Source organism: Podarcis erhardii (genome assembly GCF_964252035.2).
Source record: "Podarcis erhardii genome assembly, chromosome: 14".
NCBI classification, from domain to species: Eukaryota; Metazoa; Chordata; class Lepidosauria; order Squamata; family Lacertidae; genus Podarcis; species Podarcis erhardii.
In genome coordinates, this window is record NC_138503.1 from 35,270,388 (window position 1) to 35,331,335 (window position 60,948).

The 60,948-nt window shown below is 44.2% G+C and overlaps 6 protein-coding genes and 1 long non-coding RNA gene across 9 annotated transcripts in view; 4 read left to right on the forward strand and 3 right to left on the reverse strand.

Moving 5' to 3' along the window:
• The window catches only part of EEF2KMT (eukaryotic elongation factor 2 lysine methyltransferase), an 11,322-nt gene extending 6,029 nt beyond the window's left edge, over positions 1-5,293 (forward strand). For both annotated transcript variants that reach the window (XM_081840315.1, XM_081840316.1), the window contains 5 exons: positions 478-579; positions 1,102-1,235; positions 2,354-2,664; positions 4,251-4,400; positions 4,627-5,293. In XM_081840315.1, the coding sequence (XP_081696441.1) occupies positions 478-579; positions 1,102-1,235; positions 2,354-2,664; positions 4,251-4,400; positions 4,627-4,727 (798 nt within the window). In that variant the 3' untranslated portion in view covers positions 4,728-5,293. The remainder of the gene's footprint in view (positions 1-477; positions 580-1,101; positions 1,236-2,353; positions 2,665-4,250; positions 4,401-4,626) is intronic.
• Positions 5,294-5,644: 351 nt separating this feature from the next.
• LOC309328556 (olfactory receptor 13C2-like) lies at positions 5,645-7,322 on the reverse strand. The gene has a single exon (XM_081838549.1). It carries the CDS (start codon positions 7,248-7,250, stop codon positions 6,315-6,317), a length of 936 nt encoding a protein of 311 aa, XP_081694675.1. The 5' UTR covers positions 7,251-7,322; the 3' UTR covers positions 5,645-6,314.
• Positions 7,323-20,125: 12,803 nt separating this feature from the next.
• LOC309329490 (olfactory receptor 10A7-like) lies at positions 20,126-24,568 on the forward strand. The gene is made up of 2 exons (XM_081840335.1): positions 20,126-22,395; positions 24,396-24,568. The coding sequence occupies exon 1, from the start codon at positions 20,914-20,916 to the stop codon at positions 21,844-21,846; it is 933 nt and encodes a 310-aa protein (XP_081696461.1). The 5' UTR covers positions 20,126-20,913; the 3' UTR covers positions 21,847-22,395; positions 24,396-24,568.
• Positions 22,693-35,898, reverse strand: ALG1 (ALG1 chitobiosyldiphosphodolichol beta-mannosyltransferase). Its single transcript, XM_081840318.1, has 13 exons — positions 35,513-35,898; positions 34,744-34,821; positions 34,401-34,504; positions 33,479-33,627; positions 31,851-31,940; positions 30,898-31,014; positions 29,792-29,916; positions 27,970-28,008; positions 26,892-26,951; positions 26,040-26,150; positions 24,792-24,906; positions 23,747-23,822; positions 22,693-22,961 (listed from the first exon to the last, which is right to left on the reverse strand). The coding sequence occupies exons 1-13, from the start codon at positions 35,724-35,726 to the stop codon at positions 22,830-22,832; spliced, it is 1,410 nt and encodes a 469-aa protein (XP_081696444.1). The 5' UTR covers positions 35,727-35,898; the 3' UTR covers positions 22,693-22,829.
• A 2,143-nt stretch (positions 35,899-38,041) lies between these two features.
• Positions 38,042-50,905, forward strand: LOC309329488 (UPF0764 protein C16orf89 homolog). Of its 2 annotated transcripts, none has more exons than XM_081840329.1 (8): positions 38,042-40,721; positions 41,673-41,822; positions 44,364-44,511; positions 45,095-45,209; positions 46,456-46,591; positions 48,022-48,126; positions 48,856-48,930; positions 49,509-50,905. In XM_081840329.1, the coding sequence occupies exons 1-8, from the start codon at positions 40,550-40,552 to the stop codon at positions 49,577-49,579; spliced, it is 972 nt and encodes a 323-aa protein (XP_081696455.1). In that variant the 5' UTR covers positions 38,042-40,549; the 3' UTR covers positions 49,580-50,905. The 2 variants fall into 2 exon arrangements, with proteins under 2 accessions (XP_081696455.1, XP_081696456.1); XM_081840330.1 differs by lacking the exon at positions 38,042-40,721 and adding an exon at positions 41,326-41,388.
• LOC309329507 lies at positions 40,559-41,695 on the reverse strand. The gene is made up of 3 exons (XR_014151188.1): positions 41,610-41,695; positions 41,195-41,368; positions 40,559-40,660 (listed from the first exon to the last, which is right to left on the reverse strand). It is a non-coding gene; the product is annotated as an uncharacterized lncRNA (long non-coding RNA).
• Positions 50,906-52,432: 1,527 nt separating the features above from the next.
• On the forward strand, positions 52,433-59,248 carry LOC309329693 (olfactory receptor 5V1-like; the record flags this gene model as incomplete). The annotated part of the gene is made up of 4 exons (XM_081840708.1): positions 52,433-52,574; positions 54,190-54,314; positions 54,592-54,676; positions 58,311-59,248. Exons 2-4 carry the CDS (start codon positions 54,267-54,269, stop codon positions 59,246-59,248), a joined length of 1,071 nt encoding a protein of 356 aa, XP_081696834.1. The 5' UTR covers positions 52,433-52,574; positions 54,190-54,266.
• Between the last annotated feature and the right edge of the window lie 1,700 nt (positions 59,249-60,948).

Consider the following 60,948-nt stretch of genomic DNA (forward strand, 5'->3'; position numbering starts at 1 on the left):
GCCTGCAAGACAGAGCTGTTCCACCAGGCCTTTGGCCAGGGCACAGCCTGACTCCCTCCTTTGGCAATCTCCACAGAACTCTAGCCCAATGGTTGCCATCAATTTGATTTGAATTAATTTTATAATGAAATTATTTTGGAATGTTGTATTATTTTATTGTTGTTAGCCACCCTGAGCCCGGCTTTGGCTGGGGAGGGTGGGATATAAATAAAATGTATTATTATTATTATTATAGGAAAGAACCCTCACTCTGGGGGTGGGAGGCTTGGAACCTCCGCAGAACAGCTCAATGAGGACTGAGCATGCTCAGTATGCATGGAATGCTGGTGCCCAGATGTGGGAGGGAGGATGGAATGGAACAGCTGGAAACCAGAACGGCTGCACTCTGCAATTGCAACATGAACCCACGACTGTGTTTGCTGCCTGTGTGATATTCAAAGATCACTGGACTTCTGGTTCTTTCTTTTTTCCATGCAGCATGAGTCTATGGGTGCTGAACCTCTGGAACAGCTGTACGAAGCGATTGGGGATGTCTTAAACACTGAAGAAACCACACAGTGTTATAAAAGCTATTTACTGGTAAATAAGAATGTCTTTATTCTGTGTGTACTGTGGGTGACCTTTCTTTATGGATTTGCATTGATATCCCTCTTTTCCTCCAAAGTGCTCTGGGTGAAATATGTGGTTCCTCCCCCATTTTGTGCTCACAACAACCCTGCGAGGTTGGTTAGGGTGAGAGACAGCAATTGGCCCAAGATCAACCAGTGAGCTGCATGACTGAGTGGGGATTTGAAACCAGGACTGCCAGATCTTAGCCGGTGGAGTAGTGGCAAAGTCAGAGGTGCGGGGTTCCTTCATGATAGTAACAGTCAACCCCCCCTTCTAAGATTATGCAACCTTTATAAGACTATTGCATAGTTATACAATAAGAATAATTGGGGATGAATTGCAACCATCAGGGCAGAACTCTGTATGTGTTACCTTTCTGTTAGATCTACTGTTTTCTGTGCATTTTACATGGGGAAATGATTTGGAGTGCTCAGGTATTTAAGTGTTTTCTTAAAATATTATGGTGTCTTGCTGTCTTTTCTTTTTTGGTAGCCCTCTGGAGATGCCATTACACTTTGTGAGAGCGTAGCAATTATTTCACGGGGAACCACAGGCCTTGTCACATGGGATGCTGGTCTTTTCCTGGCTGAATGGGCGCTGGAGAATTCTGCAGTTTTTTGCAACAGGTAGCTATTTCTTGTTGTGCTCGGTCATAGGCAGACCCCAGGGCTGGTCAGGGCTTAGCCTTGGGATCCATGCAGAGGTTTGTGAGGAGCTGTTGGAATGCAAACCAGACGGCAGTTTAGTTTTGCCGTCGGTGGTATTGACATTTTTTCCCCCCCACGGTGGTATTGACATTCTGAGTCATGGTTGTTTCTAATGCTGTTTTACTATATCTTGTCAACCACCTTGGAACTGATAAGGAAAGGTGGTGTGTGCATGTCTAGATAGATTGATATATTAATAAATTTATGATTAGACTTAAATAAATAGTATTTGGCGGTATATTTATTTACTTTTATTTAACAGGATTTATATACCAATTAAAATGTCAAAGCCTTTAAGGAGTTTTCTTAGGCCTGTCAGTTTCTCAGCCTAGCCTACCTCACAGGGTCGCTGTGAGGATAAAATGGGGAAAAAGAGAACCACCTTGAGCTTCTTAGAGGAAAGGTGGGATATAAATGTAATAAATACCTAAAATATAAAATATCCATTAAAATGGCTGAGGAAATTGGACTTCAAAAACAAGCTTGCCTAACTTTTTTTTTTCAAAATCAAAGCATTTTTTAAAATGTATGTTATTAGATAAAATTACATTTTAAATCCACGTAAAAATGTGCATGTCTGGATAGGCGTGGTCAACCCAAAAAAGTGTAATATTCAATGCAGTTGTTCTTTCAGTGCAAGGACTTTCGGCTGTGCAACAGGGCTTTCTCTCCCTCCCTCATCACCCGCTTCTCAAGTCCCCTAACCCCCCCCCCCAAAAGCAAATTCGGGGAGGGTGAAGGGGAAAACAGGGAGAGAAAAAGAGTGGAGTTCTGCTGTGCACACAAAAGTCCTTGCATAAGGTCATTGGATACATCCCAAGGTTTATATATAAAAGAAAATTGTATATGTATGTGCATATGTTGTATATTTTGATCCAAACATGCTTGAAACCCAAAAATGATTTGAAAATGTGGGATCTGAATATATGAAAAACCTGCTTTCAGCTTAGCTACCTCCCTGAAACCTTTAGCTTCCTACATTTATTGCTCATATCCTCGTCTTCTTTAACATGATTTACTCCTGTTCTCTTTCTTAGGAGTGTTTTGGAACTAGGAAGTGGGACCGGACTGACAGGCATTGCAATTTCCAAAGCTTGCCGTCCCAGGACGTACACGTTCAGCGATCACCACGAGTGTGTTCTTCAACAGCTGTCGGAGAATATCCGCTTGAACGGCCTGTTTCTGCCGCCTAAAAGTCACGGTCATGGCGTGGCAAAAGAAGAGATCTTTGAGGCTGAGCTTCCTGGATTCCAGGGCCCTGAAATAACCATAGCAGAACTTGACTGGAACCTAGTTACAAAAGAACGGCTGGCAGAACTTCAGGGCCCTGACGTCGTCATTGCTGCAGGTACAGTACGCTGAATGCAAATGTTATGTTTAGACCAGGCATAGGCAAACTCAGCCCTCCAGATGTTTTGGGACTACAACTCCCATCATCCCTGACCACCGATCCTGTTAGCTAGGGATGATGGGAGTTGTAGTCCCAAAACATCTGGAGGGCCGAGTTTGCCTGTGCCTGGTTTAGACTACTGTAATGTGCTGTGGGTGGGGCTTCCCTTATGACTAGTCTGGGGGCTGTAGCTGGTGCAAAATGCCACTGCCCAGTGGTGACTGGTTCTCCTTATCGGGCGCAAATCTTGCCAGTCCTCAGGGATCTGCACTGGCTGCCCATTAACCCCTGAATCCTGTTTTTCACATTGAGAGTCCTGAAGATCTCTGGAGCATATTACCTGAACTACAACTCCCATCACCCTTAGCTAGGAAGTCCAGAGCTCAGGGATGATGGGAGTTGTAATCCAACAACATCTGGGGACCCACAGGTTGAGAACCACTGCATTAAGGGCATTATATGTGGAACTCTGCTGTTTTTGCCACAGCTTAATGGTTATCACCTTGCAGTAAAGCAGAGGTGGGCTTTTTTATGAGCGGCTCCAGTATGGTGCCTCCAGCAAGACCAGGCAGTTCATTTTTTTATCCCCATACTATTTATATAATCAACAACATTCCACTCCAGATCAGCCTTTTCCAACTTTGGGTCTCCTGTCTTCTAATTTAAATATGTTCAGGTCCTACCCTCTGGAGCAACAGAAAATAAGCTTGCTCCATCATTCATGCAGCAAGCCTTTAGATATTTGAAGATGGCTATCATATTCCTTCTCAGTGTTCTCTTCTCCAGGCTAAACAACCTCATCTGTTCCTCATAGGGCTTAGTTTCCAAACACTTAAAGTAAAGGTAAAGGTACCCCTGCCCATACGGGCCAGTCTTGACAGACTCTGGGGTTGGTGCGCCCATCTCACTCAAGAGGCCGGGGGCCAGCGCTGTCTGGAGACACTTCCGGGTCACGTGGCCAGCGTGACAAAGCTGCATCTGGCGAGCCAGCGCAGCACACAGAAACGCCGTTTACCTTCCCGCCAGTAAGCGGTCCCTATTTATCTACTTGCACCCGGGGGTGCTTTCGAACTGCTAGGTTGGCAGGCACTGGGACCGAGCAGCGGGAGCGCACCCCGCCGCGGGGATTCAAACCGCCGACCTTTCGATCGGCAAGCCCTAGGCGCTGAGGCTTTTAGCCACAGCGCCACCTGCGTCCCTTCCAAACACTTAGATCATCTCAATTGCCCTCCTCCACACACATTGTCAATATCTTTCTTAAAAACGGTGGTGCCCAGAACTGGACTCCAGGGTGGAGGTCTGACTATTTGGGGCCTCAGACAGCAGCAACCTCTGATGTCACTATGACACCAGGAGACTGACAGGTGGATGACCCTGCCCACCTCTCAAAGTTGGGGGGCCCAGGGGTGGAGGAGATATAAATTTAGCCTGCCAGCCAGTAAAAACCCTATCCAATAGCTTTCTCCCAGATTTTCCCCCATGTACTTCCTGCTTTCTTCATTTTCTTTGTGTGTCTGTTTTTTGAATGCACCTTTTCCAAGCAGATGTGGTATATGATCCGGAGCTGACACAGTCCCTTATTGGCATTCTGCAAAAGCTTTCCAGCTGCAAAGGTGATGGGGAGGCCCCAGAAGTCTACATCGCCTGCACAATTCGAAACCCAGATACTTACTGCCGGTTTCAAACAGAACTTGGTAGGTGTCCTTACTCTCAGAATCTTGAACCAGCTATAGATCCCAGAATATATGGGGGGGGGGCAGGAGCCGTGACTGTTTAAGTTGGCATTGTAGTACTTTAAATGTATGGAGTGCATGTGGTCCAGGTAATCTGAATCTCTAGGTTTTGCAGATAAATTGGGATGAGGAAGATTTTGGCAGCCTTGCTGAGTGTAACCCCTTTTCTTCCTGTCTCTCATTCCAGGTAAAGTTGGGATCAGATGGCAAGTTGTCCCCAGCCCTCAGAAGAATCTTTTCTCTTATGACCAACATGCTAATATAACAATTCTAAGATTGCATGTTTAAATTTCTGTTTTCTCTAAAACACTCATTTTATCATTAATCCATCAAATTTTATTATGCCATCACAGACCTGTTAAATATCTGCATACAGTTTCTACTAAAACTATTTGATATCTCATACTAACTTTTGAATTTTCTTTCAAACTTTAATAAAATCTGTTGGGGAAGGAAAAAGCAAATTCTACCAGAATATGAGTTAAAACAATATGTACATTTTATAAAAGATGAAGAAGAGGAGAAGAACTCAAACAACACTTTTGAACTCACAAAAGTGGTTTACTAAACTTTGCAACAGAGCGAAAAATCCAGCAACTGTGACTGTACATAACCGAGGTGCTGTTTGTAAGGTGAAAAAGCAGCCTGCTGGAATAATTGTTTAAGGGCAAGTGAAGGATGTCAACTGGACTCTAAATAAGAAATGTTGCAGCAATGGAAGGAAATGATGAAGATTGTCATATGCTTGAAACAAGAGCGGGAAACCTGATTTTAAGAAATTGTATTAAATTAAATTAATTTGGTTTGATTTGTAATAATTTGGGAAATTAATAAAAATGATTTTTTAAAAAAAATCCAACTGTTTCCAAGCAAAGGTCAAAGTTAAATTTATTGCTCTGCCCACCACCAACGTGCGCCCCCAGAAGGTTCCCCAGAAGGCGATGTGGCCCTCACCTGAATAAAGGTTCCTTTTGCCATATTTAGGCCTTCTCCCCAGTTGCTACCACCTTACCCTCAGCATCCGGATCACCCAGAGGAGTTACTCCCAGCAGGTGAGTGTCTGATATTATTGCAGCCTTTGCGTCCTGTCACATTGACCACCACGGAGGTTCCTCAATGAGAAAAGAAAGCCAAGTAGAAGTTGTAAAAGTGCCAGGAAAGAAGGAAGGAAGGAAGGAAGGAAGGAAGGAAGGAAGGAAGGAAGGAAGGAAGGCCAAAATCATGCTACCAGTTACTGTAGCTACTTATTAAAGTTATGTTTCAGGGATGCTAGCTAATTAGTAAAATAATTAAGACAGTAAAACAGCATGACAAAATAGGCTTCACACAAGAGTTCCATATCCTCCAAAGGCACACAGGAAGCTGTGTTGCACCGCTTCATAGAATCATAGAATTGGAAGGGATCCTGAGGGTCATCTAGTCCAACCCCCTGCAATGCAGGAATCTCAACTAAGGCATCCTAGACAGATGGCCATCCAAGCTCTGCTTAAAAACCTCCAAGGAAGGAGAGTCCACCACCTCTTGAGGGAGTCCACTCCACTGTTGAACAGCTCTTACTGTCAGAAAGTTCTTCCTGATGTTTAGTCGGATTCTCCTTTCTTGTAGCTTGAAGCCATTGGTTCGAATCCTAGCCTCTGGAGCAGGCTAGTTTCTACACACGTCTCTCTCTATCCTCCATCCAGGCATGCAAGAGGCACCATCAGAATTCAAGGATGCGTTCCAGCCAGGCTAAAATACTCAAGGAGGGTGTGAAGTAGGAGTATGATCTGGGGACAGGGAGAGGGCATGGCTTGGGGAGAGTCCGAAGGGCCAGATAGAGCTGGAGGGCCACATTTGGCCCCTGGATTCTGAGATGCTCCACCCCTGTCTTCTTGCTCAAGGTGCTTTGGTTCTCCTCAGCAGTTTCAGGAGGGCCTCCTTGACATCGTTGTTCCTCAGACTGTAGATGATGGGATTCAGCATGGGGTTGATGACCGAGTAGAAGAGAGAGATCAGCTTGTCCTTCTCAGCTGAGTAGCTGGCCTTGGGCCTCATGTACATGAACATCCCACTCCCGTAGTAGATGGTCACCACAGTGATGTGAGCCGAGCATGTGGAGAAGGCCTTCCGCTTCCCATCTGTGGAGGAGATTTGGAGGATGGCGAAGATGATGCGGACATAGGACAGCAGGATTAAGACAAGCGGCATGAGCAAGGTGAACGTGCTCCCTGCCACCATCATGGTCTCATTGAGGGATGTGTCGTCGCTGGGACAAGCCAGCTGGAGGAGGACAGGAACTTCACAGAACAGGTGGTCAATGACGGAATTGCACAGAGATTGCTTCATGGTCAAGGAAGGGACCACGGACATGAGGAAGCTGCCAAGCCAGGCCCCGATGGCCAGAGCGAGGCAGGTGCCTTTATTCATTGCCATTGTGTAATGCAGAGGGTTGCAGATGGCAACGTACCGGTCGAATGCCATGACCAGGAGGAGGAGGCACTCGGCCGCCCCCAGGAAGAGTGTGATGTACACTTGCGCAGCACACAGCTGGTACGAGATGGTCTTGCTGGCCACTAAGAAGTTGGCCAGCATCTTGGGGACCACTGCAGATGTGTAGCAGATGTTCAAGAAGGCCAGGTTGCTGAGGAAGAAGTACATTGGGGTGTGGAGGTGAGAATCCAAACAAGTCAGAGTCAATATGGAGATATTTCCAAAGAGGGTCACCGTGTACATCACAGACACAAGCACAAAAAGGAAGATCTCCAGTTGGGGGTGGCCCAGAAATCCGAGGAGGATGAACTCGGTGAAAATAGTGAGGTTCCTACTTTCCATTCTGGTCACAAGTACCTACCTTAAAAAGCAAGAAGGAAGAAGTCACATTTCCCGTAGGACCAAGCTTAGATATTCCAGAAGAATATAAGAAGCTGCTTCGTTGGACCTATCATTGCTCCATCTAGCTCAGCATCGTCTACACTGACTGGCAGCTGATACCCTGGTTCAATCCTTGGCACCTCCAAGTAAGTTTGGGAGAGATCCCCCTGCCTGAAACCCTGAAGAAATGCTGCCAGTCAGGGAAGACAATACTAGGTGGACCAATAGCCTGACTCAGTATAAAGCAGCTTCCTATGTTCAATGCTTTACTCAGTCCACTACCTGGAAAAATTATTGAAGACCCCGTACTTCTTCATCATTACCACTCCAGTCAAACTAGCAGCCTCTTGGAGGTGCTATTTATTTATTTATTTATTTATTTAAAAATTGTGCACACTTTTCTGTAACATTCAAACATCAGACACTTCCTATGCCTGAAGTGTGCCAGCTGGTCATTAAAAGGGCGATGGTTTTAAGAACTGGTGCTGAGCTTGATTTCCCCACCTGCTCATCCCTCCCTGTCCTTTTGCCTTGTGTGACTGTAGTAAGCCTGCAAGCCGAGACTGTCTTGTCTGAATTGACTGTCTGTAAGCCAATCTGGGAGCCTTTTTGGCTGAGGAACGGGATACAAATGCTCTAAACAAATAATAATTTTTAGCTTGACCTTTGAGAGCAGAAGTGAGTGTGCATCTGTACTCAGGGTGTACGCTAAAGGAATCTCATACTGGTGTTGATGGGTGTGAAATGATCAATTAAGGCTGCAACCCAAACAACACCCTAAGCCAGGGAGATAAAAACAAAGTCAGTGGCTGAAGAAGACTGCAAAGATATTTCACCACAGTAAACAAAAGAAAAGATACACTCAGATAGGAGCTAAGTGCTGGTGTGTTGTTGTTTTTTCCAGCAAATGGAAATTGTGAAACAGCCACAATTCCACAGATCTGGATCACCCACCTTTTTGCTGGCATTTTTGCCAGCAAACACACACACACACACACACACAGAGAGAGAGAGAGAGAGAGAGCTATATGCAGCTAAGATAACATTTCATTTGATCGTAAGTTATTTGGCTCACAGCAAACAGTACCCCTGAGCTGAAATATAAACCCTTTGGGCATGAAAGTTTTCAGATGTTGTTACAATGACATCGGCACACATTTGTTGGGTTCAGGAATGAAAGAATACCATCATTGGAAAGATTTGCAGGCAGGAATAAATATATTTACTTGGTCCCCATTTACTTGGTCCCCAAGTACAGTATATTTACTTGGTCTCTGTATCTCTAGTATTGAGAATAGGTGGGCTCCTAGCAAGGTGGGATCAGTTGTAAATTGTTGGTACATAATGTGATATCTGGCATATTGAGAACAAAATTAAACTGTCGTCTCTTGTTTGCTGATCATCCATCTACTTAGACAATGGAACGGTAGCGTTATAGAGCATCTGTAATTCCCTCCTGAAACACATTTTCTTAAAGGCAGTGGTTTTCAAACAGCAAATTTTGGGGTACACTGGAAGCTAATTAATGGTTCTTCACACTCTGAAGATTAGTAGTGGTGAAATAGCACCCCTGAAGATGGCTTGCTCACGGCTAGCTGTCTTAGTTTCTAACCCACATTTGCAAATCCACAACCAACCCTCTTCCGAAACCACATCTGTGAAGGAATGCCTTCCCAGTTCATGTGGAGAACAGCATCAGTGGTACCCCAGGTCAGATGAGTGTATCCCGTAAAGCAGCTGAGCAGATAGAAGGTACATGGGATGCTGCCTTATAATTACTGGTCCATCAGGTCTGTACTGTCCACACAGACTGGCAATGTCTCTCCAAAATTTAATGCCGGAAACATTCCAAGCTCTACCTTGAGATGCTGGGGGTTGAACTTGAGACTTTTGCATGCAAGGCAGATGCTCTTATCTCTGAGCTATGGCTCTTCCCATGTAGATGCACTGTAGATTCCCAGGCAAGTGTTAATTTCTGAGTGACTTGAAGCAGATCAAGAGGTACAAAGTCCCCACAAACTGAAGATGCAATGAAAATGAAATCGAGATCAAAAATTTGTTTCAGACTAACATAAATGCATACGGTATATAAAAATAATTTTGTGAGATCAATTAAAAAGCAAAAAAAAGTATGTATCTACTTATAGGTCAAAACAGGTTTGTGATATGTTGTGAGTTAGATCTGCTCAGATTGCTGCTGTTGGGTCAGTAAACACTATGTTTGTATTATTTTGGTTTAGATAAAAAATGTGTTTGTTGCTTGCTTTAAATTGTTATTGAATTCCACAAAAAATATTATATACCATCTGTATTTATGTTAGCGTGTAACAATTTTTTGATTCCAGTTTTGTTATCATGACTTCAAGCAGTTCAACAAGGATTTCCGGATCTCAGTTGTTTGACAATGGCAGTAACGTAGCAACTCCTCGCTCCCTCCAAATCATGCTGCTGAAATGTATAAAATATAATCAGAAGTGGATTTCTGTGTGGAAGGGTTGTAAGCTCAATCTTGTTCTGATGTCCCAAACAAATCCCTGTGCTCAAAATTTAATTCTAAGTGTATGTCTTTTGAACCTGGGTCCAGTTGGTGAATTTCTAGCAAAAAGGGGGGAAATAGGAAGCTCCTACAAGCATAATATTTCCCCTCTCCAGCCCTTAAACATATTCTCCAGGGTCCTCTGAATTGTGCAGAGGTTCCTTAGCAGGATTTTGGGGTTCATTGGCAACATCAACAGGACAAAAGGCTCCTTGAAGGAAGACATTTTTCTTAAACCATTGCTCCCAGATAAATACACCCAAACAATCATTATTTCACAAATAAAACTTTGAGCTAGGAATACATTCTGACCAACCAACAACGATAAACAACACTTACATACATGTTTGATGCCTTCTCTTTTTGTTTCCTTCTCCATCATCTCTTGGTAATACAACAAGGTGACTGAACTCAAGATGTCCGTTCCAAATATTCAGCAGTGCCTTCCTTATGCAGAACGCTTTTCATGGAAGCCTCATTTGCCTCTGCATGACAATTTGGTATATTTTCGGATTTGGGGTGAGGGAGTTAAAGGTACATCTCATGGAAGGGAACTATAGAAATCCAAAATCCCTCAACATTGCATCACTCACTTCCTTCAGCATCTGAGGACGTTTAAGTAGGGTTTAGTTTGGGCTCACTATCATTAAAGCTTAAAAAAAAATGGCAAGAAGATATTCTTCCTAGAATGAGGAGAGAGTTCCAAGTAATTTTTTTTTACTTGAGTTTTTCTAACTGACTAGCAATCCTGGCAATGCCTTCCGTTCTCTGGAATTACTTCTCTCATCAATGCCTTTTTGTTACTTACCCCAGAGGGCTAGGCTATGGTGAAGGGAACTGATCTGGTTCTGGTCTTCCAGGGAAGTATTTTACCCCTGGAGTATTTGAATTCAAAGGGCCTTGGAGGCCATATATCAATCCTACTCCTTGTGGTCTCTTCAAACCCTATGGCTCAGTACCTCATGCTATGACTTCACTCCCTGGCACCCAGACCTCTCATTATTGGGGCATCACCTCTGTGGAGAGAAAAGCTGTTTTGGGCTCTCCCCCAAATGTCACTGTCAGCAGCCACTGATCATTATAGGAATTGTAACTTTAAGAACTGGCTCCTTTTTTCCTTGTGTCTTTCAGACGGTAAGCCTGAGGCACTGCAAGCCTTGCTCTTTAGCTAAAAAGACTCTCAGAGTGGCTTACAGGAAAAAAGCAGAAAGGTTTAAAATGCCCAAGGCAAAGAATAATAATAATAATAAAAGGCACACCATGAAAAGCGGATGGGGAGAGAGGAGTAAAAAAAGCAAGCTCAGTGCCAGTTCTTGGAAGCTGCAGATCTTTTACCTAAAGCAGGGATGGCCAATGTGGTTCCCTCCAGATTTCGCTGGACTACATTTCAAATCAAGCCCAATCTTTATGCCGTCAGGGGCTAATGGGAGTTAGGTTCCAGCAACAACTGGAGGGAACCACATTGGCTGTTTCTGGGCTAAAAAGTAGGGTATAGGTGCTTTAAACAGATCAGTAAATAAACATACTGCACTTTCAGAGAATTCTAGAGAGGGTGGGACAGATCTCCAAGTAGGTTTTTCCCCTGAGCTTTCAGAGTCCCCAAACTCAGCTGTCTCTGCCTCCATTGAAAACTGCTCTGTGTCCTCTTTTATCTCTTACACCACCCCACACCCCATGGTATGGATTCAAAGTGTTGGTGTCATTTTTAAAGTTTGGGGCCAAGTTACTTGAACAACCATCTTTGCCTATATAAACCTGCCTCGAATAAGGTTACGCTAAAGTTTAGCTCACAAACTGATTGATTGATTGATTGATTGATTGATTGATTGATTGATTGATTGCATTTATACCCTACCTTTCCTCCAGAGAGCTCAAGCTGGTGTACATTGTTCTCCCTATTTTATCCTCATAAAAATCCTAAGAGGTAGGTTAGGCTGAGAGTGAGTGACTGGCTCATGGCCACCCAGTGAGCTTCATGGGTGGAGTGGGGTCATGGCCAAATGGGGGTTTGAACCCTGGTCTCCCAGATTCAAGTCCGACACGCTAAAAAACTGCACCATATGTAGTTCAGAATATATGGAAGGCATATTGTTTTACTCCTGGTCTAACCATTAGCGTCCAATGAGAGAAGGCACATCAGTCGGACATCCCAAGCTATTAATGCTCCCTTGTCAAGTCCAAGACTCTGGGAAAACATTGCCTGTCTCTGGCCCTCTGTGTCATTGGACTCGCATCAGCCTTAGCCAGATGGCAGACTTGATTCTGGAATGTCTCACTTTTCCTTAGGACATCCCTATTTCCATCGGAAAAATGTTGGAGGGTATGGAGTTATGCGACTCCCAAGATAAGGAGATAAGTAACTATTCAACCTTTGGAAGACATCTGAAGGCAGCCCTGTATAGGAAAGTTTTTTTAATGTTTAATGTTTTGTTATGTTTTTATATATGTTGGAAGCCGCCCAGAGTGCTTGGGGCAACCCAGTCAGATGGGTGGGGTTTAAATAAATAAAAAACATGATGGAATAGGGTGTCCCTATTTTAATTGGAGAAATGTTGGAGGGTATGGCATGGCCAATAGCCAGGTTACAATGGAAAGTGTAGCCCAACGATATCTGGAAGGCATTGGGCTGCTCACTCCCTGTGGCAGTGCATGGCTCAGCCTCTAGACTCATTGTCCCACAAGAACCAGCATCTTCTGAGAATGCAATGAGATGCAAAGAGACGCTGAGCTCATTAGCAATGGACAATCCGATAGCAATGGGTGCAATTAAAGCTGAATGTTTTCAAATGCAGCAATCACTCTAAAGTTTGCAATAAGAATGGTAATAAGTCCAAATGGGCCCTATTAAAGAGTTTGGCAAAACTTTGCTATGGTTGACACAGACTGCAGACAACGGCTACAAGTAGATTTTACTGGGAAACCCTACTGCAGGTTGCCCTTTATACTAAGGCTGGGGGTACAGAATGGGGGGGTGGGGTACAGAAACCTGGGGAGGATGGTATGGAATGCAATGTCTAGAATGCTGAACAGGAACACTCCACCCTGCAACATCCTAACAGCAAACTCAGGGCAGATCTGCACCATGGGTTGAAAGCACATTTGATGCTCATTGATAGCATATGGTTTCCACCAAAGAATTCTGGGAACTGTAGTTTTGGGATGGTGTGAATGGCAGCTCAGTGAGGGTGAAACTACAGTTCCCAGGACTTTCTGGGGGGAGTCACATGTTTTGAATGTATGGCATGGATCAGCCATCTGTTCTCTAAGCAACTGTACTATGCAGCCAAAATACCCCCCTACATGCATACAAGGGAGATAGCAGCAGCCTAAGGGGGAATGGAGCTAAGATTTGCAAAAGTATTTGCAGCCCAATAAGCATTGAGTATGCTCAGTGAGTATAGAAAATTGAAAGGGGAAAACCAGAAAATCAAAGAGAGGGAAAATGGAATGGAATAGGCAGAGGAGGGTATGGCTGGCTATAACCCCTGAGCAGGAACATCCACACTGCTTCAGTTAAGGCATTTTGAAGGTAATGCCTCTCCCACTTTAGTCTCTGTGCTTGTGTAAATATCTGCACTTTTGATGTACAAGCACTAGAAATGAGTGAGAACTTATTTGGCTTGAACTGAGCTGAATAAATGAGTTGCCAAAAATCTGCAAAGAGAAAAACGTGAGCCAGCTTCATCCAGAACCCCATGTGGTACCTTAAGAACAGGGGTAATGGGTGCTAAGGGACTAATCAGCTTTATGGGGTGACACAGTCTCCTTAAGGAGAGAGGCTGCCCCAGGAGAAATTGCAGCAAAGTTCATTTATGGAAATTCTCCCTGTTTGGCTCACCAAGCCAAAATCCCACTCAGACAATAAACTTTGCAGTTTGTGTTTGACTAGTGCCGGGGGAATCATATAATTTAGGTGGGGAGAGGAGAGAACCTGGGGGTCATCTTCTTGAACTTTCAGTTCAATGCAAGAATTAAAAGTACAGTATTGTCCTTCAAAAGGGCTTGCCAATTTAGTGGACTCCAAATCCCATGAGTCTCCAGCCAGCATAGCCAACAGCTAGGGATAAGAACATGGTTTTTATATCGCACACCTATTCCTGGTTGTAGTCATTAACAGCCTTATGTTCCACAAACTTTTCTAACCCTCTTTTAAAGTCAACCAAGTCGGTGCCCATCACTGCTTCTTGTAGTGATGAGAATTGTATGAAAAGTACCTAAAAGAATGCCTTCTCTAATACCAACTACCTTGGACCCTACAACTTGACTGGGCCTTTTCAGTGGTAGCTCCCTGGTTGTGGAATGCCCTCACTAATGAGGTGTGCCTGCCTTAACCACTATTAACAGTTAGGAGGAATCTAAGCATTCCTGTTGACACTGGCTTTTGGTGGATGAAGAATACTGTTTCTGAAAACCTCAAGATCGTTGGAGGGAAGAACCTTTGTAATTGTAATTGCTTTTGGAATGTTTTAATCCAGAGATAAGGTTTTTTTAAGTTGTGCATCTGTTTGCCACCCTGGGTTTTTTGGGGAGGAAGGATGGGGTAATCATCACCATCATCACCATTTATTATTTATACCCCGCCTATCTAGCTGGGTTTCTCCAGCCACTCTGGGTGGCTCCCAACAGAATATTAAAAACACGATAAAAGATCAAACATTAAAAACTTCCCTAAACAGGGTTGCCTTCAGGCGTCTTCTAAAAGTCAGATACTGTAGTTGTTTATTTCTTTGACATCTGGTGGGAGGGCGTTCCACAGGGTGGGCGCCACTACCAAGAAGGCCCTCTGCCTGGTTCCCTGTAGCTTCATTTCTCACAGTGAGGGAACTGCCAGAAGGCCCTCGGAGCTGGACCTCAGTGTCCAGGTAGAATGATGGGGGTGGAGACGCTCCTTCAGGTATTGCTGCTGATTATGATAACATAAGAAGGTTTGCCAGTTCAGGTCAAAAACGCCAAAAACGGGTCTTGCCGCCACGGCGAAGGCGGAGACCCTTCAAAAATCCCAAGCAGAGGAAGCCTGGGAACGTGGGATTCGGCTCACCCTACTCTCACGGAAACCCCTTTTCGGGGGTTCTGAAGTGACGTGGGGTGAGTGGCGCGGTGTCTCGAATCAACTGCTATTTTTGCAGAGTGAAGCCGCACAGCCATTGCCGGAGAGCGCTGACTTCTTTTTGTGGACATTCGGATTTCAAACAACAACCTGTGAGTAGTACGGAAATTGGATTTTTAAAAAATATTTTTAAATTCGGCACGATCGGGGAAGGTCCAAACAGGAAGTTCGCCTCCCCTTTCTGTAAATAATTTAAAGCAAAGAACCTGTCAACTAAGGTCGTAGAGAGGTTTTTTTCCCCTTTTTTCTGTAAAAGACTTTAATTCTACGGATTGACACTATAAGAATTTCTATCTGGAAGCAGGGGAGCCTGCAGGAAAAGAACTAAATTTGGGAATTGATGTGCCACCCCCCCCCCAGACCCGGGAGTGGTCCATGAGAGCCCGTTGATGAATTATAGAACAATTTGACAGCTGTCAAGCTAGCTGTCAAGACACAAAAAGAGGACTTTGTATCTGTTGTCTACATTTGTTACAAGCTTGTTTTTGAAAAGAAGGAAAGACTGTTACAATTTAACTGGACTTTTGGATCTGTGCTGAAAGGAGTAAAAAAGAAACTTAAATTCCCCTAGAGGGAGCTTTGGGATATTGCAGAGAATGGCTGTTGGAGAGGAAATCCAGTTTGAACTGAATAGGACATTCTTTCTCTTGGGAAAGTTGCAAGGTCAAATTGATGTTTTGACTACAAATGTTACAACTTTGGACACAAGAGTGAATATCATCATTGAACTTGATAAGAACTCGGCACAGGAATTCTATTCAACGGAACAAACAAGGAAATTTGAGAAGGAGAACTATGTTGAGAAGGAGAATTATGTTGTCTCTGAAGAGAAGAAAGGGGGAGCCGTAACCCTGCAGATGCGAAAGGAGAGCTGCAATCTGAGGCCTGACATGATGGCAATAAGGGGAAATAAATTTTTGAAGATGGAAGCTTGGCCTGAATTGGAAAGTGAAAGATGGAGAGATCTCCTTATGTGGAGATCAGAAGACCTTAGGATTACAAATTTGATTCAGGTGGAGGTTGGATCTTTGGGGACATTTGGATTTGAAAGGAGAATGAAACAAGATTTGGAATACCCCATAGGCCTTACTTTTAAGTATGGAGGATTGGCTGGAAGGAATGTGGATGCTGTTGGGTTGGAGCTTCCCCGAGATTTGGCATTCAATACTAAGGACTATCAAAAAGACTGGCAGAGGGGACATGAGAGAGACTTAAGAGCCTCCGATGTAAGATCTCCGGGCTGATGGCTTCTTGAGATTGATGGACTTATGTTGGGGGCTGAAACCGGGAAGGGGGTATGGGTGGAATGGAAATTGGGAACTCAAAGGGTATATAATATAAACTCTACAATTCTATTATTCTGTGCAATTAAGTACAAGATTAAGTTTTCTACTTAAGTGTGATAGATGCATCTGGATGGGCATACAAAATACCCGCGTATCTAACTATGTGCTAATCTAGTTTAATTGCACAGTTGAGTTTGCGAGCCCTGTATCCCCAAAGAGTTAGCCTATTTCAAAGGTCCTTTAGAAAATATGTTTCCTCCAGAGTCTCTCTCTCTCCCTCTCTCGTGGTGAAAAACACCAAGAAGTTCTCCCCATGATTGGTATTAGATGTGGGGAGAGGAAATGGTTTGAATCCACTGTTTCTTTCAAAATACCACGAGAGTCCAACAACATCTTAAGCAAGAGGGAAGTTTTGCTTCACCAGTCTTATATGGCTGACCCTTTCCCGTGACTCTGAAGTTCAGAATTAGGGAGGTCTACAGGAGGAAAAAGAGAAACTGCTTCTGCATACAGACTCTGCACTGAGAATGTGATGATGACTTAAAAAGCCATCCCTTCAGGTAAATGGGGGGGGGGGAGATGGGACAGAAGGGAAGACCAAAAAAAAAATTAAAACCTGATTCCTATTCAATTATGTTGGCTGCAGTTGCCAGTGTAAAGTCCATTATTGCAACATTGCAATAATGTCTATATGAATACCACAAGATCTCAGCTGGAATTGTGTGTATGGTTGTGGTCACTGCACAAAAAGAAAAGAAAAGAAAAGAAAAAGGCTCAAATGGTGCTGAAAGGGGCAACCAAAATGATCAGGGGACTAGAAGAATTATTCTATAATAAATTATTCTACAATACAATGTCCCACTTTGGAAAATGGATGCATACAGGCTCTGGTCAGCGCTCCCTTTGAATAATATTTTTTTTCTTGCATTCCCCCTCTAAAAACTAGGTGCATCTTATGGTCAGGTGTGTCTTATGGAGTGAAAAAATACAGTATATTGATTTTAGTAAGGTTTTTGACAAAGTCCCCCATGATATTCTTGCAGAGAAGCTGGTAAAATGTGGTCTGGGTGAGGTAACTGTTAGATGGATTTGTAGCTGGCTGGCTGACCAAACCCACGAAGTGCTTATTAATGGTTCTTCATCATCCTGGAAAAAAGTGACAAAGTAGGATTCTGTCCTGGGCCCATTGTTGTTCAACATCTTTATCAATGACTTAGATGAAGGTGTTGAGGGGATGCTCATCAGATTTGCAGGTGATACCAAACTGGGAGGGTAGCGAATGCCACTAAAGACATAATCAGGACTCAAAATGACTTTAACAGATTGAAGAACTGGGCGCAAGCTAACATAATGAATTTCAAAAGGGACAAATGTAAAGTTCTGCACTTAGGCAGGAAGAACCAGTTGCACAAATATAAGATGAGGGGCACCTGGGTTGCTAATAGTACACGTGAAAAGGATCTAGGGGTCTTAGTAGAGCACAAACTTAACATGAGTCAACTGTGTGTGATGCAGCAGCAGTAAAAGCTAATGCTATTCTAGGCTGCAACAACAGAGGTAGTGTCCAGGTCAAGGGGAGTAATAGTGCCACTCTATTCTGCCTGGGTCAAAGTACACCTGAAGTACTGTGTCCAGCTTTGGGTGCCACAATTTAAGAGGGATGCTGACAAACTGGAACGTGTGCAGAGGAGGACAACCAAGATGATCAAGGATATTGAAACCAAGCCTTATGATGAATGATTGAGGAAGCTGGGTATGTTCAGCCTGGAAAAGACGAGATTATCTCAAGGGCTGTCACATGGAGGACAGGGCAAGCTTGTTTTTACTTGGTCTGGAGGGTAGAACTCGAACCAATGGATTCAAGTTCCAAGAAAGGAGGTTCCAACTAAACTAAAGAACTTTCTGACAGCAAGAGCTGTTTGACCGTGGAACAGTCTCCCATAGGAGGTGGTAGACATGGATGATCTAGTTGAGATTCCCGCATTCCAGGGGTTGGACTAGATGAACTTCAGAGTCTCTTCCAACTCTATGATGTTATGACTTTCCTTCTATTGTTGGAATTTTTTGTAAAAGCAATCAAGCCTCCGCTGACTCTCCCAAGCATGTAGCTGTGTTTATTTCCTCTAGCTATTCTTAGCTTGCATGCTAGTTTCTCTGCTACGGCCATCTGCTAAACGCTTTTATACCATTCTGTTAAATTAGCTCCTTTAAGATCCTTCCAAAAAGTGGCAATAGTCATACGTGCAGATACTAATTAGGGTAGAGCTGGGAGAGCCTCCATCTCAAAACTTGGAGAACTGCTGCCATTCTGTGCAGACAATCCTGAGCCAAATAGACCAATGATCCGACTAGGTATAAAGTAGCTTCCTCGGATGCAACAAGCTAAAACACTGGCAGGACCAAACATGGGAGCGTGTGTCCCTACAAAGCAAGGAATGGATGCAATCTGAAGTAGTGGATGGGAGGAAAGAGCTAATCGTGCTTTTCCACCTGGATCCACCTTTCTTTGGTTGTTTCTTTCCAGTGGATCCTGTTAAAAGGCTGAAGGTGGAAGACATCTGGAGAACTGCATGTTAGCTACCCATAATAGCAATATTTAAATAAAAATCAGGCAAATTAAAACACAATACTCCACTCAGCATAAAAAAAGACCAAAGGCTACTATTTAAGCCAGGGGTAGTCAACATAGTGCCCTGCACGTGTTATTGGACTACAACTCCCATCATTCTTTACCCCATTGGGGCTGTTAGGAGTTAATTAGCCCTGATCAAAGCAGTGAACTGCAGCAAGAAAACCCCCATTGCTTTTTTCCCTTCCTTTTAAAAATTATGTGTTTTGTAAGTTCATTAGCAGCACTGAATACATGCCAATTGCAAATACACTTGTAGGCAAGGTTGGCAGAACATATTCTTATGCAGGGAGCTGAGAGAAAAGGAAGGGGCCTGTATGAGAGGCAGGGTGTCTTATGAGGATCATGTGAGATTTATTAATGTATTTTAATTTCCCCCCTTTATTTCTGTTTGATATATTTGTTATTCTTTTTAGTTTAGTTGGAAATTTATGGTATATTAGGTTGAAAACCTTTAATAAAATTGATTATTTTTTTTAAAAAAGAACATTTTCTGATGCAGGTGGAAGATTTTTCAATGCAAATTACCCTATGCGAAATAATTTTGGGGGGAAAATGTTCTAATTTAAAATTTTCTAGAAAACTTGCATCCTTGGATCTAATAAGTCTAAATATCATGACAGACTGAGGCAAATGAAAGAGGTCTTCAGCTGATACCATTGCCATAGCTTGACATTTATTGGCCTGTGGCAACATAGTACAGCAGCAGGCTTTTTTTCCACTAATATCTCCAGTGTTAGGAAAAGCACTCCCTGCTATCAATACAAAAGACCCCCATCTCTATTGGCATTCCACCGGCTTTTGACAACTTGCCTGTTGACACAGGCATTATGTTTATTTCTCAAACCGAGTGCCTTGTTGTTAACTGATATGTCCTGTCTTATTGTACATTTTAATTGTGTAACTTGGTTTTTCTACTTCATGAACCACTTAAAATCCTATTTTGGCATTAAGCAGGATATATTAGTAACGGTGGTGGAAGCAGCACTCAAGAGGGCTGCAACTCTGTGGTAGAGAACATGTTCTGCATGCAAATTCAATCTCTAGCGCTTCCAAAAAGGGCTGAGGAATAGCCCAGTGTGAAATTGTGGAGAGGTGCTGCACATCGGTGGGCCAAGGCTCATGCTTGCCATAAGGCAGTTACTTGTGTTGAAAAGCCTCCAAGGCTCCTCTAGAGCCTCCTACTTAGGTAGATTTGTGCACGTGGTGGTCCCCACATCCCAATCAGCTACCTTACACTGACTTCAGTTTCAGCAGCACAAAGACAAGAGGTTTTTTTAAAAAATGTAAGAAACACATTTATTTTAAAACAAATTAAAAAGGTGAGCAATTGGGGGACAAAACAGTTCTGTAATCTATTGTCGGTGGAAGTTAAATGATGCATCCCATCTTGGCATATCAGGGGGCTACAGAGCTCTGAGACAGAAGGTCACAGGTACAGTCTCAACCATCTCCTGTTAAAAGGGATCTCAAACAGCAGGGGGAGCAAACCCAGTTGAAAGAAACAGAAGTGGGTTGGCTGGTCTGTCACAGCATGTAGGGCAGGTTGTGGCAACTTGTGGCCCCCTAGGTGTTGTTGGACTCCGACTCCCATCAGTCCCAGCCAGCCTGGCCAGTGGTCAGGGATGATGGAAACAGTAATTCAGCAACATCTGAAGGGCAACAGATTTAACTCAGAGAGGTAGTCAGAGAATGAAGAAAATAAAGTGGTATGGTTCTCTATTTCTTTTTCCCATTGACAGCAGATTAAATGCTGGCACTTATTTGCAACAATACAGTTTCCATTTCTAATTGAAAGCTGAAGATGGCATTTCAGCAGGGTTAAGATCGCAATGCGTTTTGAGAAGTCAGAAATGAGATTGACGGAAATGACTACTAGGTATCTTTGCATTGGACTGCAGATGTGCCGATCCTAATCAAGTGGGTATTATGCTATGTATTGCTGCTTTGGGATGAGAGTGTGTGTAGACTCTCTTCATGGGCATAGCTTATAGGGGCTGTCAAGATGAGTTCTTGCACTTTTGACCACTAAACCACTATTATTCTTCCTACAGAAAAGTATAGAAATGAAAAACATAACCGTCATCACAGAATTCGTTCTCTTGGGGTTCCCTCTCTCCCCACTGGCCCAAGTCTTCCTCTTCATTATATTCCTCGTGATCTACACTGTAACTCTGATCGGAAATATTGCTGTAATCACTTTGACCAGCCTGGACCCCCACCTTCAAATGCCCATGTACTTCTTCCTCTGCAACCTGGCAGTCTTGAATATCATTTGCACTTCGGCCGTTGTCCCCAAAATGCTCATGAACTTCTTGGTGACAAGGAAGTCCATCTCAGCCGAGTTGTGTGAGGCTCAGATGTATATCACGCTGTTCCTAGGGGCGGCAGAATGCATCTTCCTTGCCGTGATGGCGATTGACCGGTACGTCGCCATCTGCCACCCATTGCGCTACTCTGTTCTAATGAACAAATCGGTTTGTATTGGCATGGCTGCTGGGTCTTGGCTCAGCACCTTCCTGGGGTCAGTGGTTCCACTCTTTGTCCTCAAGCTCCCTCTCTGCGGCTCCAATGTCATCGACCACTATTTCTGCGAAGTCCCAGCCATGCTTCAGCTGGTGTGCGCCGACACCTCTGTGAGCGAGAGTGCAATGTACATGGGGGGCATAGCGACGGAGATCATCCCCTTTCTCTTGATCGTACTCTCTTACGTACGCATCATTATTGCCATACTGCGACTCGCCTCTGCTGACAGCAGGCAGAAAGCTTTCTCCACCTGCTCAGCGCACCTGACGGTGGTGACTATCTTCTACACGACTGCCATGCTCATGTATATGCGGTCGAAGGGGCAGCGCACGCCAGAAGAGGACAAGGCCATCTCGGTCTTCTATACTATCATCAACCCCATGATAAACCCGATCATATACAGCCTGCGCAATAAAGATGTCAAAGAAGCCTTGATGAGAGTCTTAGGACGAAGCAAAATGGCCAAGGTTTAAACGAGGCAAAGCTTGAACAGAGGCAAAGCTTCTTTCCACCTTGGGCCAAGATCTCCAAGTCCTACTATTTCATCAGCCAAGCCTGTTTGGTCCTTTTGCTTGCAATACAAATGTCTACCCTGAACAAAGAGATCCCAAAATGAAATATGATTGAACACTCAAGGCATTGTTTTAAACATGAAATCCAAATACCAGCATGACCCCTTTTTCAAAGGAGGAGGAAAATGCTAAATGTACTGTAACACAACATAGACCGTGGAGTTTAAGGTTTCAGACCCCGCATGTTCTGGGTAAAATTCTCCATTTCATGTTCAAATACAGTGGTACCTCAGGTTAAGTACTTAATTCGTTCCAGAGGTCCGTACTTAACCTGAAACTGTTCTTAACCTGAAGCACCACTTTAGCTAATGGGGCCTCCTGCTGCTGCCGCGCCGCCGGAGCACAATTTCTGTTCTCATCCTGAAGCAAAGTTCTTAACCTGAAGCACTATTTCTGGGTTAGCAGAGTCTGTAACCTGAAGCGTATGTAACCCGAGGTACCACTGTACCAGTTATAAAGTGAGGTAGGAAACAAATAACACACATCGCAATATGGTATCTCCTTTGAACGTGAAGAAGTTATAAAGGTACTTTCCAAGATTCACAGTAACATGTTTCCACTTCAAATAGGGAATTACCAGCTTGCAACTTAGGCAACAATAACTGAAGGCACCACAACCTACTTCATTTCTGCATTTTAAAAAAACAACAGTGAAGCAGTAAGTAGATACAGAACAACATTGGCTCTATCCACAGCATAGAAATTAAGAGGGAAAAGTGGGAAAATTGCATAAGCCTATAACGAAGCTCCAGATAAAACTTTTTATTCACCATATAAAATCACTTTTTCTTTTGTAAAAAGAATTTTTGATATACAAACATGCTTGTGGTGTTACAGATTTTGAGAATGTGCAAGTTATAAATTAACTTCGAAGTCGTATCAGCTTAACTGCTGCTAAAAAGAGGAAGAACTGTCTGCTCCCAACTTTCATCCCACCGCAGCTGCTTGGTTGTGCAAAGATTCTTTCGGAATAAATTGAGCTTGCCTTCTGCAGAAGAATATTCCAAGAAAAGCATCTGCAAGGTTAGAAAGAGTGAGTGAAACAGATTAATACAGTATACAGGAAAATGGAAAAATATTCTACTTTCTATACCTGCAATTATGGAAAGATGCAGGTATTTTTCCCAGATAAAACTACATTGAATCAATTGCTTCCTCAACAAACAAACTGATGTCTCACTAGAAAAGTACCACCTTCAAAATTGGCACACGAACAGTAATAATGTGACAAGTCCCTGGGATTATCAAAGAACTGTTTACGCAAGTAAATTATAGTCAGAACTATGTATTCCAAGATTCAATAACCTAACCCATGCCAGATCATTATGAAATCTTGCTGACCTACTGAGAAAATAATGAAGGGCTTGGGGAGGGGGCGGGAGTTGCAATTCTATACTCTATGCATCCTAACTAAATTGGTTGTGTTTGATTTTTTTTTCCTTTAAGAAAATTGATATGTTTAAGCATTCCATATACTGGAAAAATCCTTAATAAAAAAAATAAAGCTATATATTTTTAAAAGGACAACATATGCACAAGAGAGAGAGAATGAATGTCCCTTTCCACTTATTTAAAAGCAACTCCCTGCACATAGAAAGCTAGTGCTTCAGGGAGAATGTTAGCTTATATATTTCTCCTAATTTTCTATGTTCAGGAAGTTTTTGTTTTTAAACTATGAAGCAGCATTCAAAGATGAAACTTCCCTTGTGCCACCAAAACATCCAGCTTCCTTGATGTTTCCAGAGCAATGAATGCTCAATGAGCACCATCAGCAAGTCAAAGTTCTCTTTTTCTATGTTACCTTCAGTTGCTCTGCAAGTTCGCTTGAGTCCCGGAACACCAAACCATTTACTTCATGCTTCACAAGTTCATGTATACTACAAAAATAAGCAAAACAGCACTAGAAAGAATCTCAAAGTTGTTTTCTTCAGTGAGGGAGCGGGTTAACAGTTAACATACCACATTAATGCACCAGCCTGCTGCCTTCTAGGTATTTTGGACCACATCAGCCCCAAACACAGCACAGAAAAGCACAGCAAGATTTCCAAATTAAAATAAAAACAATAGTTTCCCAATTATTTCTAACTAAAGGGAGCTGACAAGGACCTGTGAGCTGCCAGGGAGTATTAAAAAAACCAGAGGAATCTGCAAGGAGCTCCAGACTGGCTGCAGCCTGAGCAGGAGCATTCTGCAACTTTTTGTTGCAGGGCCCATTTGTAGTAACCACCACCACCAATAATAATAAACAAATAAAGATCTCAAAGAATAGAGAGATGGGTTAACCAACAAAGGATACACAAGATGGGGGAAGAGCCATAACTCATCAGTAGAGCATCTGCTTTGCATGCAGAAGGTCTCAGCTTCAAATCCCATTATCCCCAGGCAGGGCTGGGAAAGACTCCCTGCCTGAAACCCCTGAGAGGTGCTGCCTGCCAGTGTAAACATTACAGTGGTACCTCTAGATATGAACTGGATCCGTTCCGGAGCCCTGTTCGCATCTAGAAGCAAACGTAACTAGCGACGGCACATCTGCGCACACGTGCGTTGCTTTTCGCCGCTTCTGCGCATGCACGTGATGTCATTTTGAGCGTCTGCTCATGCGCAAGCGGCGAAACCTGGAAGTAACGTGCTCCGTTACTTCTGGGTTGCCACGGAAGTTGCGCTCCGTGGTTACTTCCGGGTTGCCACGGAAGTTCCACTCCGTGGCAACCTGGAAGTAACGGAGCACTCGAACGTGCTCAACTCGAAGTGTATTCAACCCGAGGTATGACTGTACTGTACTAGATGGACCAGTGGTCTAATGCCAGGTTCTTTTGAGACGCTGAAACACACAGGTGTGCTCTTACCACTGGAAGTGCACTGCACACACAGGCAAGCAGCAGCCAAACATGTCCACGACCTTCATAGGTAGATCCAAGCCACTAGAGGACATATGAAGACAGACGCCCAAGTCAGCTGAGCCTGTAAGAGAAACCAACCCCCCATTGAGTATATTCTGCAAATGAGTCTTTTTTTTTTTTTTGTATCTGCTCAAGTAATGAATGGCTTGTTGTCACTCGGGGAAAAAATGAGGCATACAAATCAAGTGGTATTGAGGCCTGCCAAGGAGGAGTTTGTGGGGCAGTTAAAATGAGGCACGCAGGAACTGTACACCACCTCTTGCATAGCACCCACTTGAAACTGTTTCACTGTCGCTCAAACATTCCCAAGCCCAGGTCACTTAGGAACCTGAGCCAGAATACAAGACCCTCTCTACTGACCTCTTCTTCCCCCCCAGATCATCTCAGGTGCCAAGACCAGGAGAGAGGGGCCTTCTTTGTAGTTCCACTGCCCTTGGAGTTTCTAGGAGTGGTGGCCTGGGGGAAGCCATTCTCACTGGCAGCCTCCATGCTGTGGGATACCGCCCCCCACTGCAGAGGTAATTCTGGTGCCTCGTCTTGTGATTTTTTTCGCTCCCCCCCCCCTTTTCTAAGCCGCTAAGCCGCTAATAGCCTCTTAGCTGCTAAGCTGCTAAGCCTTTAATAGCCGCTAAGCCGCTAATAGCGCTAAGCCGCTAAGCCGCTAATAGGGTTGCTTCGCAAGACGAAAAAACCGCTAGACGAAGAGACTCACGGAACCGATTATTTTCGTCTTGCGAGGCACCACTGTATGTAGCTTCCATTGTATGCTGAAGAGACAGTTCTTTACCTTAGCCAATTTGTACAAATCACTGCCATCTTGTTTTCCCTCTGCCCTGCCAGTCAGCACCCTTGTGGAGAAGAAAAGGGAGGAAAGCGTGCAAGTTCCTCTCCTGCCTCAAAGGACCCATTTCAAGTGGGTCGGGGCATCTGGCTGTTAACCAGAAGGTTGGTGGTTCAAGCCCACCCAGGGATGGCTGTGGGCAGGATTCCTGCAGTGCAAGGGGTTGGACTAGATGACCCTTGGGGTCCCTTCCAACTCTACAATTCTATGATTCTATTATTCAATAGCAGGTTCTGCTATCACAGTCCTGCAATGGACCACTATCCTATACTCCGAAGATCTCATGAGTCTGCTCCTGTAAATTTTCAAAATGGCACATTGAAGCACACTGAGAATTCGAAGATCTTCCTTACCGAGCAGAAGGGGGTAATCCTCTGCTTCCAGCCAAGGAGTACAGATCTGGATATGCTTGAAATGCAGCTCTGCAATCAGCTTGTTGTAATACTCCTTCAGAGGCCCTTTGCCTTTTTAAATGAAAGAAAATGAACAAAACGGTTTGCTGCTCGTCTTTTCCAGGCTGAACATCCTCTGGGCAAGATTTCATTTGAATGCCCAGAACCAGTGTGGTGCCATGGTTATAGAATGTCAGGCTATGAGCTGGGAGAACAGAGTCAAAATCGCTGCTCAGCCTTGGAGCTCACTGGGTGACTTTGAGCCAGTCGCAGTCTCTCAGTCTAGCCTACTGCACAGGACTGTAGCCAAGATAAAGCACCTGGAGTTCCTTGGGAGGAAAGGTAGGATGTAAATGTAAAAATTATATAGTTCTCCGGGGGGGGGGGGGGCTGACACCATGCCAGCAACCTAGGGCAAGCAGCTTAAGGCGCAAACCGAATACAGTGGTACCTTGGGTTATATATGCTTCAGGTTACAGAAATAGTACCTCAGGTTAAGAACTTTGCTTCAGGAGGAGAACAGAAATCGTTCTCCAGCAGCGCAACAGCAGTAGGAAGCCCCATTAGCTAAAGTGGTGTTTCAGGTTAAGAACAGTTTCAGCTTAAGAACGGACCTCCAGGACGAATTAAGTACTATAACCCAAGGTACCACTGTACAAAAATGAAAGCAGGGTCCTCACTAATGCACTCAACACAGAGAGAGCTCTGGAGCTCACAGAAACTTCCTTGCTTCTTCAGTGGTGGTGGAGAAAATGGGTTTTCCAGTATGAATATATAAGTTGAAAAGAAGACAAATGATTTAAAAGCTGCTACCTGTTATCACACACACAAGAGGAGGAAGCTTTGCTCCATCGTTGAGATAGCGTTCATATTCTGTGCAACAAAAAAACAGTAAGAGTTGTGACTTTACCAAAACCATCATTGGAAAAAAGTGACAGGCTACAAAAGGCAACTTTTTTTTTATTTTTAACAAGTTTGGGATTTCTACAGCAAGCAGGAAGACTGAGGTGGGAAGAGCTACAGTCTTACAGCCAAGATTGTTTGTAGACAGATCCCAAAGTGAATCTGCACCAATAGGAGAGAAAAAATTGGGGGGGGGGCGGAGTGGGCACCCTTGTCGTTGCTACCTATTTTTTAGTTTAGGCATCTAGATGCCACCCTATAACCAAGTTTTCAGCATGCCTTGATAAAAGAGTATTTTAAGTCAAGAATGACGCAAAAGGAAACTTTGTAGCCAACACCTGAATCCCAGATATGCACAGAACACATGTGGCAATGCAAACAGAACTGTTCCCCATAAGAGAACAAGCCTGTTCTCTGATGGGGGCCTTTTCCTTGGTGCTCTCACAGCTCTCGCTTTTTCTGATAGACATGTTGGAACTGCTGGTCCCAGTCCTCTGCTGAGAAAGATGCTCTGCCAGGGTAGAAGAGCCTGCAGCTGCCACTGCTTTTCTCTCCAGTCCCCCCTTTTCTTTTTGCAGCTGTGGGCAGGAGAAGTGGGAGATTGAGGTTCACAGGACTGAGGCAACAATAGCTTTGGTTGCAGTAGGGGGTAACCACAGCTGAGTTCTGCTTATTAGCATTCAAGGAGGTGTGTTCGCCTATGCAAATGTCTTTCCCTCGCTGCTCAAAATACCCTTCTCAATCTTAGCCACCTAATAGTACACTGTTCCCAGCAAGTGAAGAAAGGAAGAGGATAGACCACAGTTCCTGCTCTCTGATCCAGTTGCCAATTCCGCTAATGCAGGGATGGGGAATCACTTTCAGCAGGAGGGCCAGAACAAAACAAATTATGGGCAGCCCACACTGTTGAGCCGCCTGTGCCTCCAGTGACAGCAGTGGATCCAGGTTTGCTTGTTTAGAAAGACAGAATGCTTCCTTAATAACCCACCTTCTAAAGCTCTTAATAGGATGGAAAAATCTTCATCTTCTAGAAAAGGGAGAAAAAGTTTGCAGTTAATATACAAGAATCACAGCAATAACTCTGGTTTCACCTAAAGCAATTCTGCTTTTGAGTGCTGTCTCTGTAGCAACTGTATAATGTAGAGCAAATGAGGCAATCAACACAATGCTTCTCTCTTGTACAGCCAAAGGGGCTCACAGCAGCTAGAAGACATGCAGCTAAAGTAATCTCTTCTGTATTTGTCACATTCATTCAAATAGCAATGTATTCTGTGTTGGCATTAGACATGTTTAAGCCCACTGAGACCAACTCTGAAATCAACTCCAAATGCCTTGTGCATTTGCTGGATTCCTTAAGGCCTTTTGACTATTCCACTGGCTCTTCCACAACTGTCTCCCAACAGAAGCTAACTGAACTGATGTGCCATTATAAGAACTTTGTAACCTTTAAGAAACCGCTGCCTGAGGTTGCTCATTTTCATCTTCCCTTCCCATCCCTTTTAGCTTTCGTGTCTTGTCTTCTTGAGTGGAAACCTGAGGGCAGGGATTCATTTACTCTATAAGCAGCTCTGGGAGCCATTTTGACTGAAAGAGTAAAAATGCTTTAAATACATAAAATGACTGTCTACAAACTTTACACACACAGATGATCCCAATATATTTTGGTGCCTAAGGGAGAAGAGTCAAAGAGTCTCCCAACCATATACTGTAATCCTAAATAAATTGTACTCCCTCAAAATATTCCATCTTACCCTGCCTAGTCCTAGGGTCAGCTCTGTTACTTTTACTAGGGAAAAGAATGGAGCTCTGACATAAATAAAAAAATAAACCCAGTTTATATTATGCTGCCATGTGCTCCAGGTCACTTATTTCATCCTGTCAATTTCAAAACTGCTTCATAAACTTCAAACATTAATTAAAACTCAATTAATAATTGCTAATGAAACCAATATTTTCCAAACATTTGCAAGTAGACAGTGAAAACCAAGCAACATCAATTGTGGAATGAAGGGAAAGAGAAAGGCTGTTGAAAAGTTAGTGGCCTGACAATTTTTGGAGAAATTCTAGTACAAATCAAGACAATGTTTATGTTACACTCTTCATGTGGAGATTTATGTTCACAGTTCTTGCCCACATGATGAGATTATATTTATCAACACAGCCATACATGATCAGAAATCCAAGGAAAGAGGGACATGAAAATTATCCTCTCCTTGGAAGTAGGAGGCAATCAGCTACTGTTAGCAACCATGATTATGTTGCCAATTTGTTAATTGGTCACCTGTACTTCCACTAATTTTTTAAAAAAGAATTCCAAGCAATCTTGAAGTATTCTCTGCTCAAGTACTTGCCACTTCTCTTGGTATACAGTTAGTGCAAAGTCTTACAGCGGGAGTGGGACACCTTTCCAGCCCAAAGACAGCATTCCCTTCTAGAGGAAACACTGCAGTGGTGGGCAGGGCTGGAGGCAAAAGTGATGGGAGCTGCAAATGTGAATTTTAACTTTCTACGATAGGCTAGTTTCTACTCACAAACCCCTCTCCATCCAGACAAGCAAGAAGCATTATCAGAGGTTCAAGGGCACATTCCCGCCAGGCCAAAACACCTAAGCATATGAAGTAGGGCTGGTGAGAGGTGTGGCTTAGGAGGGGGTGTGGCCTATGGAGAGTCCCAAGGGCCAGGCAAAGAGACCTGGAGGGTTGCATTTGGCCCTGGCCCTGAGGTTCTGCATCCCTATTTTACAGCTTCATGTACAAGCATCTCAAGCATACTGTATGGAAAGATACACAGACAATGGTATAGAGCAAGACCTGTCCAGCTGGTGCTGCTGATGAGGAGAGCTGGCCGGCCCATGCAGTGCATCACGTTTCCGCTCCTGGTGTCTAGTTGTGTAAAGGCAGTTTTCTCAACATCACCTGGGAGGCTGGACTCTGCTCTGAGGAGAAACAGGATTCTGAAGACTAACCTTCAAAGAACATGTGTGATCAGCAAAAGCACACGCGCCAAACCAAACATTATAGCTCCCAAAATCAGATTAATGGAAGCCATAAAGGTCAGCTCCATATTTAGGCAGGAGATGTTGTCAATATTTATCCCTTCTCAAAGTTCCCTACTAAGCTCCTCAACCCATTAGTATTTAACTTGGTACCAAATGAACACAAAGCATTGTTACTAACTCATGCAGAGCATAGTTAAATTATGGAACTCATTCCCACGGCAGGCAGTGATGGCTACTGTAAAGGTAAAGGTACCCCTGACCGTTAGGTCCAGTCGCGGACGACTCTGGGGTTGCAGCGCTCATCTCGCTCTATAGGCCGAGGGAGCTGGCTTTTGTCCACAGACAGCTTCCGGGTCATGTGGCCAGCATGACTAAGCCGCTTCTGGTGAACAAGAGCAGTGCATGGAAATGCCGTTTACCTTCCCGCCAGAGCGGTACCTATTTATCTACTTGCACTTGACGTGCTTTCAAACTGATAGGTGGGCAGGAGCTGGGACTGAACAACGGGAGCTCACCCAGTCGCAGGGATTTCAGCCAGCCCTAGGCTCTGTGGTTTAGACCACAGCGCCACCCATGTCCCATTGATGGCCAGCTTAGAAGGCTTTAAAAGAGGAGTTTGGCATATTAATGGAGGAAAAGGCCATCCATGGCTACCAGCCACAATGGCTATGCTCTGCCTCTATAGTTTGGTGGCAGTAATGCTTTTGTATACCAGTTGCTGGAAACCACAGGAAGGCAAAGGGATCTTGTGCTCAGGTTCTGTTTGAGGTTTGCCCACAAGCATCTAGTTGGCCACTCTGAGAACAGGATGCTGGACTAGTTGAGCCACTGGCCTGATCCAGAAGGCTCCTCCTGTGTTCTTAAGCACGCCAGTTCCAAACTAGGTAGGAGTGTATACAACAGCACATTTTAACTTACACAAGTTGGCCTTTAAACGGAGCATATTCTTTGGCTAGTTTCATGAACAACTTATGCTGATCGATCAATGGCGTTTCCTTGAAGAAAGAAGCTGGCTTGTCATAGAGGGTCGTCGCTCTGCAACGCAAAGGGGCCCAGAAGTCAAAACAATAAAGATAAAAATCAGATACTATACTTGATCTTAGCCAAAAGGACAATAATATTACTTATATATCTATATAATAATGTATGGAAATGTAACTACGCTATATTTAGCATATTTTATCTTTTTTTCTTATTGTATTCTTTATGTTTTGCTTTCTTTTTTTGTTGTTCTCTTCACTTTATTTCTTCCAACTGAAATTATCTTAATAAAATATTACTATATATAAAAAAATCAGTGAATGTAAAAAGGTACTATAGAAGTGCCCTGGAAATATTTTTACACAACATTAAGGCAGGAAAGCTATGGGCAGATGTTGTGTTAGAGAAGAGAAAGGGTACATGTGGTGAGAGCACTTGAGGCTTCATCCATGCTTGATATTCACACACTGGGCATCACATCTGAGTAGGCTAATGCAGCTAGAACAAATCTGCACACTGTGATTTTGTGGTGCAAGATCCCAGAGGTTGAGGCGAAGCACTTTGGGCTAAACCTCTGTAGGCCCCTCAGTAAACCTATCATTCAAAGTGCTGGAGGAAGGGACCCTGCTCTCCCATTTGTTCTTATGATATGCATACTTTCATATGCTGTTTTCCAATACAATAAGGTTGAAAGCAATTTGCAAAGACAAAAAATACCAATATTAACAATATATTAATATTATATATAAGTTACATTTTAGTTAATTGTTAATATTAACAATATTGTTAATATTCCACTGGCTCTGCTGGATATTTCTATATGGTCTAGTAAAGGTCCTTGCAACACACACAACTCATTTGGTAGAGCCAATTGCGAGCTACTCATTTACCTGATGTTACAGTTCACCAGAAGATCCTCTTTCATTGAGTTAGTCACACAAATGTTATAGTCAGACAGACGCCCAAAGAATTCTTCATACCTGAAATATATTGAATGTCCATCAGTTACTAAATACTGGTTCTACTAACCCATCTCAGATGCTTTCATGGGAATATAAGTTTCTTCCCCGGTTGCAATGCCTTTTAAAAAAAATAAAAAATAAAGCAAAATCATATGCTTTCCTTCATTTCTCAAATCCATTTAAACCACAAAAATGCAATATATGTTCATGTATTTCTTATACACAATTCCTCATAACCTGGGAATTCAGTGGTCTCACACACTAAAAAAAAACCTGAGAATAACTTCAAGCCTAAAAAGTTGCCCACCACATAACATCATGGCCCAACTCCATCTCAAAACAGGGATAACCATTTTCAGCAGCTTTTATGCTATTACCCTATGAATAACTACTCAGAAGTAAGCTCCACTGAGAGCGCTGGATCCAGACTATATTAACTGCATGAAATTCCCACTGAAATAATTGAGATTTACGTCTTGCTGTGGCCTGAAGTTTTCACATTGATTTCAATGGAACCCATGTTCAATTAACTTAGTCCAGATGCAGCCCACTGCATATAAGATGGCAGCCATAGGCATGACTAGCTTTACCTGGAGCGGGGCCCACATTTGTTATCACAAGAGATACACACCAACAATTTTATCCACATTCTATGTAAGCCAGTGACTATTCTAGTATGTGACTAATAAAATCAAAATCAATATGATAACATGTTCAAATATAGCAAACCTGTCCTGTTTACCTAAATACAGGACAACTGCATCTTAAGCAGGGGTTCGGTTCAAAGGGTTCTATGTATACACAACAACAGTGTATATCCAAACTCTTGGAGCCACCCCTGTGGCTAGCAGGGGAGAAAGAGAATCTCCAATACTCCCAGAGTTCGCATGCTGAGCTAGCCTTGCCCAGCAAGCAAGGTGGAGAGCTTACAAAGCTCTTTTCATGCCAGGTAACCCAAGTGGATCTGGCACACAAAGAGCTTTTAAGCTCTTTGCCTTGCTTGGATTTAACTTGTGCATTTTCAACCATTCTGCCTTCAACCACGTATATGGCTGCCAGTTAACCGCATGTAAGATGTGATCGTACTGTATTCACATTCAGCAATGCACTGTATGAGGCCAGTTGCTAATGGATGTACAAATATTTCATCGAGTTTCTAGCACTTCTGAAATACTCACAAAGGAGCATTACGAGGGAGTGTGGTGCAGTGGCTACTATCGGACGAGGAAGATCTCACTCTGCCATGGTTCAAATGCCCACTGTCATGAAGTCACCTTGTGCCAATCACCAAATCTCAGCCTAAACTGCCTTCCAGGGTGGTTATACAGATAAAATGGGGGGACGGGGCAATATAGGACACTGTTCATAGGACCTTTAAAAAGCACATGGATTCAAAACCATCTTCTGTTGGGTTTCAAAACCAGCTATTTTTAAACCTACATAAATACACGTGCACACGCACACACACACACATATAAAAAAATGAATAATCCCCATGGTTCACTGACGACTTGGCCAACGGTGTCTAATAAACTATAAACAGCTGTTGTACAAACCACTTAGCAATCCGGACAATAGGGTGCCTTGTTCCATGTGTGAGGCTCATTATGGTATAGCCGTAGTTGTGCCAATCGATGATGAGCTTACTGCTTCTTAGAAGACAAGCCACCCAGGTAACAGCTATGCTGGGCAGACCTGGAGGATTCTGGTCATAAAAATGAAGAGAAAGAGAGCCTGTTTCAGAGAGCAAGAGACAGTGCAATACCAAAGAATAAGAGCTCTTGCTTTCTTCCTCTGACTGGGCCTTTAACTCCTACCCAGAATGCCACATCTCTCTTCCCCTACCCTTCAAATATTTCCTCCTAAGTCTCATTTTCCCCAAAGCCTTTATCTCAGTGCCATAGGTCATATCAACACCACACATTTTAAGCACATGGCTTCCCCCTAAAAATCTTGAGAACTGTAGTTTAACACCCACAGAGATTGAATTACCAGTCCCTTTAACAAATTACAGTTCCCAAGATTCTTTAGGATGGTTGCTAAGAGTCTCAGGTGAGCATCTTCTCTCAGTCCCATAAACATCAAAAGCATATTGTGGAATTCCCTCCCAAGAAAGGTTAGGCTGGCTGCTTCATTGTTATCCTTCTGCTGGCAGGCTAAGACCAAAAGACCCATCTAGTCCAGCAACCTGTTCTTACAACATTCACCATCACCTAATGAGATTTGCTTGTGATTATATAATAACAGGCTGCTACCCAAATTAAAAAGTTAAGGCAAAAATGTAAGAATCTGCTCTAAAAACAAACCTTGGACTACTGCAGACAAAGCATACGTGTATCAATATTCCAAATATAGTATTCAAATTAAAACACACTTTAAATAAAACATTTCCCAACTGCCACTGCTTTAAAAGTGGTATGTTTTAAACAGACCTAGGAGACACAAATACTGTATACAGTTCTCATGACGCATATGTACCTGGAGAAGTACGTAATTTGGTTTAGCTATCCTCAGCATTGTATACAATAGTTGGATGCTCTGTAAAATGACTTTTGCGATATACTGGAACATCTTTGGCCCAACTACAAGAGGAAATAAACAGTCATCAGAGTTGCAACACACATAATAAAACACAGAAAGCTGTTTACAATAAGTTCATTAAAAATACCAATAACAAACATTAAACTCAAGTTACACAATATGTTTAAAATACAAAATAGCAAAAAAATGCATTTTTTTCTGTCAAAGGAGCCTTGATTTAAAAACTGGTGCATCCTTTTTAAAAAAACACCACCTCCAAATACTGCAATGTTCACCATACCTTGCCAAATTTTGAGCTCAGAGATATGAACAATCTGTATGTTTCCATTACGTATAATCTCGCTGTGTGGCTTTGTGCCTGAAAGAAAAGTAAACAATTAAGAAAATCCATCCAGCACATACATAAACAGAACAGAATGTGAAAGCAAATTAAGTGGGAACAGCAAATATTAATTCAGTATATAAGCCAGCAATGTGGGTTTTCTGGGGGCAAAAACCTATACACATATTAGGGTAACTCAGTGTATACCTATGGCAGTTTAAAAGGACACCCACTGCTGAAGGAGTGGGGAACCAGTAGGCCTTCAGATGACCATCTCTAAATGGTTGCATCTGAGCATATGAAGAGTGCCCCTTCTTCCCCAAGCACTTAAACTCTCTCACATACCTGGAACACGGGTTAGCAAAAAAATTAATTATAATAAGATGCATGGCTAGCTACATTAACAGCATTCTGTTAACAACAACAACACTGCTGTGCAAGAGTGCATCTGAACATATGCAGAGTACCTTTCACAACGCTTAAGCTCCCTCACATCTCTGCAATGAGGGTTTGCAAAGAAGCAAGATCCCCGGCTGCATACCTTAGCGGTATTCTGTTAAAAATAACAATGTAGTGCAAGAGTGCCTCTGAGCATATGCAGAGTGCCTTTCATCGAACCAAAGGGAAGCGCAAAAGCCCTCGGACATCTTTTGGAACGAGGGGTTGCAGCAAGGCAGTAGGAGGCGTGGCTTCCAGGCTGGAAAAAGCCCCAGCACCTCGGACTCACCCGGGTACCCGATAAAGTCGACGCGGCGGCCGCGGCGGGCCAGCGACAGGGCGTGGTACTGCATGCGGGGGCTGCGGCCCAGGTCGCCCAGCACCACCACCGCCACGCGGTCCTCGGAACCAGCAGGCCGCTGCCGTTGCCATAGTAACAGGAGAAGCAGCAGCAGCGTTAACGTCGCCGACCCGCAAAGCGTCAGCCAAAGGAGGGCCGCCATCTTGTGGGAGATCGAGTGGGAGGGCTAGAGCGCCTTCCGCTGAATCTGACCAAGGAAGTATCGCCTGGATTATGTAGGTGGGGGATCATTGCCGAGATAGGCCGCTTTCAGATCGGTCGCCATCTTGGATCCAAATCCAGGCTGGATGGGCAGGATTCTTCTCTGCGTCCCTGTGCGGAGGAATCATAGCATTGTATAATTCGAGGGGATCCCAAGCGTCATTTAGCCCAACCCATGCAAGGAAATTAAAATATGCCAAGAGAACTACGTAATCTGTAATGCATGCAGGTTATTACAAGGGAAGCACAAAGTTCAGTCTTAAAGTTGTCTATTTGCAACTCGTGACTCGGTTGACCCTCTCTCACGGAAAGTGTGGGTGATGCGAGTGGTGGAGCCCAGTGAGCTAGTCCTTGCCCCAAACCACCACGGAAGCCCACTGCTACCAATAATTGCTTACGAACTTATTAGACCTCTAACCTTTCCTACAAGGAGCTCAAGGTAGCATATATAGTTCTCCCCATTTTTATGCTCACAACCAGTGCTTTTTTTTTCTTTAAAAAATGTTTAGGGGTACGTACTCTCATGTTTGGGGACGCGGGTGGCGCTGTGGGTAAAATCTCAGTGCCTAGGACTTGCCGATCGCATGGTCGGCGGTTCGAATCCCCGCGGCAGGGTGAGCTCCCATCTTTCGGTCCCAGCTCCTGCCCACCTAGCAGTTCGAAAGCACCCCTAAGTGCAAGTAGATAAATAGGTACCGCTTTCTAGCGGGAAGGTAAACGGCGTTTCCGTGTGCTGCGCTGGTGCTGGCTCGCCAGAGCAGCTTCGTCACACTGGCCACGTGACCCAGAAGTGTCTCCGGACAGCGCTGGCTCCCGGCCTCTTAAGTGAGATGGGCGCACAACCCTAGAGTCGGACACAACTGGCCCGTACGGGCAGGGGTACCTTTACCTTTACTCTCATGTTTAGGGACATGGGTGGCGCTGTGGTCTAAACCACTGAGCATCTTGGGCTTGCCGACTGGGTGAGCTCCCGTTGCTCGGTGCCAGCTCCTTGCAACCTAGCAGTTTGAAAGCACATCAAGTGTAAGTAGATAAATAGGTACCACTCCGGCGGGAAGGTAAACGGTGTTTCTGTGCACCGCTCTTGTTCGCCAGAAGCGGCTTAGTCATGCTGGCCACATGACCCGGAAAAACTGTCTGCGGACAAACGCCGGCTCCCTTGGCCAGTAAAGCGAGATGAGCACCGCAACCCCAGAGTTGTTCGCAACTGGACTTAACTGTCAAGGGTCAGGGGTCTCATTTTCCTACCCATATGAAATACTGTTCCTCAATGAGGCCAAACTTAGATTAAAATAATGTTTAGGGGTATGCGTACCCCTGCGTCCCTTCTCCCCCCCCCCCCCGAAAAAAGCACTGCTCACAACAACCCTGCGAGGTAGGATATACTGAGAGTGTGTACCCAGGTTGCAGCCGGAATGCCAGTAGGAGGAGGAGGAGGAGGAAGGCAGTGGGCAGATGCACTAGCTGTCATCCTGCATCTGCAAGCTGATGGACCTGAGCAGCCCCCAGGAGATGTTCAGCAAGCTCTCCACAATGATGTCCCCTTCTTCCTAGAGGGCACAGGAGAGAAGGCTGGTGACTGGTGGATGGTCCAGAAGCTGGCCTACTCCAAGGGTGCAGATAACATCCCCAAGCCCTACAGGCTGCACACAAGGATGCTGATTTTACCTCCAGAGCTGGTGGACCATTGCTCTAATGGAAAAGTTAACAAAAGATGCCCAAATCCTACACTATCCGAAAAGGAACAGCAACTTTTCAAATGTTTTGCATCCATTTACTGAATATGTTAAGGTAAAAGGACCATGACTGGCAGCCACCCACTTCTCATGGACCGCTATGCAGATGCCTTATGAGGAATGGCTAAGGGAGCTGGGCATGTTTAGCCTGGAGAAGAGGAGGTTAAGGGGTGATATGATAGCCATGTTCCAATATATAAAAGGATGTCACATAGAGGAGGGAGAAAGGTTGTTTTCTGCTGCTCCAGAGAAGCGGACACGACACGGAGCAATGGTTCCAAACTACAAGAAAAAAGATTCCACCTAAACATTAGGAAGAACTTCCTGACAGTAAGAGCTGTTCGACAGTGGAATTTGCTGCCAAGGAGTGTGGTGGAGTCTCCTTCTTTGGAGGTCTTTAAGCAGAGGCTTGACAACCATATGTCAGGAGTGCTCTGATGGTGTTTCCTGCTTGGCAGGGGGTTGGACTTGATGGCCCTTGTGGTCTCTTCCAACTCTATGATTCTATGATTCTATGTATTTGTGAAGGACAATTGTTAGGAATTATAACGCTGTTTTTTGAATACTAGCACTCTCTCCTCTCTTCTCACTGCCTTGCTTTCTTTTCTTTAACTTACTTGCTTTGTCTATTGCTTTTTGTGTATTATAAAGTAAAGATAAAAACAATCACCCCACCAAAATGGGAATTGGAATCAGGGGTCACCAGCTGGACTCATCCAAGACTTTGCCACCTGATGGTTCTATTCCCAGCTCAGCTGGATAAATGCTTGCACAGTCACAACTGCTTGAAAAAGGGTGTTTTGTCAAGGCATGAATAAGGAGGGGACAACAACAATGCACCAATTTAACCTTGAAATGTCAATACAACGTTTAAAGGGCATATCCCCTTTACTTTTATGCCAAGAACTAGCAGAGCATGGTGATGGCAGGGGAAATCACACCTGCCGAAAACACTCAAATTGCCAGTGATCGAGATGGCAACAGAGATAGTTGGGAGACAAGCTCTTCATTGTACTTACAGAAAATCTTTTTTAAGAATTGCTTGATTCTTTAGTGAGGAAGTTGGCAGAGGGGAGAGGGGGTTTTTTGGCATGACTTCTGCAAGGCAACAGGATAAGACTTACAACTTTGTAAAAGTTTACAACCATGCCATAAAGTCTTTTTAGAACATTTTCCCTTGGTCTTTGGCTGACTGATATCCAATGCCCTTTTAAATGTGTGTTTGTTTTTGTTCATATTTTTATTACATGTTTTGTGTTTTTTACATTGTGATTTTATGTACAGTAGTGAACTGCCCTGAGATCTACAGGTATCCAAGATCGTATACAAATTTGTGGTTTTCAGCTTGTGTTTCCAGTTAAGGCATATCCACACTTATCTTTTGATCCACTCTTTCCAGGCACATGTCCACACTTTAAAGCTCCATGTCCAAGTGTTTTTCTTTCTTCCTTTTCTTTTTCTCCCCCCCCCCACCCCCGATCTTTCCCCATGAAAAGCTGCTCTTTTAACACTCAATCAGAGCAAACACTGATTCGGATTTTCTGCAGATTGCCATTTCCTCTGAATCAGCTTTAAAGAGTGAGTTTTTGTGGGGAAAGATCCAGGGCAAAAGAAGAAAAAAGGGCACTCAGTCACAGAGGTTTAAAGTATGGACTGTGCCTGGAAAGAGCAGCGGAAAGGTTAATGTGGATAAGTCTTTAAACTCTGCAGGAAAACTAGACTGAGAGAAAACAACGAAAGATTCAACTCTGCTCATTAAATTGTAAAACTGGGACCTGGTGCTTTAAGTCCCTGGGGATCTCCCATCTCACAGAGCATGAATCACCACAAAGGAATAGGCAGACAAGACGTTCACCCATTTATCTGTTAGAAATGGCTCCCCTTTATCACATACACAGCCCAACAACACGACAAGAATCCACCAACAGCATACGAATCAATATGGCTAACCTGATTCAAAAACACCCACCCCACTCACACACGAAAACAAAGTTCACCACAGCCAATCACAAACAGGCAACCGGCGACCGCACCCTAGGCCAACCCCAATTTCTCTCACCACCAAAGAAACACAAGCGAATAGCAAAGAGAATCTGCACAAACGATGCTGATGTGAAACCCCACACATACATTAAGCAAAATAGAAACATCGCCTCCTGACCCCACTCCCACTCGCCTTTCCTCCCTCCCCCTCCCCCCCCCCCCGTTTCTTCCTAATGTAACCCTAATGTCTCAACAAATGAAACTGACCTATGGAAAATGTAACTTGAAAAAAGAGACATTGTGCATACCTTTGTAAACCAAAAAAACTTTAATAAAAATATTATTTAAAAAAAGTAAAGAAAAGGAGAGCAATAAAAAGAAACATCCACTCTATACACAAACACCTTAGACTGAACTGCGGAACATTTATGGAAGAAGCCTGAAACACTAATTTAAAAAGAGAAATTCTTAAAGAAGAGGAGGTAAACTTGTCAACTGAAGTTGTTCAAGCTGAAAGCTCAGAATGGTTAACTCAGGGGGGTTGGAGTAGATTTGATTTGTCCCCTGAAGAGGATTGGATTCAGGTATCTCTCATGCTGAAATTCTAGAAGAAACAGCCACTGAGAAGAACCAGAATACATGGACTGACTAAAGGATCAAGAGGAAGATGAAATTCATAGCATCATAGAGTTGGAAGGAACAATGAGGGTCATCTAGCCCAACTTCCTGCAATGCAGGAATCTTTTGCCCAACGTGGGGCTTGAACCCACAAACCCAAGATTCTCATGCTGTACCACCTGAGCTACCCTGCACATCCAGGAGAAAGGATGTGTGCAAATGATTCATCAGAAGAACAGCACCTGGACATTCACATACCATGCAAATGTTTCCCGAAGGTGTCCATGCAGTCATAGTGTAGTGCTTTGTCCCTCCCTTTGACAAGTATTTGCACAGAAAATATTTTGCTTTGAAAGAGCAGGACACTTCCCAGGCACCGCTCAGAAGCAACTGGCACTCCTCAGTGGCAGAGCCCTTCCAGCAAAGCATGCTGTTCCTCCGTTTCCAGCTGTTGATTTTCCTCCTTAACCTGAATTTATCCAGATGTGAGGACAAGAGGAATTCGATCATCTCCGCACTGGAGAAAGCAACTTTGTTCCTGGAAGAGCAATATAATGAACTCAACATAGATGGAGTGTTTGGATATCGTCTGTTGCAAGGTACAGTTCCAGCTACTTTGGAGACCTATAGCACAACCCTTAGGCATGTTTACTCAGGAATAATGGCTTATCCATACTCACCTTTCCTCCCCTCTTTCCAGGCATGGTCCGTGCACTTTTGGTGTTTTAGCTCCGGAGCTTTCCCCATGAAAACTCGCTGTTTGAAGCTGAACTGAAGCAATCCCTAGAAAACCTAAAATGACATTTGCTCTGACTGAGCAGGTTTTTGTAGGGAAAGCTCAGGGCCTACAAAATGTGGGCCTTTGTCTGTGAAGAGTAGGGCAAAAGGAAAGTGTGGCTGAGCCCTAAGTCCCATTATGTTCAATGGGGCTCCCTCCCTAGCTAAGTGTGTTTTAGACTAATTCTTCCTATTACACCGCCTTCCTTCCTTCCTTCCTTCCTTCCTTCCTCTTTCTTTCTTTCTTTCTTTCTTTCTTTCTTTCTTTCTTTCTTTCTTTCTTCTTTCCTCTCACCTTAAAAATTGCCAGCTTCACTCGTCAAGTCTGGGTGTGACTTTATTTTGTACAGTCATTTTCCAGACGTCTTTCTTGGGTGAGGAGTGCTTCCTACCCCTCTGAGCATTAAAAACCAAGCAGCTTTTCCTTCAGGTTCTTCTAGACAGAGGCAAAATTGTCTTTGTTATAACACTGAATGAAGGGGCCAGAAAGTAAAGAAATAAGTGTAGATTTAATTAGGGGGGTGGGGAGGGAGAGAGAGAGAACACTAGTGCAGAAATGTGAAGAACTGTGGGTTGTGTCCAATGCTGGTCCTACCCAGAGTAGACCCATTGAAGTAAATAGGCATGACTCACTTAGGTTCACCAATGTCAATAGGTTTACAGTGAATAGAACTTAGTTGGATATAACGGGGGGGGGGGGATTGACCCACCCCAACTCTTCATCCTTTAGAGGCAGGATTCAAACATCTTCTTTCCCTTCTCTAAATATCCAGCGTATCTGAATGGAACATTGGAGAAATGGGCCTCGGTGTCTGGATTAGAATCGGAGCGAGTGCGAGTGCGACGCTTGGATGCGAAGGTGTCAGCTCTGATAGAAAAGGCAAAGCGTGCTCTAGAGAAGAACGAGCCGGATTCTTACAGAGGTAGCATCAAACCTCACCATAGTGGAATGGGGGTGGGGGTGGGCTACAGCTAGAGAGGACGCTAGGCAGGCAGGAATCTGTCTTTAGGGCAAAGACGTTCCCCAAATATCTGCTATCCCCATGTTTCAAGGTGACTTATCACAGGGGTGACAAGGCTCAACCCCAGGGGGGAAATGTCGCCCTCCAGGCCTCTCTTTCTGGCCCTGTAGTAAAGTTCAGGTGTAGCGGCATCCCACCGCTGCCACCATGTAGTAAATGTTTGCCCCCAACCACTCGCCCCTCCCTCACCTGTCTCTGCTCTCCGGCCAGACCAGGTCTCCCAGGGCAAGGTTGGCAGGCACATTACTTTTTCCAAAACAGAATGAAATCGACCCGGTAGGGCTGCCACCACTCCTTCTATTCCAGGGGATCCAGAATCACAACCCAGGGAGAAGGCTGTGACCCGTTATCACCGGCTATCCCCACTCTACAAGTTGTATCCACAAACTTGCAGACAGAAATTATACGGTATAGCGTAACCAAGCGTAAGGCTAGGACTTAGCTATTCCCCCGGGAAGGCACACAAAACTAAAACAGTTTCTCTTTTAAAAGGTTTATTTTAAAATAACATAAGTAAACATGCTAAAAGAAGCAGGCACATCTTTTGAAAATTACAAATAAGAAAATAAAGACGTTGCATAGTCTCACTAACTTATATACTCACAAAGTCAAACACAAATAGGATAGTCAGAGTCCTTTTCAAGAATCCGCAAATTGAAGGCTTTTGTAGATCTCCATTTCAAAAGACGAAATGACGGCTATTAGGTGGGACATCACAGCCGGGCATCTTTGTGGATTGCAGTGAGCAATGGCATAGAGCCACTTCTCAGACAATCCCCTGATCTTTTATTCACAATTCGCACTTGGCGTCGTAACTTTCAAGCCAATCATAAGTCTTAATTAATATTTGAATTCACCAATGACCGGCTTGTTAGTCAATCAATCTACCCCTTGGCAGCTGGGTCAATTTAGAATTCAGAACTCAAATCAAAGGGTTTCCTCCCTTCCGCGGAAACTTTGCAGATACACATTCCCAAGCAATTCAAGGACAGATAACATCATTGGGGGGGGGGGGATATTCACACTCTTAGACCCAGGTGTCAGCCCTTTCATTAAATCAAGGCTTCCTTCATCCCAATAAACCTTTCACGCCAAGGAGCCTGCTAGTCTGGAGTTTAAAGATACACAACCTCTTTCCCAGGGTCCTTGTGGCCGATGAAATTCCCACAAGGCTTCACTCCTTTCACTTGACCAAAGAATAATTTCTAAATAGTACCAACTTTACTACAGGCCCCTGGAACTCTCCCCAGGCCACAACCCTCAATGGCCCTGCTTCACCGAGAAATGTTTCTGCCTGGCTGGAATGTGTCCCTGAACTCTGATAACCCCTCACGTTGGACTGGTTGGAGTATCAGGACTAGCCTGTCCCTGAGGTAGACCTCAGGTGGCAAAACGGGATGGGCCGCCCCTGTGGAAGACAGCAAGTGTGTGCAGAAATTAGCCTACAGAACAATGGTAAAATTTGCATGTACTGCCCCACCCACTTTTGCTTCTGGCCCCACCCATCGCTGGCATATGGCCCTCAGGAGGTTGCCAAGAAGGGAATGTGGCCCTTGGGCAGAAAACGATTCCCCACCCTGTCTTATTATTATTATTGATTTTTATTTGCAAATTAAATAAGAAGAGAAAGAAGAAGAAGAAAAAGAGAGAAAATAAAATAAAATATGATAAAATTTAATATATAAATTGTACTAATAAAAACATTAAGCCACCATCAGTTCACATTGCAGTTACAGTGATCGTCAGTATATGAATCTTAAATGAAACATATAATGCCAGCCCTCCCTAAGTTCAAATAGGTATCCACACAAAATTGACGTGTATGAAATACGTTTGAATGTAGTCAGGGCAATGAGGCCCTCAGGCAGGATGTACCTGCCTCTTGGCCATGTAAGGGTTCACAGATTCACTGTTGTCATCCATTCCTAAGGTAAAAGGTAAAGGTACCCCTGCCCGTACGGGCCAGTCATGTCCGACTCTAGGGTTGTGCGCCCATCTCACTTAAGAGGCCGGGGGCCAGCGCTGTCCGGAGACACTTCCGGGTCACGTGGCCAGCGTGACGAAGCTGCTCTGGCAAGCCAGCACCAGCGCCGCACACAGAAACGCCGTTTACCTTCCCGCTATAAAGCGGTACCTATTTATCTACTTGCACTTAGGGGTGCTTTCGAACTGCTAGGTGGGCAGGAGCTGGGACCGAAAGACGGGAGCTCACCCCGCCACGGGGATTCGAACCGCCGACCATTCGATCGGCAAGTCCTAGGCACTGAGATTTTACCCACAGCGCCACCCGCGTCCCTACCCCTGTCCTATTGGGTCATAGGAAGCTCCCCTATTCCAAGTCGTAACAATGGTCTCTCTAGCTCAGTATTATTGCCTACAAACTAAGTCATTGCAAAATAATAACAATTATCTCTTCCCCTTGCTACCCACCCCTCCCTGCAGCATTTCATCAAGCTTTAAGCCCAGGGTTTTGGAAGATTCCCCATCAGTGGGCTCAGAATGACCCTCCTGTTTCTTTCTCCCCAACCAACGGCTCATGTCTGGACTTAGATACAAGCGATTCCTGCATATCCAGCCTGCTAGGATCAGGGTAGGAATTTTGCTTACCTCTCTTGTTATACCTAGTGTTGACATTGTGACTCTAGATCAGGGGTCGGCAAGGTTTACCTCACCTGGGCCAGTTCACTCCCTCGGAGATCGTTCTGTGGGCCAGATCGCGTCTGCACAAACGTGATTTCCGGTGCCACGGAAGTGAGTCCCTGCTCCGCGCTGCACCAGTTTAGTGCAGCATTGGGGGACTTGCCAAGCAGGCAGTTCGGGGGCGGCTCGTGGGCCATTTAAATGATCCCCGTGGGCCACTTGTGGCCCATGGGCTGCAGGTTGCCGACCCCTGCTCTAGATTTATATATGTAAATGAAACCATGAATCCTAAAGATGCCACAGTGTCTGTTGACCTTCATTTTAAGAAAACCAAATGCTAGGTAATGGCTGGATCCCCAGGAGTCTCTCGCCACCTAGAGATTGGGGTGCATGCAACAGTATCTTGGTTTAACACCACAGTACTGGTGTGTCTTGTGCAGTCCAGGTACCCCCGAAGCATGGGTTGCCTGTTGCACAAATCTCTCACCTGTCTGGCTCTTGAAATTGCCTAATGCCATGCTTTTCTACAAAAGGGCTGGTGGCACACCTTGCATTGTTCCAGATAACTGCAGAAGCATCATGATAAAAACACACTGCTCGGGATATGGCCTGTCCCATCAGCTTTTCTACTTCCTGTTTGCGGAGATGGTAAGGAGTTGGCCATGTGCTTTGCTAACAGGGCAGAAACATTAATGGGGGGCAGGCAGGGGTAGGGAATGGGAATGAGCCTAGCATTATGTTCAGAATATCACCTTTCATCCAGAATCAAGAACCTTGGACGAAAAGTACCATGAATACTACTACTACTACTACTAGATTAGTACTACTCTAGTGGTGGTGGTAGTAGAGTAATTTATTACCCACCTTTCGCTCGCAGGACCCAGGACCAGTGACAATTTAATTCAGAATTAAAAACAGTTAAAACAGGTTAATGTTTGTGAATGACTTCTAAGGCACATTGTACATAAATGTGTGTGCTTGAACAGATTGGTCAAATATTCATAGAATAAGTTGTACTGTCTGTATTTGATGTGGTTTTAACATTCAGTGTCAATATTTGACAGCATTGATAGTTGACATGCATTGGTTTAGTACTGGGTAGTATTTAATGGTTGACATGTAATGGTATTTAGTACTTGAGAGCAGCTGTTAGGTGGAAAGCACTTATATTTAGGGCTAACTGCATGTTACATAATTGTGTAAATTGCAGTTGGGTTATGGGTTATGGGGTATTGGGTTTTGGGTTGTTGTTTTTTTAAAAAGAATCCTTGCTAGGAGTGGGGATGGTTTCTTGCAGGACCACAATGCAGCCACTATCTTGGTTGAAATTGCCCTTCCAGTACTTCAGTTATCAACAGAAAATCTAAAGAACTATTATACCACTTTAAACAGTCATGGCTTCCCACAAGGAATCCTGGGGACCATACTTTGTTACAGGTCCTGAGACTTCTTAAGAGACCCCCCTATTCCCATTCCAGAGTGACAATTCCCTGGGAATTGCTAGGGAAAATGACTGGTTGTTAAATCACTCTGGGTGTTGTAGCTCTGTGAGGGGAATAGGGGCTTTTACCTATGTAAACAATCACAAAATGCCATTGGGTTGAAAGCACACATTTTGAATCTTTTAAGGTTCAAAAGTCTCATTCTAGTTTTTCCCACTCAAATGTGTCCTGGCGAAACTGGAAATCTTCAGAGTGTTGAATATTTGTGAATATTTACACTGGTTCTCTCTATGTAGTTTAATTATGATATTGGGAGGAAGAGCAGTGACAGTTTCTCTGATTAGCTGAATACTTCCATTCTTCACCATCCCTTTCTCGACAAGCAAAACTGAGTGCTACAAGATGGTATATGAAAAACAGTCTTTCTTCCCCTGCTTCTTGTTCACATCTAGAAAGGATGCTCGGATCCTCTCTTCCACAATGCGCAATATTACAAGAGTGTGTTCTGTCACTTAATGATGCAAATCAATGTCGAAGCTGAAAAGCAAGCACTCCTAGGGACCGTGGGAGACCTTTTTACGGAAAACAGTAAGTGGCCTTACTGCTGTGTTGTAGTGTCACTGTTCAAGGCAGTGTTCTTCACTCAGGGAACCACTTTACAGTGGTACCTTGGTTCTCAAACTTAATCTGTTCCGGAGGTCCGTTCCAAAACCAAAGTGTTCCAAAATCAAGGCATGCTTCCCCATAGAAAGTAATGCAAAATGGATTAATCTGTTCCAGACTTTTAAAAACAACCCCTAAAAAAGCAATTTAACATGAATTTTACTATCTAACGAGATCACTGATCCATAAAATGAAAGCACTAAACAATGTACTGCAGTCACACAATCAATCAGTAGCTGAACTGGGTTCCACACAGTCACAAAAACAAAACAAAAAGAGCCGCAAAAACAAAAATGCAAAATAAATAGCAAAAAACAGGCAGACCTAAGCGTAACACTCAAAACTGAAGTATGGCACTCAAAACGGAGCACGTTCAGCTTCCAAAAAAAGTTCGCAATCCTAACACTTACTTCCGGGTTTGCAGTGTTTAGGTTCTAAATTGTTTGAGCCCACGGCGTTTGAGAACCAAGGTACTGTTAGGATGCTAGCTCCATGTTGCAATCATGAGATTGTTGTCTGTCACATGACGGTATATGTTTTCATTCCACAGTGTGGGAAGTGATGGAGACAGGATGTTTTGTGCTACTGTGTTCCAGAATGTAGGGCTATTGTCCTTTCTTTCTTTCTTTCTTTCTTTCTTTCTTTCTTTCTTTCTTTCCTTTTTTCTTTGTTGTCTGATGGGAAAGAGGAAGGAGTTAAGTCAGAATGCTCCGCGTGTACTATATGTAAATAAAGTAGATTAGCCAAAATGCTGTGCTACTGAGTTCTGTTACGTGAACTGCAATACTCTGCAGGATCCCTAAGCGTGCTAATGCCTTTTGGCATCAGTCGCTGTGATGTTCAGGCTGAAGAAAGCTTTTGAAGCTCGTGAATGATCGACCAGGAGGGAGAGGACATGCCAGTCGGGCATGTGTCTCTGCCAGGGTCCTACACGAAAGTAGGACAATCCTAACAGGTACCACTGCATAAAAATGGGACCAAAAAACCCTCAGAACATTTGTGGTATGAAAAGTTAAAGGATTTCAACAACAACAACAAAAATGGATAAGCACTGAACGGAAATGAAGCAGTATGTCCACCCCAAAACTTTTGCGGGCATGAATAAGGTTGGAGGCAGGATTGTGTTGGGCCATCCAAATAGCACCCTGAGCACAAAGCATCACAAATGCACAATAAGAAGGGCAGGGCCCCATGAAGACATGTGAGGCTACCATCTTTGCTGAAGTTAAGCTGGTCCAAGTCTGCTTGGTGTTTGGGTGAAAGACTGACTGCTGGGTTCTATGATGGATGGAAAGAAGGAAGGATGGATGGAAGACAATAGTTGCCATTTAACATGTTTGCATTCTGTCTCTCAGTTTTGTTTTGTGGCCTGGCTGGATTCTCTGATTTCTATAAACCACGGTGGCTGGACATCATTCTCAACTGGCAAAAAAGGGAAAGAGGATGTTTCTGGATGTTCGGTGAGTGAGCACTGCTGTTTGATTCATCCAGTGCTAGAGTGCAAATTACATAATTTGTGTTTTAAAAAAAAATCTATGGAGAAAATGAATGCTGCAACTTGAGTAGAGTTGCTACAAATCCAATAGGATTAGGCAAATTTCGGGGAAGGGGGTACCATCATGGCCGCTCCCCCAGATGCTCACCATGCACCCTCCAACCGAACCGGGCGCCACACCCCTGTGGATGGCGAGCCACACCCCCGCCTGCTCTCCGCTCCCGGTGCCGGAGCATGCAGCTCTGCCACTGGGTGAGTCTAGCTTTGTTCACACCCTCCGAAAACCTCCCATTTTTTAACTTACTCTGGTTTAAGTCGTACTGGCTGAGGAACTTACCCTGGTGTATCTCTGGCTCAACCGGCGTAAGGTACCCAAGCTGGGAAAGTCCAAGAACTGCCAGATCCAAACTCTCATCTTGGCAGATCTTGGGTTTGGATTGCGCTGTTGGTAAAGAATAAGGCTACAATCCTATACCCTCTTACCTGGGAGTAAACCCTATGGAAGAGAACAAGACTTACTTCAGAGCAGATGTGTCTATGTTTACTCTGAAAGTCCCATCAAGCTCAGTGGGAAATCCCATTGAGTAACATGCACAGTTTGCCTCGTAAGTTTGTGACTGAATGAGGACCCACATTCTAAAGCACATCCTCTGCCTTCAAGCAAATGACTCTTTCTTTCTCGGTGCCCTGTTAGACTCCTCCAGCCCAGTTTCTGAAGACCATCGTAAGGAAGCACGAAGAGTAAAGAGAACGGAGAAGATTCTTGAAGGTAAAGATAATGGCAACTGGTGTGGGTGCATAGATAAAAATTGTCTCCCAACCTATCACACATTTTAAAAATAATGTACCAAGTCACCCATGAGTAGAGCCATCGGATCCATTGATTTCAATGGATATGCTACTCTGAGTATGTCTAATACTTTGTTCAGAGACCTGCATTTGCTACCAATTTGCTACCAGGCAAAGTTCAAGCTGTTACTATTAGTATATGAAGACCATAACAACTTGGGAACAGTTTATCTGTGAGATTGCCTTACCCTGTATGTGTCCGCTTGACGGCTTTGAGCTGCAAAACTGGCACCATTACAAGTGCCACATAACACTCATTCCATGTTTGTAAGAAACCTATAAATTACAGAGCCCATTGTTGAGACCATATAGTTTGTGGGAAACCCCCCAGAATTTGCTAAACTAGAACTCCAAGCATCCTTTGGCCATTGGCCATGCTTCCCGGTGCTGATGGGAGCTGTAGTTAAGCAACAACAGGAGGGCCAAAGGTTCCCCACCCCCAGTTTAAATGACGACCCTCTCTTCCCTTTGATAACCAAAAGTCTCATTTCCTTGCAGGTGAATGTGCTTCTCACAACACCGCCGTGGCCGTAGGAGCGATTGGAGGATTTCTCCACTACGAGTTCTGATGCTTTCATGCTTCTTTCTTCTTATGCAACTGAGCTTAACTTTCTGGCTTTATTATGCAATGCAGGACCTGTCGCTCTTCTCTCTAGGTACATTTTGGGTGCTAATCAACATGACTGTGCTCTCAACATCCCGGTCAACCAGGGAGCTGGAAAAATCATATTCATATTGCGGGGTGCTGTACTGCTCCCTCATTAGGACGGGGAGGAGACTCGCCGTCTTCTTGAACTGTCTCCCTAGCAGGGGGCAGGGGCAGTGATGTGCTGGCCCAGGATCTTTGGGGTTGAAGACCTCTTACAATTTCTGTAAGAAATTTCTGTAAGAACACTCACGCTCAGGAAGCAAGGGAGAAACGTGCTAAGAGGAAGGCACGCTTGGTAAATCCACACCGTGATCAACTCCCGCCCGGAAACCAATGTCCCCACTGTGGAAGGATGTGTGGATCCAGATTTGGCCTCCACAGTCACTTACAGGCTCATTGTTAAAACCGTGTTTATGGAAGACAATCTTACTCAGGTACGAGTGATCGCCAAAGACAACAATTTCTGCAGCAGGGTCTCTGTCTCCATTGTCCTAGAGTCGCCCAATGAGCACGAAAGGGGAGCTGTTTAGCCACCGCATGCTCCAAAGCTAAGCATTTAAGGACACTGAAAACACACAGTGCTGCAGTTTTAAGGGAATGAGTGGTGTGCATGTTCTGTTGTGCACAATGGAACACAACTTAAGTCAATTTCTTCAACCCAAGGACCACATACCAGTGATGTGGGTGGGGCCATAGGCAAAAAGTGAGTGCCACAACAGATGTGACTCTAAACTTTTGTACAGTAGGCTGCATTCCATCCACATGAAAGTCAGAGGCTTCTGCACAGAGGGTTGTGTTCTAAATGTCTGGTGCAGATGTGGCCTCAGACAGACAGCTTCATCCATACTTAGCCTAGGCATCACTTACATTTTAATCTCTCTTATCCAATCTAATTAGGCTCCTCACTTGTCTGTCTGGGTCTATTTGCATTGTTCCCTCCTTCGGCACCGTGTACTATCCTGCTTCTCCCAGTCTTCCATATCTTCTGCCTTCTCTATGGTTTTAACCAAATAATTGCCAGTTTCCATCTGAATGTGCCACCCATGTACTTACTCTATTTTTGCAATAAACTGCATTTTCAAGTACCCTAAGATCTGACTTGTCGTCTCTCCACCTGGATGCTCAGGTTTCTGCCATGGTTGATTATGATTTTTGGTTCAAGACCTCAACAGGCATTGTTCAAGTCTACATTACATCTACACTCAAGTTGTAAAAGTGTGTTAATAAACCATATTTATTAAAGACATGACAGCCTCTGCTGTACTTTGATTCCTAATGGAAACACGAAGAACCCCCTGGAATCTTGCTACCACTCAGTAGATGTTGGGGGTGGTGCAACCTTTGTGATAATATGAAACAAATCCCGCTAAAGTGTGCGTGTGTGATTCCCCCCCCCAAGCTATTTAGAACACAAAGGGAAAATGTATGTTTAGAAGACATAATGTTGTTTTTCTTGACACTAAAACAAAAACAAAGCAAAGTCTCCCGTGTATATAGTTATTTTGGTTTTGAGCTAACCAAAAGCCAGAGGGATGGTTTCGAGTTTGGAATGCACCAGAGACTAGAAAATCAGTCTCAAACGTATCTTAATAAGGAATTCCCCCCTGAAGCATTTTAAAGAAAGCTTGGAGACAATAATAAGGCCCCAGGCACCACATCTGAAAGTTAAACAGGTCCTTTACTAGAAAAAAACTACAGCTAACTTTTAATGATACCCCACATTATGCTTTACATAGCAGTAGCTGAGGGACAGTTCCTCCGGGAACAGGTTAAAAAGTAAACACTGCAAGAAGTTAAGTCATTTGCATCTCTTACGAGCCTGCTGTTCTCCTAGTGTGCATTATCTGGATAAAGATCCAGCAGCTGGATCTGACCCCCGAGGCATTTACATCTGTCCATTATCCAAATTTCAGTCAAGGTATTTCTTAAAGCCATGGCTGCTACTAGGGATGTGAGAAGCCATTGTTTTCTGCACCACCCTGTATTTCACATGCATTTCTTTATAATATTTATATCCCACCTTTCCTCCAAAGAGCTCAAGGTGGCGTACATAGTCCTCCTCCCACCCCCCATTTTATCCTAACATCAACCCTGTGTGGTAGAAATAAATAAATAAATAAAAATTAAAATTGTCCAGTAGCACCTTAGAGACCAACTGTTCTGGGTATAAGCTGGACAATTTTTTAATTTTTTAATTTATTTTGACTGCGTCAGACCAACACGGCTACCTACCTGAGCCTGTGAGGTAGGTTAGGCTGAGAGCGAGCGACTGACCCCAATATCACCCAGTGAGTTTAATGGCTGAGTGGGGATTTGAAAGCGAGCACTGTTTCCATTCTGCTGCAGATCATCTTCCCAAAACGAAAAAAGCCCCCACTGTCCACTGTGGAAAAATCACACACTTAATGTAATTTACATAATTCATTCCACAAATGGCATCATCGTTATGTTATTTCACCCCATTTGTTTCCATGCAAAGGAATCACACTGCAAATAGGGGATGACATAATCAAGAATGTATTTTCTGTGGACTGAAAGCAACTGTGCCAATTGTATTCACTGGATTCCAACACTTGCCCAGGGTTCGGTTCCCTTGGAATGAGGCTCAGCGGAGACAGTGGTGTCTTTAGGATATGCAGGCATATATACAAACTGTGCAGCAAGGAACACCTCTCCCAACTGCTCCCCAAAGCTTCACCTCACCTCATGGATGGGCCAGCCCTGGCCTACATCCACATGAACCTACCAGTGTGACAGTGTGTCTTACTGTACAGAGGACAACCCTCTCCATCTGATGGGTTCTCTCTTTGAAGGGCTGCCTGGCCCAAGAACAGTTTAAAGATAAATAATCCCAAGGAAGGAGAGAAAAGGGGGCCTCAAAGTTGCCCACACCCAGTGAGCATCAGCAGAGCAAAGTGAGGAGGCACACTGTGGGGTCTCAGGAAAAGCCACAGAGGCCTTGTCCTGTTTTTTGGTTAGCCTAACCAATGCCATTTTGCTTCTGTAAAAAAACCTGCCTGCTTTAGAATTTAGGAGGGTGAGCCACAAATATGTGAAGACCAGATAAAGTTACTAGGCGATTTTCAGGAAGACCTTCCTCTGCCAGGCAACTCTCCCCTTCAAGACCAGGGTGTTTTGATCAGCGCAATGAACTTTGATAGGGGGAAAGGGAGGGGTGCCTATAAAAAGTATGAACAAAGGCTATTTGGAGAGGCTTCACCATCACACTGGTGAGTGTGGCTCGCCTGCTCTGTTTTACTCAGCTGAATAAACAAGTGATTATGGGAATCTCCTCTGTCTATAGCATTTATTGGCTTTTCAGAGACAGCTTGTGCCCGATTAGCGGACCCCAGCAACACAAGTCACCTGCTCACCATCTTCCCCACTAGGGTGAGATGCATTGTGTCTCCGTTTAGATTGTGCAAATATGTGCTGTTTGGTTCTCTAGTGACACTTCTGTGACCACCCTAGTGTCGGTCAGAGACCCTCCAAGTGTCCCTATTTTCCAGGGACAGACCTGGATTTACAGACGCCGTCCCGGTTTCTGATTTGATCCCAGAATGTCATGCTTTTCCCCGTTTCATCAGATAAATGTTGGCGGGTACATCACAAACAGGGTTGTTTAGGGTAGACCCCTAGAAATGCTTGAGGAAGGAGCCTGGCTCGGTGGCAGAGCATGTGTCTCAGCATCTCCAAATCAAGTCTCAGCATCTCCAAATGCAGCTTGGAGAGGCCCTTGCCTTAAGGGAATAATTAATCAAGTCTCAGCATCTCCAAATGCAGCTTGGAGAGGCCCTTGCCTTAAAGCTTGGACAGCCATTGTCAATGTAGACCAGGGGTAAGGTAAAGGTAAAGGGACCCCTGATCATTAGGTCCAGTCGTGGCCGACTCTGGGGTTGCGGCGCTCATCTTGCTTTATTGACCGAGGGAGCCGGCATTCAGCTTCCAGGTCATGTGGCCAGCATGACTAAGCCGCTTCTGGCAAACCAGAGCAGCGCACGGAAATGCCGTTTACCTTCCCACCGGAGCGGTACCTATTTATTTACTTGCGCTGGTGTGCTTTCAAATTGCTAGGTTGGCAGGAGCAGGGACTGAGCAGCGGGAGCTCACCCCGTCGCGGGGATTCAAACCGCAACCTTCTGATCGGCAAGTCCTAGGCTCTGTGGTTTAACCCACAGTGCCACCTGCGTCCCAGACCAGGGGTAGTCAACCTTTTTATACCTACCGCCCACTAATGCATCTTTCTTGATGGTAAGATTTCCTTACCGCCCACCAGTGCTCGATGGAAGGAGGATTCAGCTTTTGCCATAGAACCCCCTACCGCCCACCTAGAATCCTGAAACGCCCACTAGTGGGTGGTAGGGACCAGGTTGACAACCCCTGATGTAGACGATATTAAGCTAGATTTTTCTTACCTGGTCGGCCACTGTGAGGACAGGATGCTGTCCTAGATGGGCCACTGTCCTGATCCAGCAGGCTCTTCATATTTTCTTATGTTAATTATTCCCTTTTCATTATCCATGACAACAGAACCCCCACGGTGTGGATTGCTGGATCTGAGAGCCTTCGGTGAATACATATCCTCAGAGGCACAGAAGCATTTTAAAATGCCAACCCAAGTAAGCACATTTCTGCAGACCTTGGCTCCCAGCAAGGTAAGCACCTCTTCTCCCCCCACCCCTTGTTAAAATCAGGGTTAGATGTTTTTCTAGCTAACCCAGCTCTGATGGTTCAGAAAGGAAGATTTGGCATTAATACAAATGTGGAAAGATTCTGGGGGAAAAGACAAGGGCTGGTACTCAATAGTGAGGGAACATCATCACCGATTGTAGCTGTCCCGCATTATAAAAACACTGATTTTTTTCAACAGATACATGCAACAGATTCTCAAATGCTCTGCAGCACCTCTATTTTCTTCTTTCATGCCCACAGGTCTTTGAGGGAATCCCTTTGCTTCACAATTCTGTTCCAGTGAGGCAGCCTTCTGCAGCAGCCATCATGGCTCCTGGCTTCAATGGTAGGTGTTTAGATGGTATAAGTGGAAGCTGTAATGAGGAACAAAGGGAGAAATTAGGTTCAGTTTGCACGTAGTTCATAATATGTACAAAAATGCATAGACTAGGCTAAAATGTGCATTAAAATGCATGCATTAGTGCAAATAACACACCCAAATGCATTTGGGGGAAATTTGCTTTGCAGAGATGTCTACATATGAGGCAAAATTGCACATGAAAATGTGAATATTGGAAAAGAAAAGAAATTTATATACAGCTTAGTTTAGAAAAACTGAAAGCATTTTACAAAAAAATAAAACAAGGAAATCATCAATAAAGAGAGAGAGAAAACAGAAAAAAACAGCTGTTTAAAACATTTTTAAAAATTAAAATCAAGGATAAGCTAAAGCCCATGAGCCCATGTCAACATTCTACAATGAATGAATAGGCTGGCCTAAAGAAAAATGTTTTAGCAGCTGCTGAAAAGAGTACAGTGAAGGCACCTGCTGGATGTCAACGAAGTTCCAAAGTATGAGAGCTGCCACACCAAAAGATTGATCTCTTACAAATGCACCTGGGCCAGTTCTGCACTGTTGAAATATGGAGAGCTGGTCTTAAGAGTGAGGAAATTAGAAATTGGTCAAACTGAAATTGACAGATTTGCCCATCCGCACCAGGAACAATGTCTCAGTATAAAAGAGGCTGCTAGTTTGATATGAACAGCTATGCAGGAGGTGCCCTTAATAGCTCCTGTAGAGAAGAAGGAGAAGGAGGAGGATGGGGAAGAAGAGGCAGAGGACCTGTGGCCTTCCTGTGAGCGAGCCCTTAAAGTAAAATGCATGGCGTCACAAATCAGCAAAACACCGCTCAGAGACCAACTGAAGGCAGAAACAGCATTTAAAATGAAGGGTTCCATTTGCTGCAGCTCTTTCCTCAACATTCTTCATTTGGATCCCAAACCGTTGAAGTAACATTGCTAGATTTTCGGTTGATAGATTTTTACTTGTACAGTGGTACCTCAGGTTAAATACTTAATTCGTTCCAGAGGTCCGTTCTTAACCTGAAACTGTTCTTAACCTGAAACACTACTTTAGCTAATGGGGCCTCCTGCTGCTGCTGCTGCGCCACCACAGCACGATTTCTGTTCTCATCCTGAAGCAAAGTTCTTAACCTGAAGCACTATTTCTGGGTTAGCAGAGTCTGTAACCTGAAGCGTATGTAACCTGAAGAATATGTAACCCGAGGTACCACTCTGTTATTTTTGCCACATACTTTCCATAAGCCATCTTGAGCTCCTTTCAACTGAAAGGCAGGGTATGCATCCTCAAGACAGACAGACAGACAGACAGACAGACAGAGAAAGAGAGGAAGGGAGAGGGAGAGGGAGAGGGAGAGGGAGGGGGAGAGAGAGAGAGAGAGAGAGATTTGCAAGTTAGATTTGGTTTTAGTCTCCTGGTCTTAGGCTGCCAGCATTTCTTATGCTCCTTTTGAATCTGTGTCTAGGGGGCTGTTGGGACCAGGAATTGTTGAGAGTGAGGGAAGGCGTGTTTGTGTGTGTGTAAATGTAGGTGTAGTTTGTTTGGTGTGTGAATGTGTGTGGCATCCGTGCGGCAAGGAGGGAGTGGAACCCTGTTTTATGGATTTCAATGCTGTTATTGCTTTATAGATTCCATCACTTAATTTTGTTGTTCTGTTTCCCTTGTAAGCTGCTTTGCAATCTTTTCTGGTGAACCCCCAGCCCACTTCCTTGCTCCATACGGCATTTTAAGGTATCATTGGGGTTTTATGATAAATTTTCATTGTTTTCTTGTCTCGTTTTCTTTAAGTCCGCTGCTTAGAAATGTGAATAATTAAATGGTGTATAAATATGTTAAATAAATTTTATATAGCATAAGAGCCGCAATGGCTTAGAAGTATTTAAACCTGAGCATTCTGCTATTAGAAATCCTCAATCTTCATTCATTTCCTCCTTTTCCACAATGCTTTCTAGAGTTTCCCTAGATAAAGTTGGTGGTGTTAACAAAAGTTGGCTGCTGAGTAGGTCTTACTAGTTCAGCCTGCCTATGATCTGAAAAACCAGAAAATCAGGTTTGCGCCATTTCCCAAGAATATTTTTTATTTGCTTATGTCCCCATATAACGTCACACAGCATATCATATATACATGGTTCATGAAAAGGAGACAAAATAGAGATTTGATTGAAATGACCTACCAGAAGCAATGAATAGATGAATGTTGCAGATAAATGGATGGATTTCATGGTTTACTGGAATGTGTGTTGTGACCACAGACAGCTAAATAGAAGTCTGTTTCTGTAAATCTTTTTTTGCTGGATTTCTTCAAAACTACCACCCTTCCCACACACGTTGCCCTTTTTACTCTGTTAATAGGTCTTGCTCATTTTTTTTTTTTTTGTAACTTTTGTGAAAAAGATATAATGAATAGGTAAAAATGAAGTAATTCTCTCTCCATATCTTGGAGGGTGATGATGATAATGGCATGTATGGGGGGGGGGCAGACAAGAGGGCATAAATTATCCAACATATGTGCCAGGTTTTGTGGGTTAAACCACAGAGCCTAGGACTTGCCAATCAGAAGGTCGGCGGTTCGAATCCCTGTGACGGGGTGAGCTCCCGTTGCTCGGTCCCTGCTTCTGCCAACCTAGCAGTTCAAAAGCACGTCAAAGTGCAAGTAGATAAATAGGTACCGCTGTGGCGGGAAGGTAAACGGTGTTTCCGTGCGCTGCTCTGGTTCGCCAGAAGCGGCTTAGTCATGCTGGCCACATGACCCAGAAGCTGTATGCCGGCTCCCTCGGCCAATAAAGCGAGATGAGCGCCACAACCCCAGAGTCGGTCACAACTGGACCTAATGGTCAGGGGTCCCTTTACCTTATTTGCCAGGCAGACTGGAGTCAAGAACCACTGATGGATTATTTTTAAGGGGTTTCCATTGAAATTTTTGGAGACGGATCTAAATGTGGGAGTAGTAAGCCATAGCTTTTCCCACTGCACATTATCAATACACTCCCAATATCAATCTCCCAAAGAGACTTCAAAGAAGGGAGGGGGAAAAACTGAAAGTCAAGCATGTATGCAAAAGACAATGGACATTCTGCACATTCTGGATCTAAGCAAAGCCTAAAATGAACTCAATTTCTCTTAATGCAATCATTGTGCATGGATTTATACTGGACTGTCCACATATCATTCCATTTTCTTCGTTGCTCTGTGATGCTTCCCAATATTACTGCATTATTGCTGCCCAGAGGGGCTCCCTTGCACTACAGTACAACAAAAGCCGAACAAAAATAAGCAAGAATGTTTGTGGTATAAAGAGTTACGGGACTTTGGCAGGAAGTTGCAGAACAGGCACAAATTGAAGACGAAAGAGCATGTCTGCCCCAAAACTTTTGCAGGCTCGAACAACACTGAATGTGGGATCTTGTATAATAGTCCTGATAGCATCATGAGCACAAATAATTGCAAGCAAAATAAAAAGGACTTCAGGAGGGGCCGTGTGTGCACAGAGTTATAATGCTTGCCCCCATTTCTCCCCCCCTCAAGATTTTAACCTAAATAAGGCTTAGGTTAGTGACCATCACCACATCACATGACTTCCAAAGCTTCATTCATACTCTTTCTTCTTTCCAATGTGTAGGAAACCTGCAAAACCAAACCTCCATCCGTGAATTCGTCCTCCTGGGATTCTCAAACCATCCCGAATTGCAAATATTTTTCTTCTTGGCCTTCTCCATCGTTTACACGGTGACCTTGACAGGGAATCTCCTCATCATTCTGGTTGTCATGGCCAACAGCCGTCTCCACACACCCATGTACTTCCTCCTCGGCCACCTGTCCTTCATTGATCTTTGCTACATGACCGCCACCGTCCCCCAAATGCTGGCAAACTTCCTCCGAGAGTCCAAGACCATCTCCTATGCTGGATGCATGGTCCAAATCTTCTCCCTCATTTCTTGTGTTGGGTCAGAGTGCATCCTCCTAGCGGCCATGGCTTATGACCGATACGTAGCCATTTGTCACCCGCTGCTCTACACGGTCATCATGAATAGGAAAGTCTGCTTCCAAATGGTGGCTGGGTCGTGGACAGGGGGCTTCCTGAACTCCCTTGTACACACTCTCTTGACATCCACCCTGTCATTCTGTGGGCCGAGGGAGATCCGCCATTTTATGTGTGACGTCCCCCCGCTTTTGGAGTTGTCCTGCACGGATACAGCCCTGAATAATATTGTGCTCCACACAGCCAGCATGTTCATTGGGGTTAGCCCTTGCTTCTTCATCATCATCTCCTACGTCTTCATCGCTTTAGCCATCCTCCAGATCCGTTCCACAGAGGGCAGGAGGAAGGCTTTCTCTACATGCACGTCTCATCTTGCAGTGGTCATTATGTTCTTTGGGACTGCTCTCTTTAATTACAACCGGCCCAGTGCAGGCTATTCCATAGATGTGGACACACTGGTCTCAGCCCTGTATTGCATTGTAACCCCCATGCTAAATCCCATTATATACAGCCTACGGAACCAGGAAGTGAAGCTGGCAGTGAAAAGACTGGCAAGCGCAAATCGGAACGTCTTCTAAATCAAAGATGGGCAGATACCAGGCTTACTAGATCTACTATTTTCGTTATTTGCTAGAACCCTGAGGTTCCTGATTCAGAAAGCGGAAAGACCCATCCACAGAGGAGGCTGCCTGGTGTCTCTCTGGATGAGCCCCTGCTCCCTTGGCTTTTCTCCTTCCAACCACAAGGCATACTTAGAATCAATAACTCATGTAGAAACACTGGGGTTTCCTGTGAGAAGATACTTTCCCATTTAGCTACTATTATTGTGGATATAGCAGGACACTTTAAAAGACAAATAAGTAACTAGGATTGCAGTCCTGTACACTGGGAATAAGCCTCATTGAACTTGGAGTGGATTTATCTCTGAGTAAACATGTACTGTTTGTGCTGTTAAGAGTAGATTTTTTTGAAGAACACTTTAAATTTCTTCCCTCCCACTTTGAGCACCCTGTTCTGCTCGCTATCATAATGACAAGCAGTGCCCCCCCCCCCCGATCACTTAAGCCAAAGTCTCCTGGAAAATCCACTCTGAGCAAGAGGAACTCTACACTGGATAGGACAGTTGGTGGAAGCGGTTGTTGATATGCCCCGCTTTGAATTGTTCCTGAACCAAGCTCTCATTCATTAAATGGAGGCTGTCCATCTATAAACCAAATTTCCACCCCACTCAGAAAACAGAACAAAACAAAACCCTAGATAATGCAAAACATCAATTTAGAGATGTGGTTGTCCCAGCCTGTCTACAACCCTCTTAGGTGCACTGACTTAAGAACATAAGACAAGAGTCCTAGATCTAGTCCAGCATCCTGTACACACAGTGGCCAACCGGATACCCACAGAAAGCCCACAAGTGGGGTAGGAGCACAGCAACACTCTCCCCTCCTGTGGTTTCCAGCAACTGGGTCTATTTCTTCTGACCAGGAGGCAGAGCATAGCCATGTTGGCTAGTACTCACTGATGATAGCCTTGTCCTCCATGAATTTGTCCAGTCCTCTTTTAATGTCATCCAAGTTGGTCACCATCACTGCCTCCTGTGGGAGCAAGTCCAAAGTTTAATAATAATAATAATAATAATAATAGTTGTTGTTGTTGTTGTTGTTGTTATTTATTAAATTTGTTCATTGCTTTATCTTGCCCAAGGCTCCCCAAAGTGACTTACAGCCAACAAACCAAGAAACCCACATAGATATATTAAAACCAAGGGTGGGCGGAGGGGTGGGGTGTGCATTTAGAACATCCCACTCATTTCTAAAAGGTCACAAATAGTTGAAGGCCAAAGGTCTGGTTATAGAGCAAACTTTTTGCTTGGTGCATTAACTATGCACTGCATGAAGAAGTATTTTGTCTATCCTGACAATCTCCCAACATTCAGCTTCATTGGATGGCCCCAGTTTCTAGTGTTATGACAATTAAAGGGGAAAAAAGCTCTCTACCCACTTTTTCTACCTTTGGTCTGCAGGTGGGGGTGCTGACAGATTTCAGGGCCTGCCCTAACATTAGACAGCGGGGTGTTGTCCTCAGGCAGCAGGTGCTGGGTGTGGCTGAGTGGGTTCAATGGGCAGACAAAGGAGCTAGGCCAGTGATTTGTGATGTGCTGTCCCTTGCTCACAGATTCATATCCCCACCTGCTTCATGTAAACACAGCTGAGGAAACTAGTAGGTAAGCAAGTCCCAGGGTCAAATGCAAAATCATCACACAGAGCAGCAAGCTGTGCAA

Bases quoted from the DNA above. Each gene is read 5' to 3' on its own strand.
- LOC309329490 (XM_081840335.1), top strand. From the start codon at position 20,914: ATGAAAAACATAACCGTCATCACAGAATTCGTTCTCTTGGGGTTCCCT.
- LOC309329488 (XM_081840329.1), top strand. From the start codon at position 40,550: ATGCTGTTCCTCCGTTTCCAGCTGTTGATTTTCCTCCTTAACCTGAAT. The intron at 40,722-41,672 runs GTACAGTTCCAG...CTAAATATCCAG, and splicing joins TGGATATCGTCTGTTGCAAG to CGTATCTGAATGGAACATTG. The intron at 48,931-49,508 runs GTAAAGATAATG...ATTTCCTTGCAG, and splicing joins AACGGAGAAGATTCTTGAAG to GTGAATGTGCTTCTCACAAC.
- LOC309328556 (XM_081838549.1), bottom strand. From the start codon at position 7,250: ATGGAAAGTAGGAACCTCACTATTTTCACCGAGTTCATCCTCCTCGGA.
- ALG1 (XM_081840318.1), bottom strand. From the start codon at position 35,726: ATGGCGGCCCTCCTTTGGCTGACGCTTTGCGGGTCGGCGACGTTAACG. The intron at 31,015-31,850 runs GTAAATGAGTAG...TTTGCGTTGCAG, and splicing joins CTGGTGAACTGTAACATCAG to AGCGACGACCCTCTATGACA. The intron at 23,823-24,791 runs GTAAGAGCACAC...TTATTTTTGTAG, and splicing joins TGTGCAGTGCACTTCCAGTG to TATACATGAACTTGTGAAGC.